The sequence below is a fragment of the Oncorhynchus gorbuscha genome, linkage group LG20 (assembly GCF_021184085.1).
Source record: "Oncorhynchus gorbuscha isolate QuinsamMale2020 ecotype Even-year linkage group LG20, OgorEven_v1.0, whole genome shotgun sequence".
Lineage (NCBI taxonomy): Eukaryota > Metazoa > Chordata > Actinopteri > Salmoniformes > Salmonidae > Oncorhynchus > Oncorhynchus gorbuscha.
The window spans coordinates 6,192,216-6,264,304 of record NC_060192.1 but is presented as its reverse complement, the minus strand read 5'-3'; the positions used below and the strand labels follow the sequence as shown (position 1 = coordinate 6,264,304).

General features: G+C 44.7%; 1 protein-coding gene across 3 annotated transcripts; it reads right to left on the bottom strand.

Annotated features, from left to right (window-relative positions):
* Positions 1 to 24,207: 24,207 nt before the first annotated feature.
* Positions 24,208 to 55,683, bottom strand: npy8ar (neuropeptide Y receptor Y8a). 3 transcript variants are annotated; one of them, XM_046317710.1, is made up of 6 exons: positions 55,534 to 55,683; positions 40,299 to 40,403; positions 29,937 to 30,551; positions 29,307 to 29,782; positions 27,981 to 28,197; positions 24,208 to 27,706 (listed from the first exon to the last, which is right to left on the bottom strand). In XM_046317710.1, the coding sequence occupies exons 3-6, from the start codon at positions 30,243 to 30,245 to the stop codon at positions 27,491 to 27,493; spliced, it is 1,218 nt and encodes a 405-aa protein (XP_046173666.1). In that variant the 5' UTR covers positions 30,246 to 30,551; positions 40,299 to 40,403; positions 55,534 to 55,683; the 3' UTR covers positions 24,208 to 27,490. The 3 variants fall into 3 exon arrangements, with proteins under 3 accessions (XP_046173666.1, XP_046173667.1, XP_046173665.1); XM_046317711.1 differs by lacking the exon at positions 40,299 to 40,403 and having other exon boundaries at positions 29,307 to 29,453; positions 29,541 to 29,782; XM_046317709.1 differs by lacking the exon at positions 40,299 to 40,403.
* Positions 55,684 to 72,089: the final 16,406 nt, after the last annotated feature.

The window sequence follows — 72,089 nt, the reverse complement described above, 5'->3', positions numbered from 1 at the left end:
ATTTAAGTCATTTAGCAGACGCTCTTATCCAGAGCGACTTACAAATTGGTGCATTCACCTTATGACATCATGTTTACTTTGATGCTAATTATCATTTTAGAATCTGAGAGGAAATAGAGTGGAATATATGGATAAAAGTCACCTTGTCCGAGAGATATCTCCATGGTTATCAAAACGTCATGCCAGGGTGACCCTACACGAAACATAGCCCTTATATCAAGTGTTTTTTTGGAACCACTAAGTCTCTTCCAAGAGCTGGCCACCTGGCCAAACTGAGCAACTCTTTGGGAGAACTCTTTGGCCTGAATGCCAAGCGTCACGTCTTGAGGAAACCTGGCACCATTCCTACGGTGAAGCATGGTTGTGGCGGCATCATGCTGTGGGTGTCATGTTTGTCATTTATTATCATGTCTTGTCCCTGTGCTCCCCATGCTATTCGTTTCCCTCTGCTGGTCTTATTTGGTTCTTTCCCTCCTTCTATCCCTCTCTCTCCCCCTCCCTCTCTCACTCTCTCGCTCTCTCTTCTCTCTATCGTTCCGTTCCTGCTCCCAGCTGTTCCTATTCCCCTAATCATCATTTAGTCTTCCCACACCTGTTCCCGATCCTTTCCCCTGATTAGAGTCCCTATTTATTCCTTTGTGATCCGTTCCTGTCCCGTCGGTTCCTCGTTTTGTATTCACCATGCTGTGATTGTGTTTCGCCCTGTCCTGTCGTGTTTTTGCCTTCATCAGATGCTGCGTGTGAGCAGGTGGCTCTATCAACTACGGCCTGCGCCTACCCGGCGACCTGCAGTCTGTGGCCGCTTCTCTAGTTATTCCCTCTACAGACTAGAGGATTTTTGTTATTCCCTGTTTGGATTTAAATAAACTCTGTTTCTGTTAAGTCGCTTTTGGGTCCTCTTTCACCTGCATGACAGAAGGAACCGACCAAGGAATGGACCCAGCGACTTCAGACGCTCGTTACACTGCCGTCGAGATCCAAGGAGCCATGCTCGGCAGACACGAGCAGGAATTGTCTGCTGCTCGCCATGCCGTGGAGAACCTGGCCGCTCAGGTTTCCGACCTCTCTGGACAGTTCCAGAGTCTACGTCTCGTGCCACCTGTTACTTCCTGGCCTGCCGAGCCTCCAGAACCTAGGGTTAATAACCCACCTTGCTACTCCGGGCAGCCCACTGAGTGCCGCTCCTTTCTCACGCAGTGTGAGATTGTGTTCTCTCTCCAACCCAACACATACTCTAGAGAGAGAGCTCGGGTTGCTTACGTCATTTCACTCCTTACTGGCCGGGCTCGAGAATGGGGCACAGCTATCTGGGAGGCAAGGGCTGATTGCTCTAACAAATTCCAGAACTTTAAAGAGGAGATGATTCGGGTTTTTGACCGTTCAGTTTTTGGTGGGGAGGCTTCTAGGGCCCTGGCTTCCTTATGCCAAGGTGAACGGTCCATAACGGATTATTCCATTGAGTTTCGCACTCTTGCTGCCTCTAGTGAGTGGAACGAGCCGGCGCTGCTCGCTCGTTTTCTGGAGGGACTCCACGCAGTGGTTAAGGATGAGATTCTCTCCCGGGAAGTTCCTTCAGATGTGGACTCTTTGATTGCTCTCGCCATCCGCATAGAACGACGGGTAGATCTTCGTCACCGGGCTCGTGGAAGAGAGCTCGCATCAACGGTGTTTCCCTGCTCCGCATCGCAACCATCTCCCTCCTCTGGCTTTGAGACTGAGCCCATGCAGCTGGGAGGGATTCGCATCTCGAATAAGGAGAGGGAACGGAGGATCACCAACCGCCTGTGCCTCTATTGCGGAGTTGCTGGACATTTTGTTAATTCATGTCCAGTAAAAGCCAGAGCTCATCTGTAAGCGGAGGGCTACAGGTGAGCGCAACTACTCAAGTCTCTCCATCAAGGTCCTGTACTACTTTGTCGGTCCACCTACGCTGGACCGGTTCGGGTGCTACATGTAGTGCCTTGATAGACTCTGGGGCTGAGGGTTGTTTCATGGACGAAGCATGGGTTCGGAAACATGACATTCCTTTCAGAGAGTTAGATAAGCCTACGCCCATGTTCGCCTTAGATGGTAGTCATCTTCCCAGTATCAGATTTGAGACACTACCTTTAACCCTCACAGTATCTGGTAACCACAGTGAGACTATTTCTTTTTGATTTTCCGTTCACCGTTTACACCTGTTGTTTTGGGTCATCCCTGGCTAGTATGTCATAATCCTTCTATTAATTGGTCTAGTAATTCTATCCTATCCTGGAACGTTTCTTGTCATGTGAAGTGTTTAATGTCTGCCATCCCTCCCGTTTCTTCTGTCCCTACTTCTCAGGAGGAACCTGGCGATTTGACAGGAGTGCCGGAGGAATATCATGATCTGCGCACGGTCTTCAGTCGGTCCCGAGCCAACTCCCTTCCTCCTCACCGGTCGTATGATTGTAGTATTGATCTCCTTCCGGGGACCACTCCTCCTCGAGGTAGACTATACTCTCTGTCGGCTCCCGAACGTAAGGCTCTCGAGGATTATTTGTCTGTGTCTCTTGACGCCGGTACCATAGTGCCTTCTTCTTCTCCGGCCGGGGCGGGGTTCTTTTGTTAAGAAGAAGGACGGTACTCTGCGCCCCTGCGTGGATTATCGAGGGCTGAATGACATAACGGTTAAGAATCGTTATCCGCTTCCCCTTATGTCATCAGCCTTCGAGATTCTGCAGGGAGCCAGGTGCTTTACTAAGTTGGACCTTCGTAACGCTTACCATCTCGTGCGCATCAGAGAGGGGGACGAGTGGAAAACGGCGTTTAACACTCCGTTAGGACATTTTGAGTACCGGGTTCTGCCGTTCGGTCTCGCCAATGCGCCAGCTGTTTTTCAGGCATTAGTTAATGATGTTCTGAGAGACATGCTGAACATTTTTGTTTTTGTCTATCTTGACGATATCCTGATTTTTTCTCCGTCACTCGAGATTCATGTTCAGCACGTTCGACGTGTTCTACAGCGCCTTTTAGAGAATTGTCTCTACGTAAAGGCTGAGAAGTGCTCTTTTCATGTCTCCTCCGTTACTTTTCTCGGTTCCGTTATTTCCGCTGAAGGCATTCAGATGGATTCCGCTAAGGTCCAAGCTGTCAGTGATTGGCCCGTTCCAAGGTCACGTGTCGAGTTGCAGCGCTTTTTAGGTTTCGCTAATTTCTATCGGCGTTTCATTCGTAATTTCGGTCAAGTTGCTGCCCCTCTCACAGCTCTTACTTCTGTCAAGACGTGTTTTAAGTGGTCCGGTTCCGCCCAGGGAGCTTTTGATCTTCTAAAAGAACGTTTTACGTCCGCTCCTATCCTCGTTACTCCTCACGTCACTAGACAATTCATTGTCGAGGTTGACGCTTCAGAGGTAGGCGTGGGAGCCATTCTATCCCAGCGCTTCCAGTCTGACGATAAGGTTCATCCTTGCGCTTATTTTTCTCATCGCCTGTCGCCATCTGAGCGCAACTATGATGTGGGTAACCGTGAACTGCTCGCCATCCGCTTAGCCCTAGGCGAATGGCACAGTGGTTGGAGGGGGCGACCGTTCCTTTTGTCGTTTGGACAGACCATAAGAACCTTGAGTACATCCGTTCTGCCAAACGACTTAATGCCCGTCAAGCTCGTTGGGCGTTGTTTTTCGCTCGTTTCGAGTTTGTGATTTCTTACCGTCCGGGTAGCAAGAACACCAAGCCTGATGCCTTATCCCGTCTGTTTAGTTCTTCTGTGGCTTCTACTGATCCCGAGGGGATTCTTCCTTATGGGCGTGTTGTCGGGTTAACAGTCTGGGAATTGAAAGACAGGTTAAGCAAGCACTCACGCACACTGCGTCGCCGCGCGCTTGTCCTAGTAACCTCCTTTTCGTTCCTGTTTCCACTCGTCTGGCTGTTCTTCAGTGGGCTCACTCTGCCAAGTTAGCTGGTCATCCCGGTGTTCGAGGCACTCTTGCGTCTATTCGCCAGCGCTTTTGGTGGCCGACTCAGGAGCGTGACACGCGCCGTTTCGTGGCTGCTTGTTCGGACTGCGCGCAGACTAAGTCGGGTAACTCTCCTCCTGCCGGTCGTCTCAGACCGCTCCCCATTCCTTCTCGACCATGGTCTCACATTGCCTTAGACTTCATTACCGGTCTGCCTTTGTCTGCGGGGAAGACTGTGATTCTGACGGTTGTCGATAGGTTCTCTAAGGCGGCACATTTCATTCCCCTCGCTAAACTTCCTTCCGCTAAGGAGACGGCACAAATCATTATTGAGAATGTATTCAGAATTCATGGCCTCCCGTTAGACGCCGTTTCAGACAGAGGCCCGCAATTCACGTCACAGTTTTGGAGGGAGTTCTGTCGTTTGATTGGTGCGTCCGTCAGTCTCTCTTCCGGGTTTCATCCCCAGTCTAACGGTCAAGCAGAGAGGGCCAATCAGACGATTGGTCGCATACTACGCAGCCTTTCTTTCAGAAACCCTGCGTCTTGGGCAGAACAGCTCCCCTGGGCAGAATACGCTCACAATTCGCTTCCTTCGTCTGCTACCGGGTTATCTCCGTTTCAGAGTAGTCTGGGTTACCAGCCTCCTCTGTTCTCATCCCAGCTTGCCGAGTCCAGCGTTCCCTCCGCTCAAGCGTTTGTCCAACGTTGTGAGCGCACCTGGAGGAGGGTGAGGTCTGCACTTTGCCGTTACAGGGCACAGACGGTGAGAGCCGCCAATAAACGCAGGATTAAGAGTCCAAGGTATTGTTGCGGCCAGAGAGTGTGGCTTTCCACTCGCAACCTTCCTCTTACGACAGCTTCTCGTAAGTTGACTCCGCGGTTCATTGGTCCGTTCCGTGTCTCCCAGGTCGTCAATCCTGTCGCTGTGCGACTGCTTCTTCCGCGACATCTTCGTCGCGTCCATCCTGTCTTCCATGTCTCCTGTGTTAAGCCCTTTCTTCGCACCCCCGTTCGTCTTCCCTCCCCCTCCCGTCCTTGTCGAGAGCGCACCTATTTACAAGGTACATAAGATCATGGACATGCGTTCTCGGGACGGGGTCACCAATACCTAGTGGATTGGGAGGGTTACGGTCCTGAGGAGAGGAGTTGGGTTCCGTCTCGGGACGTGCTGGACCGTTCACTCATCGATGATTTCCTCCGTTGCCGCCAGGATTCCTCCTCGAGTGCGCCAGGAGGCGCTCGGTGAGTGGGGGGTACTGTCATGTTTGTCATTTATTATCATGTCTTGTCCCTGTGCTCCCCATGCTATTCGTTTCCCTCTGCTGGTCTTATTTGGTTCTTTCCCTCCTTCTATCCCTCTCTCTCCCCCTCCCTCTCTCACTCTCTCGCTCTCTCTTCTCTCTATCGTTCCGTTCCTGCTCCCAGCTGTTCCTATTCCCCTAATCATCATTTAGTCTTCCCACACCTGTTCCCGATCCTTTCCCCTGATTAGAGTCCCTATTTATTCCTTTGTGATCCGTTCCTGTCCCGTCGGTTCCTCGTTTTGTATTCACCATGCTGTGATTGTGTTTCGCCCTGTCCTGTCGTGTTTTTTGCCTTCATCAGATGCTGCGTGTGAGCAGGTGGCTCTATCAACTACGGCCTGCGCCTACCCGAAGCGACCTGCAGTCTGTGGCCGCTTCTCTAGTTATTCCCCTCTACAGACTAGAGGATTTTTGTTATTCCCTGTTTGGATTTAAATAAACTCTGTTTCTGTTAAGTCGCTTTTGGGTCCTCTTTCACCTGCATGACAGTGGGGATGTTTTTCAGCGGCAGAGACTGGGAGACTAGTCAGGATCGAAGGTTCACCTTCCAACAGGTCATCGCTCCTAAGCACACAGCCAAGACAACAGGGGAGTGGCTTCGGGATGTCTGAATGTCCTTGAGTGGCCCAGCCAGACACTTAAACCCGATTGAACATCTCTGGAGAGACATTTTCCATTTAAGAATGATGGCCACTGTGTTCTTGGGGACCTTCAATGCTGCAGAAATGTTTTGGTACCCTTCCCCAGATCTGTGCCTTGTCACAATCTGGGCTCGGAGCAATACGGACAATTCCTTCGACCTCATGGCTTTTGGTTTGAATAAATGTAAAGAAATGTCTAAAAACCTGTTTTCGCTATGTCATTATGGGGTATTGTGTGTAGATTACTGAAGAGTTTTTATTTATTTAATCGATTTTAGAACAAGGCTGTAACGTAACAAAATGTGGACAAAAAAGTCAAGGGGTCTGAATACTTTCCGAATGCACTGTATATGTACTGCAAGCGCCAACCACAGAAGGAATCTGGAGCCCGCTCTCAATGAGTGTAGACCGCCTGCTGCTCTGCTAGTCGTCAGATGGGGAGGGGAGGAGGTAGGGGCCCACGTGGGTAACTGGGGGGCCCTGCCTTGATTGGGTAACTGATTAACACAAAATAAAAAAGTTAACTGCATAATAAACAAATATGACTGGTCAATTGCGTGAGTCGGGGGCCCAACCACAGGTGCCCGCTCTCAAAGTTCAAGATACACCAGAGAGCATAATTTAGCAAGAGGATCAATAGTTTCAAAAAAATATCAGTGGATAAAATGCTATCTCATGGGCATACTGGTAACTGCCAAAATAAAGGAAACACAAACATAAAGGTTTTTTAAAAATGTTGGTCTGTCAGAACACCTTCAGTGTGTCTTTGCATAGATTCTACAAGTGGAACTAAACCATGCCAGGAAAATACAGCCCGCAAACATATTGCCACGGTCTGTGCCTTGCTGAAACTTTCATTCCTCTAGATCTGAAATAATTGGATGGCGAAACTTGCGTCCACCCAACCAGAATAGCAAGGTGAAGCATTTCAGGCAACATTGAAAGTCAGGATAATCCTTGTCCTGCAAAGAAACATTTTTTTATTTGAAAAAATAGATGCAGTAGGCATTTAGAATACATTGTGGAGTGGAGCTTTATAGTTACAGTATGTGACGACATCACGTGCCCCGGGTACCTTCAAAATGACTCAGCAATCATCATTTATTTGAAAAACACTGTCTCAAAAGAAAGTTTGACAAAAGAAAAATCCACCCCTGTCGAACATATACAAATGTTCTTTATGTTTAGAACATTTCTCCTTATAGCTGCCATTTCCATTACACATGTCCCAATGTTGTTGTTTTTGATTATAGCTGCCATTTCCATTACACATGTCCCAATGTTGTTGTTTTTTCCTTATAGCTGCCATTTCCATTACACATGTCCCAATGTTGTTGTTTTTTCCTTATAGCTGCCATTTCCATCACACATGTCCCAATGTTGTTGTTTTTTCCTTATAGCTGCCATTTCCATCACACATGTCCCAATGTTGTTGTTTTTTCCTTATAGCTGCCATTTCCATCACACATGTCCCAATGTTGTTGTTTTTTCCTTATAGCTGCCATTTCCATCACACATGTCCCAATGTTGTTGTTTTTTCCTTATAGCTGCCATTTCCATCACACATGTCCCAATGTTGTTGTTTTTGAGACATTGTTTTTGTCAAATAAACCTGGGTCAATGAAAACCTGCCTAATGACTTCACTGAGAACCTAGGTAGCTTTTTCCCACCTGTGTTTTGTGGGTACCGGTAGTTGTTTTCTGTTTTTGTGACAGAACCAGACAGAACTGTTTCGGTTTTGTTCGTTCTCTTTGGTGTTTTGTTAGTCAGTGTTCAGTTCTATTAATAAATCAGGAACACTTACCACGCTGCACTTTGGTCCACTTCTTCAAACAGCCGTTACAGACAGGCCAAAACATTTATGGCAATTTAACTAGCTAGCTTGCTGCTAGCTAATTTGTCCTGGGACATCAACATTGGGTTGTAATTTTATCTGAAATGCACAAGGTCCTCTACTCCGACAATTCACCCACAGATAAAAGGGTAAACCGAGTTTATTTCTAGTAATCTCTCCTCCTACAGGTTTCTTCTCCTTTTTTGGACTTTATATCGTGGTTGGCAACAACTTTGAGGTGCATTACCACAACCGACTGGAGTGTGGACCTCAGTTCATCTTTCAATCACCCATGTGGGTATATGCTCCTAAAGACCAATAAGGAGATGGGAGAGGCGGGACTTGCAGCACGTCATGCATCACAAATAGAACCAAGTTCTATTTTAGCGCCAGGCTACGCAGACACTCGCTAGCAAAGTGGGTGCAATGATTGAATAACATGTAAGTGCAGTGGCGACTCTAGGTTGTAAAGGCTCCCTGGGCGAACTCCCCCTTCTGCACTACCTCACTTTTTATTCAGACACTTGGAACAACACATAAATAATCATAACATTTAGAAATATATACATATAAAAACAAGACTTATAAATATAAAAAAGAAGTTCCAAATAGAAACAAATTGTAGTACATTTTTTTTTAAAGAGAATGGAATTATTACACTATTACCCTATTGCTAACTAACACACATACAACTAAATTGCACAAATAGAATAATACACTTATAAAGAGGAGAACCTGATTATTACACTATTGCACTTCAAACAAGAAACACACAAACTAATTTGCACAACTGCCATCTAACCCCTTTCTTGCCTTCCTTGATGCAAAGTCATCAATTACATCATAAGAAATCTGCCCAGGAATTGTATGGTTAATACTGATGCCAGCAAGGCCACTAAGGTGTTCCTGTGACATGGTGGTCCTCAGGTAAGATTTGATGAGCTCCAGCCATGAAAAGCTCCTCTCTGCTTCAGCTACGATCCATGGAAGAGTAAGACTAATTCTGAGAGCAGTCCACACATTTGGATACATTTCTGAGAGCTCACTTTTCGTGTATAAATATCAGCATCTCAAGCAGGGTCATGGTCTTCGATGGCAAGTCAAGGCCTGGGGTCCCGGGGCAGACAGACTGACACAGAGCCACGTCAAGTCAGGCAAGTTCTTCATTTCCTGTGCAAGTTCTCTGCCATACAAGTCTGAGTGTTCTGTATAGTGCAGTGTCATACTAAGGGCCTCTGCCATACAAGTCTGAGTGTTCTGTATAGTGCAGTGTCATACTAAGGGCCTCTGCCATCCAAGTCTGAGTGTTCTTCATAGTGCAGTGTCATACTAAGGGCCTCTGCCATACAAGTCTGAGTGTTCTGTATAGTGCAGTGTCATACTAAGGGCCTCTGCCATACAAGTCTGAGTGTTCTGTATAGTGCAGTGTCATACTAAGGGCCTCTGCCATACAAGTCTGAGTGTTCTGTATAGTGCAGTGTCATACTAAGGGCCTCTGCCATACAAGTCTGAGTGTTCTGTATAGTGCAGTGTCATACTAAGGGCCTCTGCCATACAAGTCTGAGTGTTCTGTATAGTGCAGTGTCATACTAAGGGCCTCTGCCATCCAAGTCTGAGTGTTCTTCATAGTGCAGTGTCATACTAAGGGCCTCTGCCATACAAGTCTGAGTGTTCTGTATAGTGCAGTGTCATACTAAGGGCCTCTGCCATACAAGTCTGAGTGTTCTGTATAGTGCAGTGTCATACTAAGGACCTCACATTGTTCTGTCAGCTCCTCATTGGAGAGACTTTGGAAAGTCGACAGCACTCAACTTCATCCTCAGCAGCAGGGTCTGTAGACAGTGGGTCATCCTCAGCAGCAGGGTCTGTAGACAGTGGGTCATCCTCAGCAGCAGGGTCTGTAGACAGTGGGTCATCCTCAGCAGCAGGGTCTGTAGACAGTGATTCATCCTCAGCAGCAGGGTCTGTAGACAGTGGGTCATCCTCAGCAGCAGGGTCTGGTGGTGATGCTGCTACAGGCGTTTCTAATGGAGAGCACATGGCCATTCGTTTACACACGCTATTCACAGCATTTATAGTGGTGGAACATCCCACATACATACCCAGTAATAATAAAATCATCATTGTTACCGACAATATGGAAAATAAAAACTTTGCAAAAGGGAAAGTATTTATTGTGTTTATGTTATGCAGGGTTACACACACACACACACACACACACACACACACACACACACACACACACACAAACACACACACACACACACACACACACACACACACACACACACACACACACACACACACACACACACACACACACACACACACACACACACACACACACACACACACACACACACACACACACACACACACACACACACACACACACACACGCGCGACTCGAGCGGTGTGGTCAGCATGTTACTTTGAAGCAGTGTGCCGATGTTTGTAATCACTTTATTAGAAGTAAGTCATCAATGATGTGCGAAGCTTCGTTTGATCACATGCTTTTTCAAATGGTGTATTGTGAAATGCGAGATCCCACTGATTTCGCCGTGTTTCCAGAGCTTCTTCTATTAAACGGTGACCTACCGGACACAATACTTACAAACATAGTCAGGATTTTGTACAAAAGTTGATGGGGTAGTTTAGCAGGTAGAGTAGGGAACATTCAGGGACGTGGTTATGAGCAGTGGAGGAGAAAGTACTCAATTGTCATACTTGACACTAGAAAATGACTCAAGTGAAAGTCATCAAGTAAAATACTACTTGAGTAAAAATCTAAATGCATTTGGTTTTAAATATTCTAGTATCAAAAGTACATGGAATTGACAAATTAAGCATTTGTGTTTAGTGGTCGAAACCTGTTGAAGACACACTATTTAGAAAATTCGAAACCACACTTAATGCACTGTTGTTCAAAGCATTAGTTTAATTTAGTTTAGTATAAGCTTCTGTCTTAACCATCCTAGAAAATGCTATAGATTCCGTTTTTGAAAAATAGTAAACTTGATGGAAGATGCAAAACCTGGCATTCCAACTGTCTACAGGCCACTAAACCAACGATTTAACACAGCACCACGAAGTGTTGATGAAAAAACTGTAGAAAAATACACATTTCTGATATTCACACGCTGCTATTTTATTGCTGACCACCAGATGTCACTAATTTGCAGATTATGAAGCTCCCATCACTGTTCTAAAATGTGAATGCCACTGCTGATGCAGCCCTAATTGCCGCCAGCTGTGTAGTGTGCAGCAGCAGTCAATTAAGTCTCTGTAGAGAGTTACCACACCGTGCTCCAGGTTTATTTAGCCACCTGATGAGGCCAAAAGCATTTTCAGATTTTTTTCAATGTATTTTTAATTTCACCATTATTTAACCAGGCAGGCTAGTTGAGAACACCTTTATTTAACCAGGCAGGCTAGTTGAGAACAAGTTCTCATTTGCAATTGCGACCTGGCCAAGATAAAGCATAGCAGTGTGACACAGACAACAACACAGAGTTACACATGGAGTAAACAATTAACAAGCCAATAACACAATAAACAAGTCAATGACACATTAGGGAAAAGAAAGTCTATATACAGTGTGTTCATAAGGCATGAGGAGGTAGGCAATAAATAGGCTATAGGAGCAAATAATTACAATTTAGCAGATTAACACTGGAGTTATACATGAGCAGATGATGATGTGCAAGTAGAGATACTGGTGTGCAAAAGAGCAGAAAAGTAAATAAAATAAAAACAGTATGGGGATGAGGTAGGTAGATTGGGTGGGCTATTTACAGACGGGCTATGTACAGCTGCAGCGATCGGGTAGCTGCTCAGATAGCTGATGTTTAAAGTTAGTGAGGGAAATACATTTCTCCAACTTCAGCGATTTTTGCAATTCGTTCCAGTCACTGGCAGCAGAGAACTGGAATGAAAGGCGGCCAAATGAGGTGTTGGCTTTGGGGATGATCAGTGAGCTGGAACTTGGTGGGTGTTGTTATCGTGACCAGTGAGCTGAGATAAGGCGGAGCGTTACCTAGCATAGACTTATAGACGACCTGGAGCCAGTGGGTCTGGCGACGAATATGTAGCGAGGGCCAGCCGACTAGAGCATCCAGGTCGCAGTGGTATAAGGTGATTTGGTAACAAAACGGATGGCACTGTGATAGACTGCATCCAGTTTGCTGGGTAGAGTGTTGGAAGCTATTTTGTAGGTTGTCACACATGATTGCCAATTTTTCTTCTTCCTCACTATAACAGGAAGCAGAAGTGGAAGACACATCCTGGTTGTAAACATTCGAGCTCTGCTTTAAATCCCGTAGGTGTTCTTTTTGGCATTTGTGAATATAAGCAATCTGTTGAAAGGAGAGTCTTGATATTATTTTACACTTGATTGAGTTTCCAAGTAGCGTGTATTTAAAGGGAAATCAACTAAAAATGTCTCCACGTCATTGGATTTAAGTTAAAAGTTGGATGAAAAAAATACGAAATGCCCTTACGTTGATAACTTTTTGCAAATTCAATCACTTTTCCAAGTTGATTCAATGTCATCAAATATTTTGGGGGGTTGAAATGACATCGAAACCACTTTGATTCAACCATGTTTCCCCCAGTGGGTGGTTGGTTTTATTTTAGCACGGACTTTTCCGGCGTGTCAACTTGACACACACTGCTCATAAAGAAGATGTTGCTAAATATCCCCAAAATATCTCCAATTTACCGAAACAATTCAACGACTTTCACAGAATTGGAGAACTACAGCAATGTTCTGGTGAGAAAACTTAAGAGGAAATATGTAAAGAAATGTTTCGATGCAGCATAAAACCTATGAAGGGATTTGGAGGGGAACACAAACACTATTTGTGTATTAATGAGCAGGCATGACATCACACATCACTCCAATAATCCAATCCATTTATAGTGTTTGAATGTTTGCACTTTTCAGAACCTACATCAACATAACTATGAAACTAAGTCAAAGTATTATATTGTGAGGTTATTATTATATTGACCAACAGCATTACCACCCTGCATCTCACTGCTGGCTTGTGTCTGAAGCTAAGCAGGGTTGGTCCCTGAATGAGAGACCAGATGCTGCTTGATTTGGTGTTGGAGGAAAAATATTCCAATGCCCCAGGGCGACATTGCCCTGTTTAGGGTGCCATCTTATGGATGGCACGTTAAACGGGTGTCCTCACTCTCTATGGTCACTAAAGATCCCATGGCACTTATTGTAAGAATTGGGGTGTTCACCCCGGCGTCCTGGCTAAATTCATAATCTGGTCCTCATACCATCATGGCCGCCTAATCATCCCCAGCTTCCAATTGGTTCATTCATCCCCCCTCCTCTCCCCTGTAACTATTCCCCAGGTTGTTGCTGTAAATGAGAATGTGTTCTAAGTCCACTCACCTGGTAAAATAAGGGTTAAATAAAATCTAATTTTGTCCAAATATTATATATTTAAGCAATACCAAACCCCCTAGGTGCCTTATTGCTATTATAAACTGGTTACCAACGGACTTAGAGCAGTTAAAATAAATGTTTTGTCATACCAGTTGTATACGATCTGATATACCACGGCTGTCAGCCAATCAGTATTCAGGGCTCGAACCACCCAGTTTATAATTCAATGTAAATGACAATTGGTGCTGGTGGACACTCCAGACTGAATCTGCCCTGGACTCTCTCTGGAGGATATGCGACAGGATGTGTGGCTCTGTGTCAGTCTGTCTGCCCCGGGACCCCAGGCCTTCCTCCTGGTCCTACCAGTAGAGCATTGTGCAGAGTCTCCAAGCAGGGAGCCAGGACCTCCAGCAGCTTGTAGAGAAATGTGGAAGCAGGTACCATGTTTTCAACATTAAGGACCTGCTGAAGATCGTTCTACCTGAGTTACAGAGGAACGTCATGATCTCACAGACAGAGATGCTGAGGGAGTTCAGCAGACAGATGGAGGATGAAGATAGACTGGTGATGGAGAAGGATAGACAGACAGAGATGCTGAGGGAGTTCAGCAGACAGATGGAGGATGAAGATAGACTGGTGATGGTGAAGGATAGACAGAGAGACTGAAGCAGATCTCAGGAAGAGGTCTATATTACAAGTGTGAGAGCAAGGTAGGAGTGTCACTAGCTTTATTTTGCCAACCCCTTCAGCGATCAAAGTTCACCGGCATACCGCTGTAAATGTTGAAGCCTTAAACATACAGCATCTCTACAGAAGTCTGATTGTGTACAGACGTGCAGCATGCCGCTCACATGAGATTTGGTTCCCGGTTTCGGAGACTACTCTACAGTGAAGGATTAATGAGTGATGCATGTGTATATGATGTGCTTGTTCGTTGAATCCATTAGTAATCAGTGATATGAATGAAGCTTACATTTAGCACTGTGTTGTCTCCCATTGATGTGGGGACTCTATCCTAATGGGACCCTGACAATCGCCACCTGAGACTGATATTGTTTAAAAAAGAAAAAAAGAAAGTATTTATTTTGTAAGACATTTCTTGTTTAAAAAAAAAAGGGTTCTCTACAGTACAGAGCTGACGTGCTGCGTTCATCAGTGAGCTCGTGCAGCAGTGGGTCTCTCACCACCAGGTGTCTCTGTTACAACAGGGGCTGGAGGAACTGTGAGGAGTAACGAGCAGCAGTAAGCCAGACTTCCCAGTGGCAGCCTGTGGGGGTTCTTCTCCGAGGGATATATCAAACCTGATTTATTTATTATGCACGCGAACACCGATCTATGGTATGTCCAAGCGGACAGATGTTACAACAAGTATGAGTGGAGGGCCACCGTAGTGTCGGGGACAGTTCAAGTGTGCATCGTGTTAACGGTGTTACCACAGTTGCTATGCAGTTATCTTTGCTGTGGCGTTGTGCGTGTGTGTGTGTGTGTGTGTGTGTGTGTGTGTGTGTGTGTGTGTGGGGGCGCTGGTGACTGTGCAAACGTCTCTTGCCCAGTTCCCCAGTCACCACCACACAGAGAGACAGACGAGGTTATAAAAGAGTATGCCTCAATGTTTTAAAGCCAGTGGTTGGCATACACTCAGACCTGGCAGTGTGTTTCCGTGTGTGTCTGTCTCACCATGGTGTTGTCATGGTATTTATGGAGGGGACGACAGAGAGAGAGAGGGGGAGGAACAGAGAGGGGATGGGAGAGACAGGGGGGAACAGAGAGAAAGAGAGTATAAATCAAATCAAATAAATTGTCTGGCACGTCTCTGATGTTCTGTCTTTATTTTGAAGGAAAATAACATGATGAATTATGTATGAGTTATCAAGAGATAAATGAGGAGAGAACAGAGTGTGGGGCCCGGGGAACGACAAGGGGGAGCAGGAAGAAAGTGAAGTCAGGGAAACTGCATTGCATCAGTAATTGCTAACCTCTCTCTCTCTCTCATCATGTTTAACACACCAGTGAGGTGAGAGACCTGCTCCTGCGGCCATCCGTGAAATCTTCCGCCATGCGAGAGGGAGGAAAGAACCACTGAAATATTAGGGACAGACTACACAAAGAGGAGAGAGTAACACCCTAACACAAACACATTTACTCTCTCTCACAAACGCACACGCAAGCAGGCCCATATGTGCGAGAAAAAAAAACCCACACACAGATTTACTCCACAGCCACTGTAATCTGCTCCATGGAGACTCAGATCTGCAAGAATTACAGAGAGGAAGGGAATACTAGCAGGAGGCAACAAGCTCTTTCCTAAAGCCCTGACTCCTATCCATCCCTCTCTCAAGCCGAGTATCCTCACCTGACTCCTATCCATCCCTCTCTCAAGCCGAGTATCCTCACCTGACTCCTATCCATCCCTCTCTCAAGCCGAGTATCCTCACCTGACTCCTATCCATCCCTCTCTCAAGCCGAGTATCCTCACCTGACTCCTATCCATCCCTCTCTCAAGCCGAGTATCCTCACCTGACTCCTATCCATCCCTCTCTCAAGCCGAGTATCCTCACCTGACTCCTATCCATCCCTCTCTCAAGCCGAGTATCCTCACCTGACTCCTATCCATCCCTCTCTCAAGCCGAGTATCCTCACCTGACTCCTATCCATCCCTCTCTCAAGCCGAGTATCCTCACCTGACTCCTATCCATCCCTCTCTCAAGCCGAGTATCCTCACCTGACTCCTATCCATCCCTCTCTCAAGCCGAGTATCCTCACCTGACTTGTGACATTCCAGCAAAACAAAACAAAATTACATTTTTAGCTATGAATCCTTGAAGGAACACAAAACCACAGAGATACAGGTTGGACTCTTGTATTCAAAAGACATTTACAGAACATTTCAGCCTCATAAAAATCTACAATGGAAAGTGTATCGAATGAAGACATCTAAAAGGAAAGCTTGGTTCAGAGGCTACATCTGCGTGAGGCTCTGTTACGTTCATCAGAAAACAGAAGAAAAAGAAAGATAAACATTCTTTTTTTTTGGTTTAAAGTGCATTTGAAAATAATCTCAGTCCACTTCAACATAATGAACTGCTCTCTCTGAAAGTTACGGTACAGACACACTCCAAAGCACACGCATCAATTGTCCAGATGTCTTGTAGTCATGTCCAGCACACTGTAGTGTCATTAAATGTCTGTGTTTGCTGTCCCTGCAATCTATGTCAAGGTCCCTGTATGTATGAGTGTGTGATCATTAGTGAGGGCAAACACACTTAGGGTGGTGATTATGCAACACACAAACACACACACACACACGATGATTATGTTTATGTTGTCGTGACTCATACAGCCTTAACCGCCTGTTATCTATCTTTTAACTCATGTCTTTGAGTGAGTATGTGTGTGTGCTCGCGCACGTGTCTTAGATGAACCAGCAACATGCATCAGCCTACCAGACACTCCTCCACAACATACAGAGTGATGCACCATGGGGCACCAAGGCAAGGGGAAGATCGTCATATCGCAGATAGAAACACAACGTAACACATCTAGAGTTGGCGCCTCTTCTTTTCAGATGGATTCAAAAGGATTGGAAACAAAACCAGAAATAAAACCGTGATTCTCTCCTCACCTAGCTGCGAGGAGCAAAATGGCTACGTGTGTGTATGTGTCACTGTGTGAGTGTCACTGTGTGAGTGTGTGTGCGTGCGTGGGTGTTTAGCCCTTGGAGTTGATGGTTGAAACAGTATATTCTTGGCAAGGATATCATCCAGAGATGCTGAGTCAAACGGGTCTTGTCAAATTGTTGTGTGCGATTTGAACGGCTGGTGACGGCAGTCTCAACTCCTCCGTGTGTGTGTGTGTGTGTGTGTGTGTGTGTGTGTGTGTGTGTGTGTGTGTGTGTGTGTGTGTGTGTGTGTGTGTGTGTGTGTGTGTGTGTGTGTGTGTGTGTGTGTGTGTGTGTGTGTGTGTGTGTGTTCGCGTGATGTGCACACACTGTTGTGCATGTGTGTCGTGTTTCTTTTCCATGGCATGTTTTGTACTCTGACTCGGTGAAGTGTGTTGGAAGTGCCTACACCATAATTACATCTATTCTGAAACAGGAATTCAAATTCAGGATTTCTTATTTCAGCGTATGAACATCTACAACAAGTATGAGGAAGGGTTATTCCCAACCCTTCAGGATAAGGATGCCCGGTTTCTCAGTACCCTATTTCTCAGTACAGTATTTTTTTTACAGCAGCACAGTAATTTGTCAGAATACAGTAAGCATGTGAGTAAAGCGTGTGAGTACAGTGGAGAGAAAGGATGACAGTTCAAGTCTGGGAGCTAGAGTACAGAAGCTTCCCTCAATCTAACCCTCTTCCATCTGATCCAGGACCTGTTATCCTTTTATCCCTCTGATCTACAGCCTGATCGTTTCTGCTTAAGACAACTCCTTGCGGTTGTCATACCAACCGGTCTGACTAACAGTACTTTACAGTAGTATTCTTTTCATCATTCTGTCTCTCTGTAAACATTTATTCTCTCGCCAATACAATCAGATTCCAATCTATTATCCTCCATGCCCGATGAACCATGAGAACTGGAGCTATATCAATATGTGATACAGGAAGTATCAACAGCGTGACCAGATAGACTGTGGAATAGAAACATCGTCAATATTATATGACCCTCTGTAGCACGCCTACAGATGTCGGATCTTAAATTTGACCCCTTTTTGTCGCAGAAGGAGAATAATCCTGCAGCAAAAGGGGATGTGAATGTCTGAAGAAATATTTAGAATCGCCGCCAGGGGACAACTGGAAGCGTCGTTTGTTTATTTGTCACGTTCGCTGAATACAACAGGTATTCATTCACCTTAGGGTGAAATGCTTACTTACAGGCTCTAACCAATAGTGCAAAAAAAGGTATTAGGTGAACAGTAGGTAAGTAAAGAAATAAAACAACAGTAAAAAGACAGGCTATATACAGTAGCGAGGCTATAAAAGTAGCGGGGCTACATACATTGTACCTTAGACTGCAGTTCCGCTGGGCACCAGTTCAAGTAGCCTATGTAGGCTACCTGCAGGATACAGCACGTCTCGTGTGAATTCTTATGTGGATTATAATAAATGTATATTTTATTTTGTCTCGTGTGAATTCTTATGTGGATTATAATACATGTATATTTTATTTTGTCTCGTGTGAATTCTTATGTGGATTATAATACATGTATATTTTATTTTGTCTCGTGTGAATTCTTATGTGGATTATAATACATGTATATTTTATTTTGTCTCGTGTGAATTCTTATGTGGATTATAATATAATTTATAATTATAATTTCCCTCACGACGCCAGGACAGCGGAGTCAATCACCACCTTCCGGAGACACCTGAAACCCCACCTCTTTAAGGAATACCTAGGATAGGATAAAGTAATCCTTCTCACCCCCCCCTTAAAATATTTAGATGCACTATTGTAAAGTGGTTGTTCCACTGGATGTCATAAGGTGAATGCACCAATTTGTAAGTCGCTCTGGATAAGAGCGTCTGCTAAATGACTTAAATGTAAATGTAAATAATACATGTATATTTTATTTTGTCTCGTGTGAATTCTTATGTGGATTATAATAAATGTATATTTTATTTTGTCAGGGAAAATCTTTATTTGTATTTTTATATCAATTGTTTTATTATATGTTCAAGGCAAACAATACAGTACATTTCCACTTCTCTTTAACTCCCGCAGCTTCCCCAGCTTCCCCAGCTCCCCCAGCTCCCCGCGTCTTCCCAACACTGTTCTACCTCTACAATAAAAGCTACACAATGACGAACATGTAAAAAAAAATACCTTTTAGAAAGAATAAATCATTGGACAATAACAATTTGATTGTGAGCACACGTCCAACATAAAACCCGATTAGGCTAAATACAAGCTAGGCTAAATACAAGCTAGGCTAAATACAAGCTAGGCTAAACTGATTCATAGAACAATGACCAAATCTAGCAAGCAACAATATATTCTATGTTCCACCATTGAAAGAGAAAACCAACAAAGAAATAGAAAATAAACTCTGTATGCTGGAATTCAGGTCGAAGAGTTTGAGCAGGAAATGAAACACTTCAGAGGACTTTTAACTCTTGAATACATTGCAAGTTTTCCCTTTGACCTCTGATTCACACACTGAATGAGTGGGAAAGTTCCACCATTGGATCGTTAATTTTTCAATTAATTTAGGCACACAAGTTCATTTAAAAATAAATCAAGAAGTAAAATGAATAGTCTGATAATTTACACATCAAAGAAAAGTGTCTCAGCTCAACAACATTTTCTTTGGATAGGCTGAAATGCATATGCAACATGTTGACACCTTGACGAGATGAAATGTTAAAGCCATTCAACACAGGCTTTAAAATCCATAATAAGGATGACTTCAAATGCCGGCATCAAACTGAAAGTACAGTAGGCTTATGCTACTGTAGACGGACCATAACTGCTTAGCAATGGAAATCTCACTAAAAGTCTTCAGAAAGTATTCACACCCCTTGCCTTTTTCCACATTTTGTTGCGTTCAATTGAGATTTTGTGTCACAGGCCTATACACAATACCCCATTATGTCAAAAGTGGAATGATGTTTTTAGAAATGTTGACAAATTAATAACAAAATGAAAAGCTGAAATGTCTTGAGTCAATAAAGTATTTAACCCCTTTGTTATGGCAAGCCTAAATAAGTTGAGGTGTAAAAATGTGCTTTAAAAGTCACATAAGAAGTTACATGGACTGACTCTGTGTGCAATAATAGCGTTTAACATGATTTTTAAAGGACTACCTCATCTCTGTAACCCACACATACACATTATCTGTAAGGTCCCTCAAGTTGAGCAGTGAATTTCAAACAGATTCAACCACAAAGACCAGGGAGTTTTTCCAACGCCTCACAAAGAAGGGCAGCTATTGGTAGATGGTTAAAAAAAACAGGCATGGAATATCCGTTTGAGCATGGTAGTTATTAATTACACTTTGGATGATGTATCAATACACCCAGTCACGACAAAGATACAGGCCTCCTTCCTAACTCAGTTGCCGGAGAGGAAGGAAACAAAACATTTACAGAGTTTAATGGCTTGTGATAGGAGAAAACTGAGAATGGATCAACAACATTGTAGTTACTCCACAATACTAACCTAAATGAAAGAGTGAAAAGAAGGAAGTCTGTACAGAATACAAATATTACAAAACATGCATCCTGTTTGCAATAAGGCACTAAAGTAAAACTGAAAACAATTTGGCAGAGAAATGAATTTTATGTCTTGAATACAAAGCATTATGTTTGGGGGAAATCCAACAAAACACATCACTGAGTACCACTCTTCATATTTTCAAGCATAGTGGTGGCGGCATCATGTTATGGGTATGTTTGTCATCGGGAAGGATACAAAATCAATGAACTGGAGCTAAGCACAGGTCAAATCCTGTAGGAAAACCTGGTTCAGTTTACAATCCAAAAGACACGAGGAGACAAATGCACTTTTCTGCAGGACAATAGCCTACAACACATGGCCAAATATACACTGGAGTTTCTTACCAGGTGAATGTTCCTGAGATGCAAAGTTACAGTTGTAATCACTGCCAAAGGTGACTTTAACATGTATTGACTCAGGGGTGTAAATACTACATTAAATGTTTCTGTATTTCCTTGTCAATACATTTTCTAACATTTCTAAAAACATGTTTTCTCTTTGTCATGATGGGGTATTGTGTGTAGATGGGTGAGAGAGAAAAACAAAATCTATGTAATCATTTTGAATTCAGGCTGTAACACAACAAAATGTGGAACAAGTCAAGGGGTATGAATACTTTCTGAAGGTACTGTAAATAGCCTAACTATAAAACATGGGCGAGCATCCACACCGGAGGAAGGTTTATCGTTCTACAGTAGGCCTACATCTGTCAATCAACCGATGGCTCAAGACAGCTCATCAACTCAGCCAGGGAAACACAAACAGTAGGCTATTATTGGTTCTCACACCTTTCATTACAGTATGTAACAATAGACAGGCTAACGGGTAGCATAAAGAGTGCATTAGAATATAATCAAAAAACAAGAGGCCTATTGCAAACCATTGATGGCACTAGATTATCGTCAGTTGATGTCTCGTTAAACCATCAATAACAGCTAAATTAATCCGCACAGCTGATCTCAATTGCATCCATATTGGTTACCTCATTATTGCGCCCTAAACAATTTCTGTGTTACCTTAGTCCTGCTTACAACCAAAGTCTTTTAAGAGCAACTGCCCCTAAAAAATAACTAATCCCTTTGAAAACAGCCTCTGTGGCATCAAAGCATTTTATTTTTATTTTTTTATCTTTATTTAACTAGGCAAGTCAGTTAAGAACAAATTCTTATTTTCAACGACGGCCTAGGAACAGTGGGTTAACTGCCTGTTCAGGGGCAGAACGACAGATTTGTACCTTGTCAGCTCGGGGGTTTGAACTTGCAACCTTCCAGTTCCTAGTCCAACGCTCTAACCACTAGGCTACCCTGCTGTCAGAAACATTTATTCTAGTGACAACATTGACTACAAACTGTAAATAGGATAATTTTGGACATAAAGTTCGTCTCATCTAAAAAGGAGTTTGGAACCTGGGTGAGTCACATCGAGTAAATGTTGAGTTGGGTTTGAATGACAATGCCCACGTTTACATGCACACCAATATCCCATTATTATTCAGGATACTCAAGTATTCTGTTTTCTAAGTTGACGGATATAAACATCATATCCCGTTTACAATAACCTGGGAAAAAGCTTGTATCCGGACATGAGAAACCCATATAAGTGATATGCTGATTTTAGACGGGATACTGTGGCATGCAAACTTCTTATCCCGCTTGCTGTTGTTTTTCACAGTCTGCGCAGGTTCAGTTTCGCATATCATGGGTGTTGTGTGATGATGTTTTCATCTGATTAGAATATTATAATTTCCGACATTTGGTCGGCCATATGATATTTTCGGACATTTTGTAAGCCATTTTTTTGTCGGACTATAGTTCGATAGGACAGAAGAAAAGCTCCATGTAAGCCTAACTTGTTTCCCCAGAAGTCTCTACTAAATAAAGTAGTCCTCACCAGAATAATGTTTCACATTGATATAATGAATGCATCAGTAATCTAAAAAACACAGGTAAAATGGTCTGTTTCATTTAGGGACCTGGGAGAAATAACAAGAATTTCAAAACAGTGGAAAGATTGGTCCTGTGCAAAATGTCCAATGTCATCAGTTTGACTGGTTTTATGAAAACGAAAAAGCTGAGAAAATGGTGAAAGACTTCAGTTCATCTTGGGTGCATATTCTATGTGGTCGAAATACTGTCTGCTTGCATAACAGTGTCAAAGAAAGATAACACATTACAAGCCCATTTGCATTTTCTCAAGAGATGCTGAAAAGAATCATATTTCTCCTCTCTTGTTCCCAAGACAAAATTAGCATTTGCTGTATAATTTTTCTGCAAGAAGTGCATTATTACATTATATATTATATGACGCTGCGTGAGCCTATAGTCAGTGTCCATATTTCAGTTACTATTCCATTTAACCCATACAGTATGAACTTAAATGAGGAATATTCTGTTTTATTCATGGTAATACACGTTCAAAGGATCACGGCCTTTTGAGACTGAAAAGGCCTATATTGATGGACCATGCCTTCAGGATTAGGTTGGACAATGCATGCTTCCAGCAGGATGCACAGCCAAGCCAACTATGGTTTGCAAGCCCTACCGAAGGGACCCTAGTATCCTGCTGCCTAGTCACCTTACCCCTACCTATATGTACACATATACAGTGCATTCGGAAAGTACTCAGACCCCTTGACTTTTTCCACATTTTTGTTACGTTACAGCCTTATTCTAAAATTGATGAAATCATTTTTTTGTTCTCATAATACCCCATAATGACAAAGCAAAAACTGTATTCAGACCCTTTACTCCGTACTTTGCTAAATCAGCTTCGGCAGTGATGACAGCCTCAAGTCTTCTTGGGTTTGACGCGACAAGCTTGGCACCCCTATATTTGATGATTTTCTCCCATTCTTCTCTGCAGATCCTCTCAAGCTCTGTCAAGTTGGATGGGGAGTGTCACTGCACAGCTATTTTCAGGTCATTCAGGACATTCAGAGACTTGTCCCGAAGCCACTCCTGCGTTGCTTGGCTGTGTGCTTAAGGTGGTTGTCCTGTTGGAAGGTGAACCTTAGCCCCAGTCTGAGGTACCGAGGCGTGGAGCAAGTTTTCATCAAGGATTCTTTGTACTTTGCTCAGTTCATCTTTGCCTCGATCCTGGCTGGTCTCCCAGTCCCTGCCGCTGAAAAACATCCCCACAGCATGATGCCACCGCCATGGTTCACAGTAGGAATGGTGCCAGGTTTCCTCCAGACGTGACACTTGGCATTCAGGCCAAAGAGTTCAATCTTGGTTTCATCAGACCAGAGAATCTTGTTTCGTTATAATCATTGAACAGTGCAGAGAAAACCACAAGTCCAAATCCCTACCTCCATCCATGGCTAATTTAGGAAAATGACAATTTTAGCTAGACGGCTAGCTAGTCACCGGAGGACAACACAACGAGATGCAACAATTCAAGTTTTTCTGTCAATGACGTATGCCCTCAATGGGATTTGATAGGAGTGACGATTTCCCGATTGACTGACCTTCACGTCTTAAAGTAATGATGGACTGTCATTTCTCTTTTCTTATTTGAGCTGTTCTTGCCACAATATGGACTTGGTATTTTACCAAATAGGGCTATCTTCTGTATACCCCCCCATACCTTGTCATAACACAACTGATTGAATCAAACTCATTGAGAAGGAAATTAATTCCACAAATTAACTTTTAACAAGGCACACCTGTTAATTGAAATGCATTCCAGGTGACTACCTCATGAATCTGGTTGAGAGAATGCAAGAGTGCGTAAAGCTGTCATCGAGGCAAAGGGTGGCTACTTTGAGGAATCTCAAAGATATTTTGATTTGTTTAACACTTTTTTTGGTTACTTCCATATGTGTTATTTCATAGTTTTGATGTCTTCACTATTATTCTACAATGTAGAAAATAGTACAAATAAAGAAAAACTATGGAATGAGTAAGTGTGCCCAAACATTTGACTGGTACTGTATATTTTGGGAAGCCTGGCTTCCCTTGGCACCCATGAATAGACACCACTGATTATACCTAAAGCGGACATTGCCATTGGCTGCACCACTGATTATACCTAAAGCGGACATTGCCATTGGCTGCACCACTGATTATACCTAAAGCGGACATTGCCATTGGCTGCACCACTGATTATACCTAAAGCGGACATTGCCATTGGCTGCACGGAGTCACATTAACAGAAATCCCATGCAGCCTTGTTTACAAGTTGGAACACTGAAATTTGAGATGTACTATACATCTCGATGAGGATGATAGAAAGCCTCATTGTTTAGTTTCATGATTTTCAATTATTTCTATATAGCGTACACTTCCTCGTTCTGAATTTCATAAGGGTGGCAGGTGTGGCTTCATGACAATGATTGCAAGAGCAGCTGCTCCCCATTTGATGGCTCGGGTGCAGTTCCATCTCCAACAACGCCAAAGCATTGGCTATGCGGGTGTCTGCTTTCTCCGGTTAAAGATTGATCCGATTGAACCCAGGCCTCTGTCCTTTTCGAACAGACTATGGGTGAGTTATGTGTTTAACAAGCATTCAGTACAATTGAAATCAAGTGTTTCCTCATTTACCACGACGGCAAATCGACTGTGGCATTTTACCCCCAACACTTTGCACGAATGGAAACTAATGTTGGCGTACCCTAACGTTATTATTTGATATTCACATTCACAATTCCTAGTTATGTTACCCATTAAATACAAAAGTCTTTCAAATATTAGTATGGTCTCTTTAAAAAAAATTAAAAAATCTGTGTCTTTGAAATGTGTAAGTAAATCAAGTCAATCGGTGGTTTGAATGATATGTGTCAGAAGGATGTGGGTGTCAGAAGGACGTGGCTGTCAGAAGGACGTGGCTGTCAGAAGGGTGTGGGTGCCAGAAGGACGTGGCTGTCAGAAGGGTGTGGGTGCCAGAAGGACGTGGCTGTCAGAAGGATGTGGGTGCCAGAAGGACGTGGCTGTCAGAAGGACGTGGGTGCCAGAAGGACGTGGCTGTCAGAAGGGTGTGTGCCAGAACCAAGCCCGCTAGACCACCCCATGCCACTATTGAACTACATTTCGATAGTTGATTCGTAACCTTTTTGCCTTTGTATTCTTTATCAGTCGCTCTCTTACCTTAACACTCCATTCCTCACTACTCTCAATTTCACCTCAACATCTCATGTTATAGGCCTATGTGTGCAATTCGTTTTGATAGGCTACAGTAGGCTATAGTTTGGGTGTAGCCTACTGTACGGCTGCATTTCGGATACACTTGTCACTTGTATGTCGTAGTGGACCAATTTCTATTTTTGTTATTAAGATATATAAAACAACGCGTTTTTTGACATGTATAGGTTCATTTCAGATACATTTCTGTACATTTGAATGTTGGAGTAATAGGACCTATTACTACAGTAGCAGTAGGGGGGGGGGATACTGTCTGGTGCTTCAGTGTTTGAGCAAGCGAGAGAGGGACAAAAGAGTGATCAAATTAAAATCCGACATCTGTACTACAGTGGTGAGTTCATATCTGCACTAGGATCCTGTTCTAGTTCAGCACTCAGGGCCCAGGAGTTAGGGGCCAGGATTGTTTCTGGACCGGCCAAAGCTAACACATTAGCATGTAGCAGAAGTTACATGGTAACACATGATTGGCTCTAGCGAAGCAGGAAACTGCCTGATGTTAAGATCCTAACAGGCCTCAATGTCTGGAGCAGGAGCCAATGAGAAGGGCTGAGGTGATTATATCCTGAACACACACCTAAGAGGGTTTACACACGCACGCACGCACGCACGCACGCACGCACGCACGCACGCACGCACGCACACACACACACACACACACACACACACACACACACACACACACACACACACACACACACCAAAGCTGATACTAATTTTACACATGAGCGATATGGTTGGATCATTAAAATCAGAGCTAACAAAAACAATAACAATAACACTCCATATATAAAATTACAGATGCACAACATCAAGCTGGAGCCTTGGCACTTTCACCACAAATGGAAAGAAGTGGAATTTTTGTTTTACTTTTAGACAAAAATATAAAAATCATGATATATATTTTTTTACATCCATTTCCACTGTTCTGTACAATCATAAATTATTGATGAAGATCTATAGTAGGCCAGTCAGCCAATCAGCCAGTCGGCCACCCAGACAGATAGACAGTAGACCAGCCAGACAGTCAGTAGACCAGACAGCCAGACAGTAGACCAGCCAGACAGTCAGTAGACCAGACAGCCAGACAGTAGACCAGCCAGACAGTCAGTAGACCAGACAGCCAGACAGTAGACCAGCCAGACAGTCAGTAGACCAGACAGCCAGTCCGGTCAGCCAGCTCTGTGTATGTATGATCTGTCTGCAATGCGTAAGCAACATCAGGGACTCTCTCTCTCTCCTCCCCTCTCTCTGTCTCTTTCATCAGCATGTCTCAGACTGATCTCTCTGATTACTGAACAGCTCACAGGGAGACAGCGACTGACAGGGAGGGCTGTCAGTGTCAACAGGGTTATTCTGATGTTAGACAGACAGCTGCCATATCAGCTCAAGGCAGCCCTGAGTTCGGAATTGTCTGACTGACTGACTGACTGACCGTCTGTCCATCCATCTGACTGGCGTGACAGCAGCTTAACACCCCAGGATGATGTCAAACTCTGGTGACGACAATTCTTCTGGGAACAAACTGACTTAGTTCAGAAATACCCCGTCACCATGGAAACAGAGCCCACACGTCCCTGGGTCTGTCACTCTGTCGCAGTCTCTCCAGCTGTGTGCTACCTAGTGTAGCTGCATGTGTGCTCTCTGTCCACGAGCTGCTCCGTTGATTAGCTGTATGGATCTGTTCGTTCATTTTATTTTAGCTAAGTGCATTCATCAGTCCTGTACAGTCTGCTCGGCCTGCAATGCTTTATAGGAATTCAGAAATTGACTGAACCTCATGGAAACTGGGGCCAACTAGCTCTGTCTGTCCTGTCTGTCCAGCTGCTTATTTCCACTCTGTCTCTCTTTAGCATCAGCCGCTAGCTCTGTCCATTAGCGTTAGCTGCTCTATGCCAGTTCTGTTTATTTGAGGGTTTGTCTGTTTGCTGCTTACTTGATATGAACTGTATCCTTGTTGTTTACACCCTGTCTGACAGCTGTAGACGCTACACTACTCATCCATTAGCATTAGCCACTCTGTTGGCTAGACGTTAGCTGCGTATGCTAACATTGGGCTCGGCCCGTGGAGGCAGCGCGGTGCTCATTGACCCTGCCCGGTTCAGCGTTGACATCTTGGTTATCCCCTCGCTGCCGACGGTAGAGAGTGGGAAATTCTCATAGCTCTCTGGCGCCCCCAAGCCACAGTGGCAGCGCTGCAGCTGAACCTTCAACTCCTTTTGAAAGTTACTGTTCAGGAAGCCATACACCTGTGTGTGTGTGTGTGTGTGTGTGTGTGTGTGTGTGTGTGTGTGTGTGTGTGTGTGTGTGTGTGTGTGTGTGTGTGTGTGTGTGTGTGTGTGTGTGTGTGTGTGTGTGTGTGTGTGTGTGCAGAAAAGGTGTTAATGTACAGCACCAGCACATGTTTGTAATGACATTTCCATTTCCATTTCCAAAATTTGTATCAATACAGTTGAGTTGAATACAAATGAAGTTAATTTAATTTCAATTCAGTGAAGTTCAATTCTAGTCCAGTCCACTCACCACAGGGTTGACACAGGTGGAGGCCATTGCAGTGAGGTGGCAGGCAGAGAACAAAGCATCGTGCTGGCAGGCGGGCAGCACCTGGTGGTGCCAGTCGAATATCGTGTTGAACACGTTGAGCGGCAGCCAGCAGAGGGCGAAGGCAGCTACGATGGCCGCCAGCATAGCATTGATCCTCTGGGCTCCTCGGGCATTCCGGATCCGCTCCACCATGTCCCTGGATGGGAGAAACAAAGGAATGGACTTGGGGGGGCACAGAAACGGACTAGATGGATGAGATTTATACCACACTATACCAGGTACTCCACACTAGACCAGGTACTCCACACTATACCAGGTACTCCACACTAGACCAGGTACTCCACACTAGACCAGGTACTCCACACTAGACCAGGTACTCCACACTAGACCAGTTACTGCACACTATACCAGGTACTCCACACTAGACCAGGTACTCCACACTAGACCAGGTACTCCACACTAGACCAGGTACTCCACACTATAACCAGGTACTCCACACTAGACCAGGTACTCCACACTAGACCAGTTACTGCACACTATACCAGGTACTCCACACTAGACCAGGTACTCCACATTATACCAGGTACTCCACACTATACCAGGTACTCCACACTAGACCAGGTACTCCACACTAGACCAGGTACTCCACACTATACCAGGTACTCCACACTAGACCAGGTACTCCACACTAGACCAGGTACTCCACACTATATCAGGTACTCATGAACTTCATTAACATTTACTCATCAACTGTTCACTGTCATTGGACTACTACTGCACTCTATCATTTGTTTCATTCTCCCATTCACCATTGGTAATTAATTGACTACCATTCATTGAATCCTGTCCTGATGTATTACCTGCGTCTGAGTAAGCAGACTCATTCGTCTTCAACTTCTCTTCACAACGACTCCATTGACTATGAACGACTCATTAATTTGCCATTTCATTGACTGTCCTGTGTGTGTGTGTGTGTGTGTGTGTGTGTGTGTGTGTGTGTGTGTGTGTGTGTGTGTGTGTGTGTGTGTGTGTGTGTGTGTGTGTGTGTGTGTGTGTGTGTGTGTGTGTGTGTGTGTGTGTGTGTGTGTGTGCGTGTGTGCGTGTGTGTGTGTGTGTGTGCCTGCTTGCGTGTGTGTGTGTGCCTGCTTGTGTGCGTGCGTGCGTGTGTGTGTGTGTGTGCGTGTGTGCGTGTGTGCGTGTGTGCCTGCTTGCGTGTGTGCGTGTGTGTGTGTGTGCCTGCTTGCGTGTGTGCGTGTGTGTGTGTGTGCCTGCTTGCGTGTGTGCGTGCCTGCATGTGTGGGTCACCTGCGTCGACGTAGGCGTAGGAAAATGCGGAGGTAGCAGAGCAGCACCAATAGCAGGGGGACGCAGTACTGGAACAGCAGCAGGAAGGTGGTGTAGGCCAGACGGTGTCTATCTGTCGGCCATTTCTCCATACAGATCACATGGTCTCTGAGGAGAGAGAGAGAGAGAGAGAGGGAGAGGAAGAGAGAGAGAGTCCTACATCTGGCATGCACAATCAAACACACACACACTAACCTGAAGGGGTTGGCGGGCAGTGTGAGGTTCTGGAAGGGATCGTCAGTCAGAATGTTGTAGGATAGGAAGGGGAGGGATATTAAGCAGGCGACCAACCAGGTGAGACCTACGGCCAGATAGGAGTGGCCTGCTGCTGGGGACCAGCCAGTAGGGTGCAGGATCAACTGATGGCGCTCCAACGCAATCAACACCAGGGAGAATATAGACACCGTCACTGACACACACTGTACAAACGGGGTGACCTGAGAGGGAAGAGAGGAGATATGAGGGAGAAGAGAGGAGATATATGAGGGAGAAGAGAGGGAGCGGGAGGAGAAAAAAAAGACAGATTACAGACACAAACAAACACGGAACGGTTATCCAACAAACACACAGGCGCAGGAACTGTGTTCTCACCTTGCAGAGTGCCTCCCCCAATACCCAGCGGTCCATCAGAGTGTAGATGACGGTGACTGGCAGACACACCACACACATCAGGATGTCCGAGCAGGACAGGTTGGCGATCAGAATGTTGGTGACGTTACGCAGCTCCTTCTGCCGCCCGATGATGAACACCAGGCCCACGTTGCCTAGTAACCCCACCGCGATCACCGTGCTGTAGGCCACAATAAGGAATGTGGCCCCGCACACCGAGGGCGGGCACTGGCCTGACTCGGACCAATCAGGGGTCTCCCAGATGCCAGGGGAGCTGCTGTTATTGGTCATGGTGGAAGAAGGGCTTTGGAGGCTGTTAGAGGGTGCTTACTGAACTCTCTCTGAGGGGGTAGAGACTGGGAGTTGATAGGGGACTCGAGTTCAAGGCGGTGCAGAGGGGTACAGGGTGATGGGGTAGACAGGCAGTTATCGTCTTTCTATACCCTTCTCAGTTGGCCACAGCTGTTTGGTCGTCATGTTGCTAGAGTCGCCGTGATTGGCTGTACGAGTCTGCTAATCACTTTGATTGGCTGAGCCCACTCCCTCGGTCTGCTGGAGAAACTGTGACTGGTTTGGATCAGGATCAGCTCAAAGTCTCTATATGTAAAACAGGGAAGACAATAGAAGATAATCTCAGTCTATTTACTGTGTAAGAGTAGAGAATAATCTACAAATAAAAAAAACTAAAGGCAGGGGATGGAGGAAAAGAGAATATATAGCATTCGAAAAGACCATGAGAAGGAGAATATAGAGAAGATGAGAGAACATGTGAAAAGAGAACAGGAGATTAGAGGAGAGAAGAGACTAGAAGAGAGGAGAGGACAAGACAAGAGGATGATGGAAAAGGAAATGAGAAAAAGGAAAAGAGAGTTTAGATGAAGACAGGGAAGATATGAGAAGGGATGAGATTCGAGAAAAAAGAAGTTGAAAAAAGTTGAACAGAAAAAGAGAGAAGAGGGAGATAACTAATAAGAAATGAAGAAGAAAATAAGAGGGAGGAAAGGCTTTCATTGTCCACTATATATAAAAATGTCCACTTAATATGCATAAAATGTATTAAAAGTCTCTAGCCAGTGTTGAAGAGCTCAGGGATAGATATTAAAGCAGGAGAAAGTAGAGGGGAGACTATAATTATGTCGGTCTATCTTCCCTCAAGAAAGCAGGTCTCTGTTTAACGCTGTGTGACTGACAATTACTACAGATTCTCTCTCACTGCCTCCCTTTTCCTCTCTCATTCTCTCATCTTTATTTCTTTGTCTCCCTCTTTGTCTGTCTCCCTCACACCCACACCACTGTAACCATCTTATCATCTCTCTTTCCTCAGAACATCTTTCATGTCTTTTGTTTCTTTCTTTTTTCCCCAGCAGGTTGCAGACGCACACACACACACACACACACACACACACACACACACACACACACACACACACACACACACACACACACACACACACACACACACACACACACACACACACACACACACACACACACACACACACACACACACACACACACACACGCACACGCACACACACACACACGCGCGCACACACACACGCACACACGCACGCGCACACGCACACACACACACACACGCACACGCACACGCACACGCACACACACACGGACGCACACGCAAGCAAACACAAAGCTAAATGCTGAACAGCAACAGTCATTTCTGGCTCATTTGCGTGAAAGAGAGAATGCAGCTCAGATGAGGCATGTAGTCATGCAATCATACATACACTACCCATTAGGACAGGAAACAATGCACACACACACACAGCAGAGGAGAGATGTGGGCAACTATAGCTAGACTGGGAACACACACAGATGCAAAAATGAACAGACACACACACTGCCCTCAGGTTAACGGTGTTAGTTACTGGCTCCTCTGATGAGATTATACATTAGAGACAAATGGCTTAATATGACCCTACAATAAGTGTGTGTGTGTGCATACATGCACGCCCGTGTGTCTCCTTCGATTAGTCTAGACAGTTGTAGTAGATACATGCAACGGTATAGCTATGGCTCGTCAACATAAACATAGAGTAGGCTGTAGAACAGAGATACACTCTAGTAGAATGTTCCCTGATCTGAAATCCCTGGCCTCTCTAAAAATACCAATGCGCTCCCAGACACATTTAATAAACACACGCATGCATGCTCGGATGCACACAAACACACGTGCATATAAAACACACGCGCTGTACGTAAGCAACCACAGTGAGCGTTTCTCCCCTCTACTTTATCTGGTTCATGCTTTACGCTCTCCCTCAGGCCAGCGGTGTCCTGGTTTGAGGAAGCTGTTTAATTACACCTACTTTGAAAAGACAATACATCATGTTTATGACACCGCCTCATTAACTCAGACACTTATCCCTAACGCTAATCAGGAGAAACAACGTTAATATCTCTCTGCTGTTTTGCTAGCTACTCTCTACTGGGTCTTTTTACTGTGCTGTGAATATTTTGCTCGCAAATGACCAGTCGCTTTCATCAAGAATTAACACTCCCCCACTTCTTCCCTCACTCCCTCCCTCCTGTCGTCCACTGTCTCTTTTACCACCAATTCCTTTTTTCTGTCTCTCTAACTCCCTCCTGCTTCTCTCTCTCCCTCTCCGCTCTCTCTTCCTAACCCCTCTCTCTCCCTCTCTGCTCTCTCTTCCTAACCCCTCTCTCTCTCCCTCTCCACTCTCTCTTCCTAACCCCCCTCTCTCTCTCTCTCTCTCTCCCTCTCTGCTCTCTCTTCCTAACCCCTCTCTCTCCCTCTCTCTCTCTCTCTGCTCTCTCTTCCTAACCCCTCTCTCTCCCTCTCCACTCTCTCTTCCTAACCCCTCTCTCTCTCTCTCTCTCTCTCTCTCTCTCTCTCTCTCTCTCTCTCTCTCTCTCTCTCTCCCTCTCCGCTCTCTCTTCCTAACCCCTCTCTCTCTCTCTCTCTCTCTCCGCTCTCTCTTCCTAACCCCGCTCTCTCTCCTCTCTCTCTCTCTCTCTCTCTCTCTCTCTCTCTCCCCATTCTATTTCTGTCTGACGATATTGTTCAGTCATTAAAGCAGCAGGTAGGGGTTGATGAGCAGCATACGGCTGGTTTATTATAGAAGGTAGAAAACAAACCAGTGATTTCAATCGGATTTGTCTGTCTGAAGAACACGTCTCAGTCTCTCCAAGCGTCTTTCTTAATGTGTGTGCAAGACAAGAGTCTTGAGTCACTCAGTGGAAACAATTTATCCAGCGGAAGACAATAATCAAGCAAATATCCAACATCCCCCAGAACTCCCTGCTTGGATAAAACAACGAACCCTGTCACACAGACACACACACTAGCGTTTGTGTCTCCATAGGTGTTCTAGTGGAATAGGACATGGAGGCCTCTATTTAAACAAACCTATCTCAGTAGGTAATTCTAATCGCAGGCGGTAGTGTCACGTTCTGACCTTAGTTCTTTTGTTATGTCTTTGTTTTAGTATGGTCAGGGCGTGAGTTGGGTGGGTTGTCTATGTTAGTTTTTATATGATTTGCTATTTCTGTGTTTGGCCCTGGTATGGTTCTCAATCAGAGGCAGCTGTCAATCGTTGTCCCTGATTGAGAACCATATTTAGGGATCCTGTTTTCTATTGTGTTTTGTGGGTGATTATTTTCTGTCTCTGTGTATGTCACCAGACAGAATTGTTTAGTTTCGTATCATTCTCGTTGTTATTTTTGTTTTACTGTTCTGAGTTGAATAAAAATCATCATGAACATGTACCACGCTTCGCTTTGGTCCGATCCGTGCTACTCCTCGTCAGAGGAAGAGGACGAGCGTAACAGGTAGCACTATACAGTGGGGAGAACAAGTATTTGATCACTGCCGATTGTGCAGGTTTTCCTACTTACAAAGTATGTAGAGGTCTGTAATTTTATCATAGGTACACTTCAGCTGTGAGAGACGGAATCTAAAACAAAAATCCAGAAAATCACATTATGATTTTTAAGTCATTCATTTGCATTTCATTGCATGACATAAGTATTTGAACATCAGAAAAGCAGAACTTTAATATTTGGTATAGAAGCCTTTGTTTGCAATTACAGAGATCATACGTTTCCTGTAGTTCTTGACCGGGTTTGCACACACTACAGCAGGGATTTTGGCCCACTCCTTCATACAGACCTTCTCCAGATCCTTCAGGTTTTGAGGCTATCGCTGGGCAATACGGACTTTCAGCTCCCTCCAAAGATTATCTATTGGGTTCAGGTCTGGAGACTGGCTAGGCCACTCCAGGACCTTGAGATGCTTCTTACGGAGCCACTCCTTAGTTGCCCTGGCTGTGTGTTTCGGGTCGTTGTCATGCTGGAAGACCCAGCCACGACCCATCTTCAATGCTCTTACTGAGGGAAGGAGGTTGTTGGCCAAGATCTCGTGATACATGGCCCCATCCATCCTCCCCTCAATACGGTACAGTCGTCCTGTCCCCTTTGTAGAAAAGCATCCCCAAAGAATGATGTTTCCACCTCCATGCTTCACGGTTGGGATGGTGTTCTTGGGGTTGTACTCATCCTTCTTCTTCCTCCAAACACGGCAAGTGGAGTTTAGACCAAAAAGCTCTATTTTTGTCTCATCAGACCACATGACCTTCTCTCATTCCTCTTCTGGATCATCCAGATGGTCATTGGCAAACTTCAGACGGGCCTGGTCATGCGCTGGCTTGAGCAGGGGGACCTTGCGTGCACTGCAGGATTTGAATCCATGACGGCGTAGTGTCTTACTAATGGTTTTCTTTGAGACTGTGGTCCCAGCTCTCTTCAGGTCATTGACCAGGTCCTGCCGTGTAGTTCTGGGCTGATCCCTCACCTTCCACATGATCATTGATGCCCCATGAGGTGAGATCTTGCATGGAGCCCCAGACCGAGGGTGATTGATCGTCATCTTGAACTTCTTCCATTTTCTAATAATTGCGCCAACAGTTGTTGCCTTCTCACCAAGCTGCTTGCCTATTGTCCTGTAGCCCATCCCAGCCTTGTGCAGGTCTACAATTTTATCCCCGATGTCCTTACACAGCTCTCTGGTCTTGGCCATTTTGGAGAGGTTGGAGTCTGTTCAAACAGGTACAGTTAATATAGGTAATGAGTGGAGAACAGGAGGGCTTCTTAAAGAAAAACGAACAGGTCCGTGAGAGCCGGAATTCTAACTGGTTGGTAGGTGATCAAATACTTATGTCATGCAATAAAATTGAAATTAATTACTTAAAAATCATACAATGTGATTTTCTGGATTTTTGTTTCAGATTTATGTCTCTCACAGTTGAAGTGTACCTATGATAACAATTACAGACCTCTACATGCTTTGTAAGTGGGAAAACCTGCAAAATCGGCAGTGTATCAAATACTTCTTCTCCCCACTATAGGTTCAGGAGTGTGTCAGAAATATTTGAGAAAGTGCTCCATGGCGAAATATGTGTTGTGAATTTATGGTATTTTATGTATTGCCTTGGAATCAACTCCAATTCCAATGTTAGTGCGTTATAGTTAGTTAAATTGCTTACAAAATAAAATAACAACATGTAGACCTATCTATGCTAAATATGTTAACTTGAACCCATTTGCAGTCCACATTGTTCTAAGTAATTGCATGGCCTCAATAGCATTCACACTGATATAGAGGCCTACTGTAAATTGCATTATGGCTAAGCATGGACATGCCAAACATTGTCAATAAGCGAGATTAAATTCATTATTGATAAGGCATAAAAAAAGAATAAATAATTCTCAATCAAATTCTAATCAACACAACTTGTTTTAAATAGGCTATGCAACACTTACAGGCATCATCATTTCTCCCCGTGGGCATATAATATTATATATATTATATTATATTTTTTATGCATATCCAAAATGTTCACAGTAGCTGGACAAAGATCCAATATAAAAAGAAATGGTGAATGTCCACTCACCGTTATACTGGTCCCAAATAGGCCTGTGTTTTATGAACATAATCACAACCATTTTACAGATCAGATCACATTCACACACCTCCAGAAGTTGCATTGCAAGTGTGCCACGGACGTTGTCACCATAAAACCAGGAAGGTGAATCCTAATAGGTTTGGTTGTAATAACATGAAACGAAAAACATGCAGTTAAAAAAAAAAATGTAAAATGTAATGTTAAAAAAGACACACATTACTGTTGAACCAGCCTTTGTTATAATAGGCCTAATAACATACTGACCAGACCGGAAACGTGGCGTGCGCGAGCATTGCAAAATCATTTTAGAAATCCATGTTATTCAATTATTGCACCCACACTGCTTGTGTGCGCCAACAAGAGTCTGCGTTTCGAAGGGCTGAAATAGAAGTCATTTCTATTTCTGACGCAGATCACGCTGCAAGTCCTGCCTCTCCCATCTCCTCATTGGTTTATAGAAATAGGCGCTCACGTGCCATCTCCTCATTGGTTATAGCCACGTGGGTGATTGAAAGACGAACTTTGTTGCCGGTTGTGGTGGTAACACAATGAAAGTTTAGATGGATCACCATATAAGTTCAAAGATGAAAAAACCTGGAAGGAGGAGAGATGACTAGAAACGATTCGGTTGGCCGTTTTATGTGTGGATTAATTGTCGGAGTAGAAGACCTTGTGCATTTCAGGTAAAATAACAACTCAATGTTTATATCCCAGGACAAATTAGCTAGCAAGTGCAAGCTAGCTGGCTAAATTGCCATACATGTTTAATGCTGTTCCCCAAATGAATGTCATTGGTTCAGAGTTTGTTTGATATTTTGACCTGCGTGTCGTGATCGTGTTTGGTGTGGGGGGGCAAAATGAATTTGTGCACGTGCTCTATCAGCCGGTTTGGGTTCCGTGTTACAGATAACTTCTATATACGAGGTTCACCGATATTCACCAAGGTACTTATCGCTCATTTCATAATGGGCACGGACACGTGCCTACATCATGGAGGGTTTTTTACGCACGTCCAAAACGGGAACTGCATGGCTAAAATATTGTGGGCCTACCTCTCCTTTCAAACTTAAGCGGTCTTCAGAGCCAAACGCATTATCGACAGTCTTGATTACTTTGAGATGGCATTGGGCAGAAAAAAAGGATGTGCTTGGATTTGAATCAAATAAAACATTTTTTTATTTTTTATGTAGGTTTCTAAATACGAAGTATACAGGCACCAAAAGCACATTGGGCTGCTCTTGTTTCATGTGCATATGGGCAGTGTGCTTCACAGCCGAATAGTCTGCGTTTCTGCAGTCAAAATTCATGCCATAACCAACTGTTCCACTAAAACCAGCTTTTGGTTGGTCTAATATATTCGATCAGCGCTGCCTGAAATTAGTACTTTGGAACATGTTTTTAAGGACACGCCTCAAATATTTCCACCACACCTATCTGAGCGCAAGCGAGCTGATATGAGACAGGTAAATTACTGAACCTGGCGTTAGGGCTGGAAAATATTATGGCTGGAAAATGCCAGTGCACCAGTTTTTACATGACAAAATTACAAACTAACATGCGTTTGACACTAGCGCCGCCTTAACCCCAGCCGAAAATTTAGCCAGGAGTATTCTCTCTCAAACAGTAGAATACTGACTCACCTCCCCTCTTTTCTCCTTCCATCTCCTCTCATAACCCCTATATAACCCCTATATAACCCCTATATAACCCCTATTCTCTTCTCTCCTAACCCCTCTTCTCTTACATTTTAGTCACTGGGCGAAAACAGTCCATTACAGGGGATATCTTTACATGACATGTTTTTTATATTCTAAAGAATACAGACCATTTCCAAAGCATATTTTGAGTTTTGTGGATATGCACCATATCCTGAAAAAATCTCAAACCAGATATGTCCTTTAAACATATATGATATTGGGATTACTCCGAATATCACACATGGACATTTCCTATGGCTGGATATGGACTCATTCAATATTCTGTGTCATGACTGTACTGTGAGGATCCGAATGGGTCAGATCAATTTGCTGGTGGATGGGATTATTTAAGATACTATTTTAAGTGGTAGGATTTCAGATGTTTTCGGAAGATGGGCAGGGACTCTGTTGTCCTAGCTTCAGGGGGAAGCTGGTTCCACCATTGGGGTGCCAGAACAGAGAAGAACGTGGACTGGCGTGAGCAGAATCTGTGGTGGGAGGGCCAAGAGACCAGAGGTGGTAGATGAAGTGCTCGGATTGGGGTGTAGGGTTTGAGCATAGCCCCATCCCTATCTTCAGGCTATGATCCTCTTCCTAACCCTCCTCTCCTAACCCCATTTATTTCCTCTCCTAACCCCATTTCTCTCCTAACCCCTCCCCTTTTCTTTCCCACTACATCCCTAATGACTTGAGTATCTCACAGCAGGCTGCCTCAGGGCTGGATTAATGCAGGGGTTAGGAGAGTTTAGGGGAGCTTTAGGAGGCCCAGGCCTGTGGGGGGCCTGTCATTCCAAATAGTGTCCACCTGCCAAAAGGTGTCTCCCCATGCCTCACAATGGGATTCAATGAGTTCTAGCTTCTGTTGCTAGGGCTGTTGCTAGAACTTGCAAAAATCTGACCGGTCTACGTAATGAACCAAAGCATCCGTTGCTCTGCTGGTTGCTTGGCTCCATTTTACCTAGCGGTCATGGAGGACAGAGGACGCGGGCAGTTCTAGTTCCATTTCACCTCATCAGCACTCGCTCTGTCTGCACAAAATTATTAGCTCAGAATTGCTCCCCAAGGACAGTGTTTTTGACTGCGACTAACTGTTACCTGCTACCGACTGCTTTGGAGGACCGAGAAAACTGGAAAGAGAACACTCTTTCTTTACCATATAAATGTCTTTATATAAGAAAATATTGTTAAATAGGAAGAAATAATTTAAGCTGTTTTCAGATTGACATTGCTAGCTAATGTACTTATTTAGCTCAGCCTGCCTAGTCAGCTAGCTAGCCAGACAGTGTTATTTAGCTCAGCCTGCCTAGTCAGCTTGCTAGCCAGACAGTGTTATTTAGCTCAGCCTGCCTAGTCAGCTAGCTAGCCAGACAGTGTTATTTAGCTCAGCCTGCCTAGTCAGCTAGCTAGCCAGACAGTGTTATTTAGCTCATGTTAGCTAGCTAACTAACTGTTATTGTAGCTTTCTGTTTGTATGTGACTTGCACCTCAATGATTTTCTTTTATCTTTCCAAACCAGGCGAAGTACTATGAAGATACCACTGATCTCGACAACAGAAATTCACATTTCAGGGTAGCGTTAAGCAGTTAACTTCTATTAGATAACCGGAAGGATTTAGCTATGTACAACCATTTTTCAACAAACATTTTCCATCTCGCTAGTTGGTCATCTACATGTTGCTCGCTATACATGCAGTTAGTTATATGTCTGTCATATTGTGGTATCGAGCTATAAGTTAAACCTGATCAATCAAATGGATAGGTGGAAGCAATTATGATAATTCCAACTGCCCTTAACTAGGTCTCTTAGCTAGACTACACAAACAGAGAGGGGGGTGAGATAGGATGAGAGAGAGAGTGGGAGACGGAGAGAGAAACAGAGAGAGAAAGACAGCAGTGCAAATGTACTTAGACTTGAATATTTCAACAACTCTTCTCTACCAATTTGTTAGGCAATCACTTGTACCTACGGGGGAAGGATGGCCAGCCACACAGGAGGTTGATTTTCACTAAGGACTAGAAGGAGGCTGTGCTGACCGAAATGCATGCTGGCCATTTTGGAGTGAAGCGCATGATTGGCAAAATAAACCTACGCTTCTTCTGTTGTGGGATTGTCAAGGATGTGGACAGCTGGGCAAGTGAAATAACAATCACATTCTATTATAGCTGAATGTATTATGATTTCAATGACTGTCATAATCAAAGAACACACAATGTTTAAATGTGTCACTTTGTGCTTAAAAAGGTCAGTACCCTGTCTAGCCTACCAGAAGCTTGAGAGGGTGAAGACTGTGGCGCTGGAGTTGAAGCCCATCAGTTGTTTCACCATGGCACATGATCGGTAAGTTTTGCCCTGATAAGTTGTTTTGTAATGGTTGCTTTATTTGACCACGGGAGATGTCAATACTATAGAATGGGTGTGTGTCAGTATCCTTACAAATATGAACATCTGTATACTGTATGACACAGATACGGGTAAGAATGATGTAATCTTCTATCTAATACTTTAAATATTAGGGCGTGGACCTCATCGGATCCAGGAATGGAAACAGCTGGTGTCTGACCACGACCGATCACTTTACCAAGTGGGTGGAAGCAATACACATTAAGCTCAGTAAAGGAAGAGAATGTGCTTAACTCTAAATTCCCTTCTGTAACCCATTAAGGGTGCTTGGAACCAAAAAAGTTCTCGTTTTGTGTGATACCTATCAAGGATGAGACTGGCGAGGCCACCTCCAAGGCGACGATGGACATCTTCAACACCCACGGTTTTAGGCTGAGTTCATCTTGAGTGACCGAGGTCGTGAACTCTGGAACAAGGCACAAGATGTTATAGGTTATATTCTGTCACCAACGGTTTGTTTTGTTTCTCTTTTTAAATTTGTTTTTCTATGGTACATAGTCAGACATACACTACATGACCAAAAGTATGTGGACACCTGCTTGTCGAACATCTCAGTCCAAAATCATATGCATTCATATGGAGTTTGTCCACCCTTTGCTGCTATAACAGCCTCCACTCTTCTGGGAAGACTTTCCACTAGATGTTGGAACATTGCTGCGGGGACTTAATTCCATTCAGCCACCTGAGACGTAGTGAGGTCGGGCACTGATGTTGGCCGATTAGGCCTGGCTCGCAGTCGGCATTCCATTTCAAATCAAAGGTGTTCGATGGGGTTGAAGTCAGGGCTCTGTGCAGGCCAGTCAAGTTCTTCCACACTGATCTCGACAAACCATTTCTGTATGGACCTCGCTTTGTGCTCGGTGGCATTGTCATGCTGAAACAGGAAAGGGCCTTGCCCAAACTGTTGCCACAAGTTTGGAAGCACAGAATCATCTAGTATGTCATTGCATGCTGTAGCGTTAAGAAGCCGGTTGGATGTACTGCCAAATTCTCTAAAACGACATTGTGGTAGAAAAATGTACATTCAATTCTTTGGCAACACCTCTGGTGGACATTCCTGCAGTCAGCATGCCAATTGCACGCTCCCTCAAAACTTCAGACATCTGCACATTTTAGAATGGCCTTTTATTGTCCCCAGCACAAGGTGCATCAGTGTAATGACCATTTCAGGGATTTTCTTTATTTTTACTATTTCCTACATTGTAGAATAATAGTGAAGACATCAAAACTATGAAATAACACATGGAATCATGTAGTAACCAAAAACATGTTCTTCAAATTAGCCAACCTTTGCCTTGATGACAGCTTGAAACACTCTTGGCATTCCCTCAACCAGCTTCATGAGGTAGTCACCTGGAATTCCTTTCAATTAACAGGTGTGCCTTGTTAAAATATAATTTGTAGAATTTCTTTCCTTAATGCGTTTGAGCCAATTTGTGTTGTGACAAGGTAGGGGTGGTTATACAAAAGAAGCCCTATTTGGTAAAAAAATAAATATATATCCATATTATGACAAGAACAGCTCAAATAAGAAAAGAGAAATGACAGTTCATCATTACTTTAAGACATGAAGGTCAGTAAATGCGGAACATTTCAAGAACTTTGAAAGTTTTTTCAAGTGCAGTCGCAAAAACCATCAAGCGCGATGATGACTGGCTCTCATGAGGTACGCCACAGGAAAGGAAGACCCAGAATTACCTCTGCTGCAGAGGTTAAGTTCACACCTCAACATCAACTGTTTAGAGGAGACTGTGTGAAACAGGCGTTCATGGTCGAATTGCTGTAAAGAAACCACAACGAAAGGACACCAACAAGAAGAAGAGACTTGGGCCAAGAAACACGAGCAAAGGACATTACACCGGTGGAAATCTGTTTTTTTTTTGTTCCAACCGCCATGTCTTTGTGAGACGCAGAGTAGGTGAATGGATCTCCACATGTGTATTTCCCACCGTGAAGCATGGTGGAGGAGGTGTGATGGTGTGGGGGTGCTTTGCTGGTGACACTGTCAGTGATTTATTTAGAATTCAAGACACACTTAACCAGCATGGCTACCACAGCATTCTGAGCGATACGCCATCCCATCTGGTTTGCTTTTAAACAGGACAATGACCCAACATACCTCCAGGCTGTGTAAGGGCTATTTGACCAAGAAGGAGAGTGATGAAGTGCTGCATCAGATGACCTGGCCTCCACAATCACACGACCTCATCCCAATTGAGATGGTTTGGGATGAGTCGGACCGCAGAGTGAAGTAAAAACAGCCATCAAGTGCTCAGCATACAGTGGGGCAAAAAAGTATTTAGTCAGCCGCCAATTGTGCAAGTTCTCCACCTTAAAAAGATGAGAGAGGCCTGTAATTTTCATCATAGGTACACTTCAACTATGACAGACACAATTATTTTTTAAAAGCACAGCACAACAAGGTGAGTCCAAAAATGTATTGTATGCTTCTGCATAGTTTGTTGTATAGTAAGTTGTTAATAGCCCATGTGCCACACCCTAATAATTTGGTCCCCTTCCCCCTCTAAGTTATACCCTACTGTTCTTTCTTGGTTGTGCACATGTAGCCTATAGTCTGTTTTAGAGAAATGTCATCATCAACTATTGTTTGCTTATATCCCCCCTTTATTTATTCTGACTTGGTGTACAGGGAGAATACTGTAAGAACGGCCCATGTTCTGAATTCTGTCGCTGTACATTTCAAATGTGCTGAAGAAATAGTTATATGGACTACATCCGTCTTAGGTTGCTCATTAATGTCTTCATTGAAATTACTCATTGACTCTTATCCGCTCATCGTTCACTTATGCCATAGTTTGTACATCTCAATTGTCAGTAGAAACCACATTTGTTTAATTAAACAAGTCAGCCAAATCAGCTATGTTTTTTTAAAGGCAGTAAATGAGGCTGAATGAACTGTTTCGCTGCCAGACGAGGCTCCGCTGATAACCAGGTGTAGCAGTGGTAAGGATTCACTCCATGGTGCTGAAAAGAAACCTCTGCTGTTGCGACAGCTTTATGTAGGCCCTAACAGTTTGTGAGCACCATTTGTCACCATTATAGTACAATTCATGTATTGTTATTGTGTTGTGTAGTTGCTTTGCTGACATGCATTAAAAAAATATTGTCAGTTTCCCCCACCAGGATTTACATGCTAAAATCACCACCTGTAATGATCATGCTGTTTAATCAGCTTCTTAAGCCACACCTGTCAGGTGGATGGATTATATTGTCAAAGGAGAAATGCTCACTAACAGAGATGTAAACAAATTTGTGCACAACATTTGTGAGAAATAAGCTTTTTGTGTGTATGGATAATTTCTGGTATCTTTTATTTCAGCTCATGAAACATTGGAGCAACACTTTACATGTTGTGTTTATATTTTTGTTCAGTGTATACAAGGGTTTTGGAACCTCTTACCCTTTCAATTTGACTATTAAAGTCATGGGTACACTAGATATGGCTACCAGTCCTGACTTGAATGGGAACCTCCATCTATGGATTATATTTCAATGGTTGGTTGTGGCTCTTTGTCTTTTGCAAATTTCAATATACAATCGCAGGAAAAACAGACAGTTTGGAGAGAAAATGCCTACTGTTGAACAGAGATGACTAATCTGTCTGTAAAGCCAATAGAAAAAAATATTTCTCAACAACTCACAATTTTTAGCGAACAGCGGCACTGTTTTTCAAAGAAGCTCATCTTGGGATAGGCTTTTGCAAAGACGCATGCATCGACCATCACCTTGAGTAGTAGCCTGTGGCTTCAACAACATCATTAGGTGAGTCAGTCTACTCTAGCCTACAATATACAGTATATATGGCAAATATATATACAGTGGGGCAAAAAAGTTTAGTCAGCCACCAATTGTGCAAGTTCTCCCACTTAAAAAGATGAGAGAGGCCTGTAATTTTCATCATAGGTACACTTCAACTATGACAGAAACAATGAGAAAAAAAATCCAGAAAATCACATTGTAGGATTTTTTATGAATTTATTTGCAAATTATGGTGGAAAATAAGTATTTGGTCACCTACAAACAAGCAAGATTTCTGGCTCTCACATAACTGTAATTTCTTCTTTAAGAGGCTCCTCTGTCCTCCACTCTTTACCTGTATTAATGGCACCTGTTTGAACTTGTTATCAGTATAAAAGACACCTGTCCACAACCTCAAACAGTCACACTCCAAACTCCACTATGGCCAAGACCAAAGAGCTGTCAAAGGACACCAGAAACAAAATTGTAGACCTGCACCAGGCTGGGAAGACTGAATCTGCAATAGGTAAGCAGCTTGGTTTGAAGAAATCAACTGTGGGAGCAATTATTAGGAAATGGAAGACATACAAGACAACTGATAATCTCCCTCGATCTGGGGCTCCACGCAAGATCTCACCCCGTGGGATCAAAATGATCACAAGAACGGTGAGCAAAAATCCCAGAACCACACGGGGGGACCTAATGAATGACCTGCAGAGAGCTGGGACCAAAGTAACAAAGCCTACCATCAGTAACACACTACGCCGCCAGGGACTCAAATCCTGCAGTGCCAGACGTGTCCCCCTGCTCAAGCCAGTACATGTCCAGGCCCGTCTGAAGTTTGCTAGAGAGCATTTGGATGATCCAGAAGAAGATTGGGAGAATGTCATATGGTCAGATGAAACCAAAATATAACTTTTTGGTAAAAACTCAACTCGCGTGTTTGGAGGACAAAGAATGCTGAGTTGCATCCAAAGAACACCATACCTACTGTGAAGCATGGGGGTGGAAACATCATGCTTTGGGGCTGTCTTTCTGCAAAGGGGCGAGGGCGACTGATCTGTGTAAGGGAAAGAATGAATGGGGCCATGTACTGTGAGATTTTAAGTGAAAACCTCCTTCCATGAGCAAGGGCATTGAAGATGAAACGTGGCTGGGTCTTTCAGCATGACAATGATCCCAAACACACCGCCCGGGCGATGAAGGGGTGGCTTCGTAAGAAGCATTTCAAGGTCCTAGGGTGGCCTAGCCAGTCTCCAGATCTCAGCCCCATAGAAAATCTTTGGAGGGAGTTGAAAGTCTGTGTTGCCCAGCAACAGCCCCAAAAAAATCACTGCTCTAGAGGAGATCTGCATGGAGGAATGGGCCAAAATACCAGCAACAGTGTGTGAAAAGACTTAGAGAACACGTTTGACCTCTGTCATTGCCAACAAAGGGTATATAACAAAGTATTGAGATAAACTTTTGTTATTGACCAAATAATTATTTTCCACCATAATTTGCAAATAAATTCATTAAAAATCCTACAATGTGATTTTCTGGATTTTTTCCCCCCTCATTTTGTCTGTCATAGTTGAAGTGTACCTACTCATCTATATGACAAAATGAGATGCAAGCGCTTTGCCTTTCAAGAGAAAGATCTTGTTCTCCTCTCACTGTTTTCTACAAGGACGAGTCTCAAGAGAATCTCATATATATGGTGTATTACACACACACACACACACACACACACACACACACACACACACACACACACACACACACACACACACACACACACACACACACACACACACACACACACACACACACACACACACACACACACACACACACACACACACACACACACACACACACACACACACAGCTGTGTTTTCAGAAAATGTCAGGACTTTTTGGAGTGTACCTTCTTTCTTTTTACAAAAAAAAAATCATATTTGACCTAACCCCTAACCATAAACCTTAATCTAACCCCAAAAAACTCTAACGCTAAACCTAAACCTAAAAACCCTAACCTTAACCCCAAAATCCTAAACCTGACTCTTAAGTTTAAAATAGCATTTTAACAAATTCAGGACCTAAAAAAAGTTCAAAAAGGTTATTGATTACAGACCTTTTCAGGACATTAAGGTGAAATGTTAGGACATTGGGCTCCTGATAATGTAGGAAAACAAGTGCAAATACACACACACACACACACACACAGAGAGACACGCAGACACACACTACAGTCTGATGACAACCATCAGGAGTCCTACATGGTCTATTATTCATATCAACTCATAAAGTTACAGCTAGAACCCAGACTAGAATCTAATATCACTTGGCTTAGGTTGATAATTAACTGAGAACATCACGGTGAGTTCTGAACAACAGTAAAGGAACAGCATGACATTAGATCTGACTCATACAGAGGCTTTGGCTTAGACTGAAATGCAGTCCCAAATGACACGCCATTCCACATACAGTATAGTGCTTTCCACTTGAGCCTTATTCCCCATAGAGTGCACTGCTTTTTTACTATATACGATATCGACCAGGCAGGTCCTACAGATCCTAGTTTCGGCGCACCTGGACTACTGCCCAGTTGTGTGGTCACGTGCAGCAAAAAAAGGACATAGGAAAGATGCAGTTGGTCCAGAACAGAGCAGCACTTAGATGTACACGGAGGGCAAATGTCAACGACATGCATGTCAATCTCTCCTGGCTCACAGTTGAGGAGAGATTGATTGCGTCACTATTGGTCTTCGTGCGAGTTATTGATGTGTTGAAGGTACTGAACTGTCTGTTCAAGCAGTTGGCACACAGTTCAGACACTCATCGGTACCACACAAGACATGCAGACAGAGGTCTCTTCACAGACCCCAGGTCCAGAACAGAGGCTGGGAAACACACAGTATTAAATAGAGCCAAGACTACATGGAGGTCTCTTCCACCACAGGTAAATCAAGCTAGCAATAGAACAAGATGAAAAAAAACTGATAAAAGAACACCTTATGGCACAACAGGGACTGTGAAGACACAACCATTTTTATATATTTTCTACTGTATTTTGTACTGCAATATGTATTGTATTATCTATATTATGTATTTTATTTGTTCTGTTTTGTTTCATGTTTCGACCCCAGGAAGAGTAGCCGCTGCCTTGGTAGTGGCTAATTGGGGATCCTAATAAAATACTAAATATGGGGCAATAGACCATGAGTACTTCCTGGTACTTATTGGTACTCTCTACTTCCAGTATGATGTAAACCTTCTAATGCTTCTTTATGTTAATCCAGTATAGTCTCTAGTGACCCTCCCGGTATGTACTTCCAAAAAATGTCTAAATAATCATTTACAAGCGACCGAAAAAATGCCTATTTGACAACTCCAATGTAAATCACTCGTTACTGCCATACACAGATTGGAAGACTCCAATAGCCGGAGAGGCATTTTTTCAGTTTATTGTACATATTTATATGGAAGTATATATTGTCAGTAAAGGAAGTAAATACTGTAGTTGCTCAGCAAAACCCAATATAGGGTGAGTAACGAACGTATTTTGACATTATAACACTTGCAGAGCTGTCTCGTGGGAGTTTGAATCAGAGCTTCCTGAGTGTTAGAGAAGTGACACGTCATACTCATCGTCGACATCTCTAATGCACAGATATTGGACCCGGCTGGAACTAAAGCCTGTAGCTCTCCAGGACCAGGGGTTTAGACAGCAACAGCTGCAGTCCCATCTGACTTCTGCTCACTACAATAATCCACAAGCCATTGTCCCTCAGTGGCACTTCATGAGAAAGCTTAAAACAGAAAGTGTGGTAGCAGAGAGAACAGCCTAGGACTGGGTGACTGGAGTATTTGGCCATTTTTTGGGCCTTCCTCTGACACAGATAGGTCCTGGATGGCAGGAAGCTTGGCCCCAGTGATATACTGGGCTTTACGCACTACCCTCTGTAGTGCCTTACGGTCAAATGTCGAGCAGTTGCCATTCCAGGCGGTGATGCAACCGGTCAGGACGCTCTTGATGTTGCAGCTGTAGAACTTTTTGAGGATCTAGGGACCCATGCCAAATGGGTCCAGCGAGGGGGAAAAGGCATTGCCGTGCCCTCTTCACAACTTTCTTGGTGTGTTTGGACCATGATAGTTTGAGGACACCAAGGAACTTGGAACTCTCGTCCCGCTCCACTACAGTCCCGTCGATGTGAATGTGGCTTTTCCTGTAGTTCACGATCTTCTCCTTTGTCTTGCTCACGTTGTGGGAGAGGTTGTTTTTCTGGTACCACACAATGTGTGTGTGTGTGTCTGTGTGTAGCCAGGTCACACCAGAACCAAGTCCCCAGGATGTCGAGAGGTGCCTTCAATACAGGCCACTAGGGGCAACAGTGAGCGCTATTACTATCAAGTAGGCTTGCAGCTTGCAAGGGTGTTGTGGATGGGAGTAATCCAGCTCTGAGGATGGTGGGTTTAATCCCAGTGCTAGGCACCAGTTTTTATTTGTTTTGTTTTAACCCTATCCTAAACCTTAACCCTTACCTTAACTAGTCAGAATTAATGCCTAACCTTAACCATTACCTTAACTAGTCAGAATTAATGCCTAAACTTAACTGTCAAGCTGTTTCTGTTTTAACCCTATCCCAAACATTAACCATTAACTTAAAGGGGCATTTTTAAATTCATATTCATCATCTCCAGCACCAACCCAACATCAACATATGTGAAAATTGCACGTTTCTATGTTTTGGTGGCTCTGTTCATCCTCAGCCAGCAGAATCAACAGTCTCTCGAGGAGCAAGCACTGGAGGAGCAGCACCAACAAAACCGCAGACTGGTAGTGGAGGTAGCCCAGTTGAAGGTTGGGAGAGCTCAGGAGTCTGACCCGAATCCGTTCCTGGATCAGAGGAAGGTGGAGTCGTGGAGTCGTATTTGTGCACCGTCAAGAGGACGGCACAGAGGGAAGGATGGCCCAAGCCCAAGTGGGCCAGCCTGTTGGCACCCTACCTCTCTGGGAAGGCCCAGAAGGCCTACTTTGATTTGAATGTTGACCAGGCCGCGAATTGTGAGGGACTCAAACGGGAGATCCTGAGCCGTTATGGGTTCAATCTCGCACGCCGTGCACAACTGGTTCACGACTGGGCCTTTGACCCGACCCTTTCCCCCCGTGCTCAGATGAGCGACCTGGTGCGCCTGACCACGGGCTGGCTACTGATGGAAGTACCATCCCTCCCGATGCATGACAAGGTCGTCCTGGATAAATACTTTCGGGCCCTGCCATACGAGATGAAGAAGACTGTGAACATGCAGAACCCCCAGAGCCCGGAGGAATTGCTGACCGCGGTGGAAATTCACCAGAACACCCAGGACCTGCTGAGAGGGGCCCGAGCGGAGAGAGGCGACGCAGCGAGGGGGAAGAACAACACAAAGAGCCGCGAGCAGCTGAAGGGGGCCCGGACGGAACCAGCTGAGGCTGTGAAGCGGGAGGGTGACCCAAACTGACGACGTCGGCGGCTGCTGGACCCAGATCAAAGACGCTGCTATGAGTGCGGTGAGCCGGGCCACCTCACGTGGAGCTGTCCTGGCTGGGAGGAGGCCATGCCCTGGTGTCAATGGCATTGACACCAGCACTCTGCTGGACTCCGGCAGCATGGTGACCCTGGCCCACCCGCAGAGGCTCACACGAGAGGGGAAGGAGGAACTGGGGGACGAGGAGCTGACAGTGTCCTGTGTACACGAGGACATGAAGAGGTACCCAACGGTGCCAGTGAGGATAACCACCCCAAGGGGGGGTGCCAGATGCGTGTGTGAGCTGTTCCTAACCTACCCATGTCCATTCTCCTCGGTCAAGACTGCCCTCTCTTCCAGGCGCTGTGGAGGAGGGACCTGGGGTGGCACGCAAGGGAGGTAGGAAGAAAAGGAAAAAGGACGTTGGCCTGTGCAACTCAACCCACTGGGCTCGCGTCGGACCAGGAGGCTAGCTCCGACATGCGAGCCACCGTGTGAGGAAGACCTCAGGCTCCCCTTTATGGAGATGGAGGACCTAGATGGACCTCCCTCACGGGTCAGTTCGGGACTGCCCAGTTATAAGACCCCAATCTCCAGAACGCTAGGGGCCAGGTGATTGCGGTGGATGGGGTTGGGGTTGGCGCTACCCCCACTTCGCCATCAAGCATAATTTATTGTATCAGGTAGTAAAGCGTAATGGGGAGACAAAAGACTTGTTACTCATACCCAGCCAGTATGTTAAGACTGTGTTGCAGCTTGCCCACACCCACCTGCTTGGGACACACCTGGGGATGGAGACAACCAGGGAGCGCTTTGGGAACCGGTTCCACTGGCCCGGAGTCAAGCGCGCCGTGGAGGACTACTGCTGTAGTTGCCCGGAGTGCCAGATCACAGCTCTGAGGGTGCATTATAGAAACCCTTTGGTTCCCTTGCCCATTATAGGAGTGCCATTCAAGCAGGTGGCAATGGATCTAGTGGGTCCGTTGGTGAAAACCGCGAGAGAACACCAATATATCCTTTTAATCGTAGATTACGCCACCCGGTATCCTGAGTCAATCCCGCTACGCACGGTGGCAGCCAAAGGTATCACACGGGAGCTCTTCCATTTATTTAGCCGGGTGGGTATTCCGTGGGAAATTCTGATGGACCAGGGCACCACATTCATGTCTCGTGTGATGAAAGATGTCTGCAATCTGTTACGAATAAAACAGGTGAGGACCAGTGTGTACCATCCACAAACGGACGGGCTGGTGGAACGCTTCAATAAGACCCTAAAACAGATGCTGAAGAAGGTCATAGAGAGAGATGGGAGGAACTGGGACTGCTGCTGCCTCAACTGATGTTTTCAGTGCGTGAGGCACCCCAAGCATCCATGGGGTTCTCCCCCTTTGAGCTCCTGTATGGCCGTTGGCCCCCACGGGCTGCTGGACCTAGCCAAGGGGGTCTGGGAAGAGCAGCCTACCCCTCTTTCGCAGCGTAGTAGAACATGTGGAGGAGATGAGGGAGAGGATAATGGCGATTTGCCAGTGGTGAGAGAGCACATGGCCCAACCACGAGAGTTCCAACCAGGTGAGAAGGTCTTAGTGCTGATCCCTACAGCGGAGAGTAAATTCCTGGCTATGTGGCATGTGCCCCACGACATCGTTGAGCGGGTAGGTGATGACAACTATAAGGTCCTCCAAACGGGGCAGAGAAAACCCCTCCAGCTTTACCATGTGAACTTACTGAAGAAATGGCACGCACGTGAGGCGCTGTGTGTAACCTGGACCCGGCCACAGGAGGGCCCGCCCTCGGTCGAAGTTGCAATGGGGGAAGACCTCAGCCCGACCCAACGACAAGAGCTCAGAGAGTTGGTCCAGCGGAATATGGACGTGTTCTCTGAGGTGCCAGTGTGCACGGATCTCGTGGAACATCATATCCACACTAGTCCGGGAGAAAAAGTGCGTGAATGCTAGAAATGGGGGTACTGGAGGAGTCACACAGTGAGTGGTCTAGTCCCATAGTGCTGGTTCCGAAACCGGATGGAACCGTCCGCTTCTGTAATGACTTATGGGGCCTGAATGAGGTCAGTAAGTTCAATGCCTACCCCATGCTCCGGGTGAACGAACTGATCGACCACTTGGGGATGACGAGATACATCAGCACCGTGGACCTGACGAAGGGGTACGGCAAGGTGCCACTGGAATGCCTTCTCCACCCCGGGGGGGGCTATACCACTACTGGGTTCTGCCTTTCGGGCTCCACGGGGCACCAGCAACATTTCAGCGACTCATGGACCGTGTCCTGCGGCCACACAGTGAGTACGCAGCTGCTTATCTGGATGACATAATTGTGCACAGTGACAGTTGGGAGTCACATCTTTGTAGGTTGCAGGCCGTGGTTGATGCACTAAGGGATGCAGGCCTGACCGCGAACCCCCACAAGTGCAAGCTGGGCTACGCCGAGGTGGAGTACCTGGAATATCAGATCGGTAGGGAAAATGTGAAAAAAAATGTGTTGCCATTAGGGGATGCCCGGTCCCCTGAAACAAGAGGCAGGTGAAGTCATTCCTGGGGTTAGTAGGGTACTACAGGTAGATTTGTACCCAAATTTGCCGCAATAGCTTCTCCACTCACAGACTTAACGAAGGCAGGACTACACTAGACGGTCCAATGGACAGAGGACACAGAGGCGGAGTTCCAGGCCCTGAAGGATGCACTATGTTCGCATCCGTTACTCGTCACTTTCCGAAAATACCTCCTGGTCCAGTCAGACGTGTCTGACACAGGGGTAGGGGCCGTTTTGTCCAAAGAGGAGGAAGGTGAGGAGCACCCAATAATGTATGTCAGCAGGAATCTCCTCCCGAGGGAGAAGAAACACTGGATTGTCAAGAAGCACTGCCTTGCCGTGAAGAGAGCACTGGACAACCTCCAAGTATTACCTCCTCGGGAGGAAGTTCACCCTGATCACTGACCATGTCCCTTGTGTGGATGGCAAGAGGTAAGGACACGAATGGCCGTGTCACCCACCAGCGATTCTCTTTTTCTGTAATCCACAGGTCGGGGGACCAGCACGGCAATGCGGATGCCCTCTCCAGGAGGGACGCAAACCTAGCCCTGAGCATGCCTCCCTCCCAGTCAGGGCTTGGGAGGGGGGGGGTATCCCAGGAGGTCTACCCTGGGGGAGGGTAATAGAGGGGAGGTACGTGAGGTGACGTTGGCTCACTCTGCTGGGAATACGGGAGCTGGGCACCCCGACACGGACAGCTCCAGGTGGAGGTATTTAGCGGAAAGTGCCAACCAGCCGTGGAGACCAAATAAAAGGAGCACTGTGGCACACCGTGAGAGAGAACGGGGAGAGACCGACACAAAGCAAAAGTAGAGGAGAAGGACCGCGCCAAACCTAAGTGATTTTCTTTGTTTTTTTTCTGTCCTAGTAAAGTTGTTTTGCGGACTAAAACCTCCCTGTCTCTGTATCAATCTCTGCATGCTCAACCCAACACCCCATGGTTTACCACAACACATACCAACAAACAGGTGTGAATATTCTACAGTGGTCCCTGCAGTATACCCTCAAGCCGGTGCCGAATAATTTTGCACGCCCAATTTTTCAGTTTTTGATTTGTTAAAAAAAGTTTGAAATATCCAATAAATGTCGTTCCACTTCATGATTGTGTCTCACTTGTTGTTGATTCTTCACAAAAAAATACAGTTTTGTATCTTTATGTTTGAAGCCTGAAATGTGGCAAAAGGTCGCAAAGTTCAAGGGGGCCGAATACTTTCGCACGGCACTGTAAATGAGCTAATAGCAATTACTGTTTATAATTCAACACAATTACAGGTAACCTTAACATTGATCAAAATAATTGAGTAAATAATCCGACGATGGCTAGTTTGTGCTAGTTTATCAACCAAAAGATAGTACGAGGAGACAAGATGAGTTTGGTCTGTTTGCAGTGTGCATGTTGAAGGGGGTGTGTCGTCTACGATCATTCACGTCCCTTCATTCACTTCCGGGAAGTTTACTTGAGAGATGATTGACACATTCCTTCACCTCATAATAATATCTCTGGAAAGAGCGACATTTACGTGACACCCAGAATGCATTGTATAATGTCAACAAACATGGCTCGACACACAGCTGGCAAATAGCTTAACATTAGCTCATTATAATCAGTACAACCTTCAAAAAAGTGTTTTACACACATCACGTGTCCATTACAATCTATGCAATAATCAGAATGCATTACTTGTCACCAGAACTTGAAAACGTGAATAAAACTGTAAATACATTTTGCTACACACATACTCGGCCTTCGGAAAGTATTCAGACCCCTTGACTTATTCCACATTTTGTTAAGATTACAGCCTTACTCTAAAATGTTATACATTTTTTTTTCTCTCATCAAGCTACGCACAATAGCCCATAATTGCAAAGCAAAAACTGTTTTATAGAAGTGTTTGCTAATTTAAACATATGTTTTTACTGAAAAATCACATTTTCCATAAGTATTCAGACCCTTTACTCAGCACTTTGTTGAAGCACCTTTGACAGTGACAGCCTCGAGTCTTCTTGGGTATGACGCTACAAGCTTGGCATGCCTGTCTCTGCAGATCCTCTACAATTCTGTCAGGTTAGATGGGGCGTGTTGCTGCACAGCTATTTTCAGGTCTCTCCAGAGATATTTGATCGGGTTCAAGTCCAGGCTCTGGCTGGTTCACTCAAGGACATTCAGAGACTTGTCCAGAAGCCACTCCCGCGTTGTCTTGGCTGTGTGCTTAGGGTCGTTGTCCTGTTGGAAGGTGAACCTTCGCCCTAGTCTGAGGTTCCGAGCGCTCTGGAGCAGGTTTTCATCAAGGATCTCTCTGTACTTGGCTTCGTTCATTTTTGCCTCGATCTTGACTAGTCTCCCAGTCCCTGCCTCTGAAAAACATCCTGACAGCATGATACTGCCACCACCATGTTTCACCGTAGGGATGGTGCCAGGTTTTCTCCAGATGTGACGCTTGGCATTTAGGCCAAAGACTTCAATCTCACCTCCCTGACCAAGGCCTTTCTCCCCCAATTGCTCAGTTTGGCCGGGTGGCCGGCTCTAGGAAGATTCTTGGTGGTTCCAAACTTCTTCCATTTAAGAATGATGGAGGGCACTATGTTCTTGGGGACCTTCAATGCTCCAGAAATGTTTTGGTACCCTTCCCCAGATTTGTACCCTGACACAATCCTGTCTCGAACCTCTACGGACAACTCCTTCGACCTCATGGCTTGGTTTTTGCTGTGACATGCATGGTCAAATGTGGGACCTTTTTATAGACCGTTCTGTGCCTTTCCAAATAATGTCCAATCAATTGAATTTACCATAGGTGGACTCCAATCAAGTTGTAGAAACATCTCAACAATGATCGATGGAAACAGGATACACCTGAGCTCAAATTCAAGTTTCATAGCAAAGGGTCTGAATACTTATGTAAATAAGGTATTTCTGTTTTGTTTTTTTACTTTTAACACATTTGCAAAAAACCTCTCACTTTGTCATTATGGGGTATTGTGTGTAGATTGATGAGGAAAACAATGTATTAATCAATTTTAGAATAAGGCTGAAACGTGGAGGGGTCTGAATACTTTCCAAATTCACTTTATTGTGGTCTGACTCTATGACTAATGGCATAGCTGCCACACACACACATACACACACTCACACACACACAGTGATTCCCACTGCAGTAATGCCCTCCATATTCAGTGTCCTATTCTGCAGTGTTAGCTGCTGTGTTATTGTGTAAGACTTCATGGTGTATGTTTTTGGCCTGCTCTGGGAAATGTGCTGTTTGCTTTACACTGTACTGTACAGGATATACAACACTACCATGTATTTGACTGAAAATGGTCTGTCTTCAACACTGTACATGTTATAACACACACATGCACACACAGACAAAGAGTTAACCGATGTCTGGTATTGATCCTTTCTCAGGAGTAGCCTGGGTAAACAGCACGCCTGGAACTCTCTCTCTCTCTCTTGCTCTCTATACTTCATTAGCGTTTCAGTAAATCAGATCACTGTACTTGAGTGAGAACCATTCACGCTTTATCAGTGTCAGTGTGGTTCCCTCGTGCTGAAACAGCTGTCTACCCGAAACCAAGTGATTGACAACATCTTTTAAAAAAACACAAGATTTCAAGAAGACAACAACTACACTCATAAATAAACGGTAGCATCGGAGAATACAGGCGCATCAGAGCTGGACAACACACATCTCGGTGAAGAATGAAACCAAATGTCTGAATGAGATTGAGAGGACATTTACCTTGTGTCTATCTCCGAATGCTCAGCCAAGTCACCTGCTGCAGGCTACGCGGACAGAACAGATGCGTTCTCTCTCTTGTGTGTGATATATCGGTGCTTCTCTGCTGCCGCCTCTGGGCTGTGCTGTGTGGAGGGACTCACTGCGCGTAAACGCGGCTTTATAACGAGAGGAGCATGGGGAGAAACAGGGGAGGGGAGAGACAAGTAGGGGGCAGTCGGCAGCGAGTCTTATGATAAGAGAGAGAGAGAGAGAGAGAGAGAGAGAGAGAGAGAGAGAGAGAGAGAGAGAGAGAGAGAGAGAGAGAGAGGAGGGGGGAGAGAGAGGGGGTTAATAAGGTAACTTCTTGGGAAGAACGTGCATTTCTTCGAAGACATTTCAACAGATTATTAAATCAAGAGGAAGATAACTTTGCTGTGAATATGTCTAAATAATCTCAAATGACATATGAAGGCATGAGTCATCATATTTGTGCATATTCTTCTTTTATCTAGAAGAGACTGTCAAACGTAGTTAATAGTCAGACACATCTTATTTAGCCGATTGTCATTGGATAGTCTTAGAGAGGGACACACATAGGCCTAGACTAGGGGAAAATAAAGAGTTTAGCGGGGATGGACACAGCATGCTTTGTTCTATAGCTAGATGACTCCTGATATCTAAGTATAATTGTTGTCTTCATTTGTTGTTGTCAAGTACCAATGGTGTAAAGTAAGTAGTCTTTTGGGGTGTCTGTATATTACTATTTCTATTTTAGAAAATGTTTACTTTAACTTCACTACATTCCTAATGAAAGTAATGTACTTTTTACTCCATAGATTTTCCCTGACACGCAAAGCACTTGTTACATTTTGAATGCTTAGCAGGACAAGAAAAATTGTCCAATTCACGCACTTATCAAGAGAACATCCCTGGTCATCCCTACTGCCTCTGATCACTAAACACAAATGCTTTGTTTGTCAGTTATTTTTGAGTGTTGGAGTGTGTCCCTCTCTATCCGTAAATTAAAACATCTAGAAAATGGTTTGCTTGCTTAATATAAGGTATTTCAAATGATCACACCCTGACCTGCTTCACCTGTCCTCGTTATTGTCTCCAACCCCTCCAGGTGTCGCTTGTTTTCCCCGGTGTATTTATCCCTGTGTTTCCTGTCTCTTTGTACCAGTGTATTTATCCCTGTGTTTCCTGTCTCCCTGTACCAGTGTATTTATCCCTGTGTTTCCTGTCTCTCTGTGCCAGTTCATCTTGTATGTCCAAGCCTACCAGCGGTTTTTCCTGCTTTGCCTTTTCTCCTTTTTCTAATCCTCCTGGTTTTGACCTTTGCCTGTTCTGGACTCTGTACCCGCCGGCCTGACCATTCTGCCTGCCCTGACCTCGAGACTGCCTGCCACTCTGTACCCGCCTGCCTGACCATTCTGCCTGCCCTGACCTCAAGCCTGCCTGACCATTCTGCCTGCCCTTACCTCAAGCCTGCCTGACCATTCTGCCTGCCCTGACCTCAAGCCTGCCTGACCATTCTGCCTGCCCTGACCTCAAGCCTGCCTGACCATTCTGCCTGCCCTGACCTCAAGCCTGCCTGACCATTCTGCCTGCCCTGACCTCAAGCCTGCCTGACCATTCTGCCTGCCCTGACCTCAAGCCTGCCTGACCATTCTGCCTGCCCTGACCACAAGCCTTCCTGCCACTCTGTACCTCCTGGACTCTGATCTGGTTATAACCTTTTGCCTGTCCACGACCATTCTCTTGCCTATTCCCTTTGGATTTAATAAACATCTTAAACTCCAACCATCTGCCTCCTGTGTCTGCATTTGGGTCTCGTCTAGTGTCATGATAAAAATGATGAATACTTTTACTTTTAATGCTTATGTATATTTTAGCAGTTTACTTTTGATACCTAAGAATATTTCAAATAAAATACTTTTAGAATTTTACTCAAGTAGTATTTCACTGGGTGACTCACTTTTACTTGAGTCATTTTCTATTAAGGTATCTTTACTTTTACTCAAGTATGACAATTGGATACCTTTTCCACCTCTGTCTAGTAACTATCTTTTAGCTAACTAGGACCATCTACTTTAAGTGCTGCCTGTCTTCGCAGTAGCCTACTTGGTGTGTGAACTGCTTACTGCTCATAACTTGCAGATGATTGTTGACACATCGACCAGGATTAAAGGGCAGTGCAATTTGACTGTTGTGGTTTTGGTAATACTGTCTGTGTCAACGGCGGTCTCATCAAAACCAAGACCGTCGCTGAAACAAAGATGGTTCTGCTGAGCTATTTGTGGAAGGAAAGAGGAAGGCTTCATGCCACTCACTCGTTTACCTAGTTATTTTCAGCTGATCTCATTTTGCTCATTTGTAGCTTTGGCAACTACTCCTCTCTACCTTCTATTCATCTATATCTGCTGCTAGAGGCACTTTCTATCACTCTAAATTTCATGCTCTTGCCTCCACCATAGGAAACTCTTTTCCATCTGTGGAGACCTTCTCCCATTCCTCACTTCCCTCATCAAGTCATCCCTGGCCACTGGCTACGTCCCCTCTGACTTCAACAGGCAGAAATTGCTCCCCACCTTCAAAAACCAAAACTCTGATGTCCAAAACGACAGACCGGTAATTCCTTTAATCTTTTCTTCCAAAACACTTGAGCGTGCTGTCTCCGACCAACTCTCTTGCTATCTCTCTCAGAACATTTTTCTTGTCCCTAGCCAGTCAGGCTTCAAGACAGGTCGCTCAGCTGAGCATGCTCTTCTCTGTGTCATGGAGCCTCTCCGTACTGCCAAAGCTGACACTCTCTCTTCTGTTCTCATCCTCCTAGATCAGGGATGGGCAACCGGCAGGCCACGGCCCCCCTTTTGAAGGTCCTCGGATGCATGAAAGTAAAAAGTCAGTTGGGGTCTCGACCTTCTGTTGCAAGTTACAGCAGTAGAATACACAAGGTACAATTTCAAAATGTGGCTGTGCATCAGCAGTTTTCTCTGGTTATGTCAGTCACTGATAGTCACTCAATTAGCCCATCAGCTAAATGTTTTTAGATAGGTAAATTAGTCTAGCTGCCAACTATCTAAACTTAGTAATCATGGTCGAATTACTGGCTGGTTCCCCATTGATTTTGTTAGTTAGTCTCACTCAGATATCATATTAATTTAAAACGGCAAACATTTCTCTTCACCTTATAGTCAAATGTGTAGAATTGCATGGAACTCGCTGTAAAACAGATGCATTGCAATGACTTCAGATTTTTGTTGTGGTCCTCACCGCCATCAAAGTTGCCCGTCCCTGTCCTAGATCTATCCACTTCCTTCGACACCATGAATCTTCAGATCCTCCACGCCACCCACTCAGGGCTGGGCGTCTCAGGCTCTATCAGATCCTCCACGCCACGCACTCAGGGCTGGGCGTCTCAGGCTCTATCAGATCCTCCACGCCACCCACTCAGGGCTGGGCGTCTCAGGCTCTATCAGATCCTCCACGCCACCCACTCAGGGCTGGGCGTCTCAGGCTCTATCAGATCCTCCACGCCACCCACTCAGGGCTGGGCGTCTCAGGCTCTATCAGATCCTCCACGCCACCCACTCAGGGCTGGGCGTCTCATGCTCTGCACACTCTTGGATTGCATCCTGCCTGGCAGGCCCCTCCTACCAGGTGACATGGAGACAGTGGTGTAAAGTATTTTAAGTAAAAAAAAATAATAATAATTTTAAGTACTACTTCAGTCATTTTTGAGGTATCTGTTCTTTACTATTTATATTTTTTACATACATTTTCCCAGACATCCAAAAGTACTCGTTACATTTTGAATGCTTAACAGGACAGGGAAATTGATCCAATTCACACACTTATCAGGAGAACATCCCTGGTCATCCCTCCTACTACCTCTGATCTGGCGGACTCATTAAACACAAATGCTTCGTTTGGCAATTATGTCTGAGTATTGCAGTGTGCCCCTGACTATCCGTAAAAATACAAGAAAAATAAATTTGTGTCGTCTGGTTTGCCTAATATAAGGATTTTGAAATCCTTTTAAGTGAGTCATTTTCTATTAAGGTATCTTTACTTTTACTCAAGTATGGCAATTGGGCACTTTTTCCATCACTGCGTAGAGAGGATCTGTGTCTTTCCTTACTGCTGTCCCACAGGGCTCTACCACCTCTGGTCTCCTGGCCCTCCCACCCCTATGAGAGGCCAGCTCCCACTCAGCGCAATCCAAGCTCTTCTCTGTCCTGGCCCTCCCACCCCTATGAGAGGCCAGCTCCCGCTCAGCGCAATCCAAGCTCTTCTCTGTCCTGGCACTCTAATGGCGGAGCCAGCTTCCTCCTGAAGCTAGGACAGCATAGTCCCAGCCCATCTTTGAAGACAGTTGAAATCTTACCTCTTTAAAGTGTATAGTAAACAACCCCCCCCCCAAAAAGCATTTAGTGAACCAATACACCATTCAAACCAACCAAGACGTTTTCTCAACAACTTTTCTTTATATATAAAAGGTATTGCCAGCGACAAAGCTTTTATAGCGCATTGGAAAGTATTCAGACCCCTTCACTTTATCCATATTTTGTTATGTTAAAGCCTTATTCAGAAATAGGTGAAAAAAACAATATATATATATATATCCTCATCAATCTACACACAATACCCCATAATGTCAAAGTGAAAATAGGTTTTTAGACATTTTTGCAAATTTATAATAAAACACAACATAAAAAAGATATTTCCATAAGTATTCAGACCCTTTGCTATGAGACTCGAAATTGAGCTCAGGTGCATCCGGTTTCCATTGATCATCCTCCTCTACAACTTGATTGGAGTCCACCTGTAATAAATTCAATTGATTGGACATTATTTGGAAAGGCACACACCTGTCTATATAAGGTCCCACAGTTGACAGTGCATGTCAGAGAAAAACCAAACGAAACCATGAGATAGGATTGTGTTGAGGCACAGATCTGCGGAAGGATACCAAAACATGTCTGCAGAATGGAAGCTCCCCAAGAACACAGTGGTCTATAACGTTCTTAAATGGAAGAAGCTTGGAACCACCAAGACTCTTCCTGGAGCTGGCTGCCTTGCCAAACTGAGCAATCGGTGGAGAAGGGCCTTGGTCAGGGAGGTGACCAAGAACCCAATGGTCACTCTGACAGAGCTTCAGAGTTCCTCTTTGGAGATGGGAGAACCTTCCAGAAGGACAACCATCTCTGCAGCACTCCACCAATCAGGCCTTTATGGTAGAGTGGCCAGATTGAAGCCACTCCTCAGTAAAAGGCACATGGTAGCCCGCTTGGACTTTGCCAAAAGGCACCTAAAGGACTCTCAGACCATGAGAAACAAGATGGTCTGATCGATCTAAGATTGAACACTTTGGCCTGAATGCCAAGCATTACGTCTAGATGAAACCAGGCACCACTCATTACCTGGCCATCCCTATGGTGAAGCATGGTGGTGGCAGCATCATGCTGTGGAGATGTTTATCAGTGGCAGGGACTGGGAGACTAGTCAAGATCGTAGGGAAAGATGAACGAAGGAAAGTACAGAAAGATGCTCGATAAGAACCTGCTCCAAAGCTCTCAGGACCTCAGACTGGGGTGAAGGTTCATCTTCCTACAGGACAACGACCATAAGCAGACAGCCAGACAACACAGGAGTTGCTTCGGGACAAGTCTCTCAATGTCCTTGAGTGGCCCAGCCAGAGACCGGACTTGAAACCGATCAAACATCTCTGGAGAGCCCTATAAATAGCTGTACATCAACGCTCCCCATCCAACTTGACAGAGCTTGAGAGCATCTGCAGAGAAGAACAGGTGTGTCAAGCTTGTAGCGTCATTCCCAAGAAGACTTGAGGCTGTAATCTCTGGCAAAGGTGCATCTCAAGAATGAAAGACAATGCACCCGAGCTCAATTTCGAGTCTCATAGTAGAGGGTCTCAATACTTATGTAAATGTGATATTGGAGTCATTTCTCTTAATACTTTTGCAAAACAATTCTAAAAAACTATTTTTTATTTTGTCATCATGGGGTATTGTGTGTAGATTGATGAGGAAGAAACCATTTAACCCATTAGAATAAGTCCGTAACATAACAAAATGTGAAAAAAGTGAAGGGGTCTGAATGCTTTCCGAATGCACTGTACTTTTATTTTCACCAAATGGCTAGTCATGATTGTGGCAACGCTCTTAAACTCTTGATGGTTGCTTGCAAATTTGGGTGCAAATTTGGGTGCAAATTTGCTTACATTCCTGTTAGTGGGCATTCATTCTTTGCCAAGATAATCCACCTGACAGGTTTGGCATTTCAAGGAGCTGGTTGAACATTGTCAATTACACAGGTGAATCTTGTGCTGGGGATAATAAAAGGCCATTCTAAAATGTGCAGTTTTATCACGCAACACAATGCCACAGATGTCTCAAGTTTTGAGGGAGCGTGCAATTGCCATGCTGACCGCAGGAATGTCCACCAGAGCTGTTGCCAGAAAATTGAATTCCTGTCAGTAAAAGGAGCTGGTAGGTCCATATTTATCAAGTGTAAAAGGACAGAACGTCCCTCACCTCTCCTCTCAGATCAATCCCCTCCTGTGGGACGCATTCCCTTGGTATCATGTCAACCTGTCAGCTAGCCACTCTCTCATCTAAATACATTTGGGTACACTACAAACCCTGACCAGAGGTCTACACCTTTACAGGCCAGGTTTGGTTGCCCTATTCGTGGGGATGCTGGTTCAAGCCCAGCTGAACCCCAGCTGTCTTATGCAAACGCTACATTGAGGCAGATGTAAGTAGAGTTCCTGTCTACCATGAGTAATTGGGAATCAGTGTGCGTGTGTCAGTGCTCAACAGGCCTCTACTCACTCTTTGAGGTGTCTGTATGGACACGATGCCTCACGTCTCTATGGGGGCCACATAATTTTTTTTTTTGGGGGGGAATCATTGCTAATATTATATATAAGTTCCAGTGAAGCACCTTTCACTGTGCAATCTGAGTTTACACATTGTTCAGAGTAAGTGCTGCCTATGCTGACAAAAAAAAGACCCTTTAGGAGAAATGAAACAAGCAGATTGTAGAGCTGCCTTTGTTCACAATTGTTCGCAATTTACTTTGATAATGAGTTTCTGATTCTCCGAGATGGATTGCATACTGAGAGAGAAATACAGAGAGAGAGAGAGAGAGAGAGAGGGGCGGAGGGAAACAGGGTGGGAGAGAGAGAGCGAGCGAGACACAAAGATCCCAGCTAACAACAAATGTTCCCACATCTTTCTAGAATGTTCCATTTAAGAGTGTCATTCGGTCATTACTTAATGTCTTCACGGGAATGTTCCAGTGATGTTCAAGGACGGTTTCCAAGAGACCATTCCATTCATGTCAAACGGTACTTACCCAGAAAGTGGTTACCATGTTCTCAGAATAATCAATATTAAGGTTCTGGACAGGATTCATTGGAACTCTGCAAGACCATTCCTGTAACCAATGACGTGCAAAACAGAGGGCCTTCTGTTTTGTCTAGTTCCCAGCTTGCTCCGGGGCAGTTTAAGACGTTTATAGGATGTCCCCTGATGGTCCCAAAGAAACGTTTTCCACCATAAAATGTGTTTCTTTGCATACCACCCCTTGTTACTTTTGCCGAGGCCATCAAGGCCCTGATTGTTAAACAGATCGTCTATTTACAGATTTTGGTCTGTGGCAACATTAGAGACAACCACACACAGTGCTCTTAACATACAATGCTTTCAACTTACATATTTGACACACCTGGTTACATAGTGCATGTTCATTTGTACAGGAAATATTATTCAACATGTCCTCAACTGGGATTTGAACGTAAAAACCTCTTGGGTCACGGCATTCCGATCTTCCTGCTATGCCACCATGTCTGTTTCTGTTATCCGCTACACTAGATATTCTCTCATTATTGATTTGATTGACTTGTTTCAGCAATGCAGCCCGCTGTCCCTCTTTTGAAGACCCTCAAATCAGTAAATTAAGTCAGGGGTGTGGGTACGCAGACCCATGAGCAACTGTGGCCCCTCATGAAGAGTTCAGATATTTTTGTGGCCCCCACCCCCCATCAAAGTTACCCATTCCTGATGTATGTCAAATTGTGTCAAATATGTAAGTTGAAAAAGCTTTGTGTTGAAACACTGTTTGTGTATGTGGGGTGTCCCTAACCTGGCCCACAGACAAAGAAATGTATGGGCGTGACAACATTTATTCGGGACCATGTCTTTAGGAACATCCCCGGAACAGGTCGGGAACTTGATTTTAAGTTTGAGATTCTGTTGTGGTCGATAGACACCCATTTCTGGAAATGGGTTATTTCAGACTGAGTCCGAGTGAGAGTCAGGCAGAGGAACATTTGAAAGTCTGTAGAGATTCTCAGAACAAGAGAGAGAAATAGAGAGAGAGAGAGAGAGAGAGAGAGAGAGAGAGAGAGAGAGAGAGAGAGAGAGAGAGAGAGAGAGAGAGAGAGAGAGAGAGAGAGAGAGAGAGGGAGAGAGAGAGAGAGAGAGAGAGAGAGAGAGAGAGAGAAAGTTACACTCGTCATATCTTATATTTTTGAGAACATGGCGACCATATTCTGTGCATTTTTGGTGGGGTAAATACAGACAAATATATTGATATAAATCACCTTGTCCTTGAGAGATTTACACAGTTATCAAAATGTCATGTCAGGGCAAGCCTACAAGAAACACAGCCCTTATTTAAAGTGTTTCTAAAATCCCCCATGGGGAAAAATGAATGGTGGAAAAACAATTGGAACCATTTCCTTGTTTGACAACTAGATTTTATGGGTATTATGACTCGTACTGTGGTACTCTATAAGGGATCATAGCCTTCACCTGGATTCATGGAAAGAGCAGGTGTTCCTAATTTCTTGTACACTCATTGTATGTCCGAACTCAGAATCAAAGAAGGCTTCTGTGGTGGAACGTTTATTTTGATTGGCGATTTTATGCATTTATCAAAATCGCAACAGGCTGATTTCAGATGTGTCATGTACACAAGGTTATTAGTGAAATCGTTCTTCTTGCACAGCATGTTAGTAATGTTTAAATTGAACTATTATATTAATCTGACCATTCACAATAATCGTATTATTGTGTGCATACTCAGTACCGGCTGTGTTCCTATTGGTCAGTCACCGGGATCAGCTTGTAACACCAGCCACACTACATGATAAAGGCCAAAAAATTCTGACACGACCAGAACTTTGCCTGAGCCTACGACGACACCTGGTGGTACTTAATCGGCGGACCTAAACCGTGTTACACTGAACGAGCCAAGTTATCCGACAATCGTTTACAACCAAGAATTTGCCCACGACAAGCCACAGTAATAGTCAGACTTTAAGAGATCATTTCAACAGATTATAATGGTTTGATCTTTTGACTGACTCACACAGAGGATGATTTATCTCATCAGAGGCCAGATGGCGTGAGGGTGTGTGTGTGTGTGTGTGTGTGTGTGTGTGTGTGTGTGTGTGTGTGTGTGTGTGTGTGTGTGTGTGTGTGTGTGTGTGTGTGTGTGTGTGTGTGTGTGTGTGTGTGTGTGTGCGTCCGCTCTGTGACATCAGCCACTACTTTGGATGAAGGTGGGTGACGAACAGCACACACACACACACACACACACACACACACACACACACACACACACACACACACACACACACACACACACACACACACACACACACACACACACACACACACACACACACACACACACACACACACACACACACACACACACACACACAGGGCCATATCAGCGATGGGTGATGTCATATCAGGGTACAGAAATAACACACACATTCTCAATCATCTCCAAGTCCTATTCATACATGAAACAAACTGGCCATTAGTGCTGAGCAATTAACCGACATTTTAGCTATTTTTCATTTTTTAACTAATTGACTGACAATTAGATAATGAGCTCAATGTGCACTTTTCACAGTTTCTCTAGAGATGAATCAGATCAAGCCCGAACCGTAAAATGTAGTAGGGAGTTGTAGTTTCTAACAGTCCAATATTCAACATAGTTTAGCGTAGAAAACACAGTAATTAACTACAATGACCATAATCCATTGCCCGCCTACTTGTCCGGTCTATGTTTCTTTTATGCCTGCTACATAAAAGAGACAGAAAAATGCGTGATCAAGAGGGATAGAGAGCAGTTGCTTCATGAGGTATCTCTACCTGAAAATACATGGTCAAAATGATTGATAATTGGTATTCATTAGGCAGTCATAAAGGTATGGCTTATTTACTTTGAAGAACTCCTAAAATAGTGCATAAGCAGAAGCTCTATAGAGATGAGATGATGACTTGGAATGAAATAATAAAGTCTTTAAATTAAAAAAATGTAATATATTATTAAAGGAAAGTAATGTGAACGAATGATGTTTTAGAAGTGATAAGCAGTAATCACTACCATCAAAGAATTGTTATTCATACTGTTTATTCTGTGTTGTTACAGCATTCAACTCACATAATAAATAGCGCATTTAATGTTTTCAAAAATGATCGTGTGTGCATGCGTGCCTTTGTGCGTGTGTGCGTGTGTGACGAGCGCAATTGCTCGCTTGCTCGTCGCAGCTTAGAGCCCTCAGAAACACCTGCAGCTGTGAGTGTGAAATCAAGCAGACAGGACTTCTGCAGCCAACCATCATCTCAACACACACACACACACACACACATCCTGTTCTCTGCTCATCAACACAACATCCACAACAACCGTTTTCTCTCAGTGACATTAAAAAGACTTCAGAAATGATTTGTGTTTTTTTATCAGCTGCATCTTCATCGATCTGAAGGACAGTCTCTATTGTCTCTTCTCTCCTCTGTCTTCCTCCCCTCTCTCCTTTCCCCCTCTCTCTCTCTCTCCTTCTCCCTATTTCTCTCTCTTAGTAATGCTCTCTCAGTACCAGCGCTCCACACAGGCTGGTTGATGGGTATCTGAGCCCCAGTTGGAGACCTCTAGGATGGGAAATCATCTTAGCTCCTTCAAAATCATCTTAGCTCCTTCCCCTGGGAGTGACACAGCCTGGAGCTCAACGTTCTAATATGACACAGCCAGAGGAGAGGAGAGATGGGATGGGATCATGGAGGGATAAGTAGGGGCGAGAGGGGGAGCAGGCGCACAAAATGTGATTTGATGTGAACCCAATCTTCTCCTGCCAGAAAAGCTTATCACACCCTGTTATCATCTCTTCTCTCCATTTGAATAATAGTTTCTCTCTCCATCCTTCATCATGAATGTTCTTCCATTGTTCCCGTGAAATGTGTCTAGAATGTTAATATTGAATATTCTGAGAACACGGCAACCAGGTTCTGGGTAAGTTCTGTTCTGACATTAAGGGGATGGTCTCTTGGAAACCGTCCTTGCACGTCCTTGGAACATTCCTTTGAAAACGTTAGGTAACGACCTAACGAGACTAAACATCTCCAACGTTCTCTCAAGTTGTGGGAACGTTGGTTGTTAGCTGGGAAGTTTTTGATGGGGTTTTATTCTTAAACGTTCCAATGTTTAAAACATACAGTTGTCCGCTGAGAGAGTGAGCGTCGCTGGGTGTCGTCTCTAATGAAATAGAATGAGAGAGAACACAAAACATTGACAGTTCTCCAAACACATTTTTGAATATTTCCTATTAAAAGAAGTTATGATTACTTGGCTCACTGCATCTTTGCATTTAGAAGAGTTAAGTGTCACCAAATGATTTGATGTGAACCCAATCTTCTACTGCCAGAGAAGCTTATCACACCTTGCTATCCCTCCATCTGAAAAATGTTCTCTCCCCCTCTCTCTAACGCCATGAAACACGTCTGTCCTACCCATTACTTGAACTTCAGGTCGTTCACATGTATGTGCATGCGTACATGCACTGCCTAGTCACACCTGATGAGATTGACAAAGCATGATCAGGGGTGTCAACTGTAAGCGTACGTGTGGGACAGATGTTATTACAATGTAAAGGTGAGGGGTCAGATGAATGAGATTTGGTTCCATAGGGAAATCATTGAATTAGATAAATGCACCAGTAGATGTGTGTGAGTTATCAGACATGAAGGTAAGACCCAAATGCAGACCACGTCGGTTAACCAATAATCCCAAAGGGGCAGGCAAATAGACAGGTCAAGGCAGGCAGGGGTCAATAGACCAGAGAAGTGGGGGAAAGGTACAGGACGGCAGGCAGGCTCAGGGTCCGGTCAGGCAGAGGTTGGTTATCCAGAGGAAGGGCAAAGGTACAGGACGGAAGGCAGGCTCAGGGTCCGGTCAGGCAGAGGTTGGTTATCCAGAGGAAGGGCAAAGGTACAGGACGGAAGGCAGGCTCAGGGTCCGGTCAGGCAGAGGTTGGTTATCCAGAGGAAGGGCAAAGGTACAGGACGGAAGGCAGGCTCAGGGTCCGGTCAGTCAGAGGTTGGTTATCCAGAGGAAGGGCAAAGGTACAGGACGGAAGGCAGGCTCAGGGTCCGGTCAGGCAGAGGTTGGTTATCCAGAGGAAGGGCAAAGGTACAGGACGGAAGGCAGGCTCAGGGTCCGGTCAGGCAGAGGTTGGTTATCCAGAGGAAGGGCAAAGGTACAGGACGGAAGGCAGGCTCAGGGTCCGGTCAGTCAGAGGTTGGTTATCCAGAGGAAGGGCAAAGGTACAGGACGGAAGGCAGGCTCAGGGGCAGACAGAGTGGTCAGGCAGGCGGGCTCAGAGACAGGACAGGCAACGGTCAAAACCAGGAAGGTGAGAAAAGAGAGACTGGGAGAAAAGCAGGAGCTGAGACAAAATGCTGGTTGGCTTGAACAATCAAGACAAACTGGCACAGACAGACGGAAAACACAGGTATAAATACACAGGGGTTAATGGGGAAGATGGGCGACACCTGGAGGGGGTGGAGACAATCACAAAGCAAGGTGAAACAGATCAGGGTGTGACATCAGTAGGCTGTAGGCATATGTAGGCATATGTGTGCCAGTGGAGGCTCCACAGAGGAGGAAGGGGATGACCATTCTACTCAGTGAATTTCATCTTGTCAGGGATATCATCCTCTTCGTCTGAAGAGTAGTAGCAAGGATCGGACCAGTACGCAGCGTGTTAAGTGTCCATGTTTTAATAGCATAAAACTGAACACGACAGAAATACAAAATAACAAAGTGAATGGAAACGAAACAGTCCCAATCAGAGACAACGATAAACAGCTGCCTCTAATTGAGAATCAATCTAGGCAACCATAGACATACAAAAACCCCTAGATTGGTGCCAACCCCATAAACATACAAAACCCCTAGACAGGACAAAACATATAATCACCCATGTCACACCCTGACCTAACCAAAAATATAAACAATGATTATAGCGGGTTTACTAACGCGTTAGTTCTAGTAGGTATGTTGACTATGATGTGAACACGATGTATGCTGCATGTAGTGGTTAGCGGTCATGATATGAAGGTTTGGCTTGGAAAGGTTTTTTCACCTTGTCAAGGACCGCTGAAGTGTTGCGCACTGAAGTCCACAAGCGAAGGGAAAAGGTGAGAGGAGGAGAGCGCGCAGATAATTGCGAACAGGAATTATACAGTACCCGTCAAATGTTTGGACACACCTACTCATTCCAGGGTCTTTCTTTCTTTTTTATATTTTCTACATTGTGGAATAATAGTGAAGACATAAAAACTATGAAAAAACACATAAGGAATCATGTAGTAACAAAAAAGTGTTAAACAAATCAAAGCATATTTTATATTTGAGATTCTTCAAAGTAGCCACCCTTTTCTATGTTGACAGTTTAGCACACTCTTGGCATTCTCTCAACCAGCTTCATGAGGTAATCACCTGAAATGCATTTCAATTAACAGGTGTGCCTTGTTAAAAGTTAATGTTCCTTTTTCCTTCTTAATGCGTTTGAGCCAATCAGTGGTGTTGTGACAAGGTAGGGGTGGTAGACAGAAGATAGCCCTATTTGGTTAAAAAAAACAAGTCTATATTATGGCAAGAACAACTCAAATAAGAAAAAGAAACGACAGTCCATCATTATTTTAATAAGACATGAAGGTCAGTCAATACGAAATAATGCAAGAAGTTTGAAAGTTTCACCAAATGCTGCCGCAAAAACCATCCAGCGCTATGATGAAACTGACTCTCATCAGGACCACCACAGGAAAGGAATACCCAGAGTTACCTCTGCTGCAGAGGATAAGTTCATTAGAGTTACCAGCCTATGAAGACAAGTGATGCCCAACTTGTGGATTTTCCATCAACGGGACTCTCATAACTGCAATTTTCTCTGATTTGCCCCCCATAGCTTTCCAACTCAATGGATTCTCTATTCGCCGTGCGGACAGGACAGTGGAGTGTTGCTTTTCTGGTTGCCTGCGATTTTAATACCACGTCACAAAGACAAGTGATGCCCAACTTCTGTCAACACGTCTCCTTCGCCAATAGGCACAATAAATTCCTAGACCAGTGTTATTCTGCCCACAAGCAAGCAAGCAAGCAAGGCCCTCCCTCATCCGCAATTTGGCAAATCAGATCATGACTGCTTACTCTGCGAAGTAAGTACCCGTGATTCACTCCATGGAGAAATTGTCACCAGAATCAGAGAGTATACTACAGGACTGCTTGGCTTAGTGCTGATTAGAATATGTGTTGATACCCCACCGATAACATTGACGAGCTAACCACCTCAATCGCCGGCTTCCTTAGGAAATGCATAGGTGACGTTGTCCCCACAGTTTGCTGCTTCTCCAATCAAAAGCCCTGGATTAACACAGAGGTTGGTGCTAAACTAAAGGACAGGGTTGCCACAGGCCTATCACAGACAACCCTGAGGCTACGGCTGAAGACAGGAACAGTACAAGAAGTCCCGCTACGACCTCCGCAGAGTCATCAAACGAGAAGAATAACAATATAGGAATAAGGTGGAATCATATTACACAGGCTCCGCCGCCCACCGCATGTTGCAGAGGCTACGATCCATCACAGATAACAAAGGATGACCCAGCCGTGATCCGCCCAACGCTGCCTCTCTACCAGATGAACTCAATACAATTTATGCACGCTTCGACAATAACAGCATCGTGCAGAGTGTGAGGGCCGTCACCAACCCAGAGGACTGGGTGATCGAACGTGAGTAAGGCCTTTAATCAGATCAACACTCGCAAAACCGCGGGGCCCGACAGTATTCGAGGGCTCATTCTCAGAGCATGCGCAAAACAGCTGGCAGGCATATTCAGGGTCATTTTCAACCTATCCTTGTCCCAGTCTGTCATCCCCATGCAACCTCAATTGCACTTCACAAGGCCTTCACGGAACCTAGATAAGAATACTCATGCGAGAATGTTGTTCATTGACTATAGCTCAGAGTTTAACACCATTTTTCCTTCCAAGTTCATCACCAATTCTTAGGACCCTGGGACTTAACACCTCCCTCTGCAACTGGATCCTGGACTTCCAGACGGGCCGACCCCAGGTGGTGAGGATGGACAATATCACCTCTGCCATGCTGACCCTCAACAGGTGGGCCCCACAGGGGTGTGTGCTTGGTCCCCTCCTGTACTCCCTTTTTATCCATGACTGCATGGCCATGCACGACTCCAAAACCATCAACAAGTTTGCTGACGACACGACAGTGTTCACCGGCAACGATGAGACAGCCTACAGGGAGGAAGGAGGTCAGTGACCTGGCAATGTGGTGACGGAAAAACAATCTCTCCCTCAATGTCAGTAAGACCAAGGAGCTGAGCGTAGACTACAAGAAATGGGGGGGGGGTGAGCACGCCCCATCCACATCAACGGGTCTGTAGTGGAGGAGATCGAAAGCTTCAAGTTTCTCTCTGTCCAAATCAATAAGGACTTAAAACAGTCGACACACGCACAGTTGTGAAAATGGAGCAACAATGCCTCTTCCCCCTCAGGAGGTTGAAAAGGTTTGGCATGGGCCCTCAAATCCTCAACAACGTATACAGCTGGTACCGTAGAGAGCATCTTGACTGGCTGCATCACTACTTGGCATGGCAATAGCACCGCTCTCAAAAACGTGGCGCTACAGAGGGTGGCGCAGACAGCCAAGTCCATCACTTGGCCAAGCTCCCTGCCATCGGGGACTTCTATATCAGGCGGTGTGAAAGGAAGGCCCAGAACATCGTTAAAGACTCCAGCCACCCAATCCACAGAATGTTCTCTCTGCTTCCACACGGAAATCGGTAATGGTGACACCAACAGGCTCCTTTACAGCTCCGATCTCTAAGCCACAAGACTGATAAATAGATAACTAAATAGTCAACAAAATGTCTACACAGACTATTTGATATGATATCCATGCTCATAAAAAAAACATCCTCTAAACATTACCGACCACCACTGCTGTGTGCATGTGGGTGAGTGAAATGAAGCCGGGGAAAAAGAAACATTCAACTGAACACACTTCAAACAATATTTTGTATTGCTCCTTTGGTTTGATTTTCACATTGAGATTCTGTTGTGGTCGATGGTACATTTCCAGAAACGGGTGGCTTTTACAGAGTGAGTCAGAGTGAGATTTAGGCAGATTTCGAATCCTACAGAGGAACATTATAAAGTCTGCAAGA

What these genes read in the sequence shown, in the direction of transcription:
- npy8ar (XM_046317710.1), bottom strand. Translation starts at nt 30,245, where the DNA reads ATGACCAATAACAGCAGCTCCCCTGGCATCTGGGAGACCCCTGATTGG. An exon ending in TGGGGGAGGCACTCTGCAAG is followed by an intron (nt 29,783 to 29,936) that starts GTGAGAACACAG and finishes CTTCCCTCTCAG; the next exon opens with GTCACCCCGTTTGTACAGTG. An exon ending in CCACCTGTGTCAACCCTGTG is followed by an intron (nt 27,707 to 27,980) that starts GTGAGTGGACTG and finishes ACACACACACAG; the next exon opens with GTGTATGGCTTCCTGAACAG.